Below are 72,089 nucleotides of genomic sequence, written 5' to 3'. Positions count from 1 at the left end.
TCTTACTACCTTGGCCATCTTTAAGAGATCTTCTTTACAACAGACACACAATTCTCAAGCCAGAGAATAAAGCATTTTCTCTATCTAAAACCCTGTACCAAAGGTTTCCAATTCAGAGATTTGCAAACAGTGGCTTAAATAATACCTACTGTGGATAAGCTTTCATAGGTGTCGGAACCCCCATGTCCACCTAGGGGAAGGGCTTCTTTTTATTTTACTCCTTTTTTATTCATTTCATTCCTAGGTGAGCTTCTTCTTCCCATTAAATCAATTAAACTTTTTCTATGACTTTGGTACAGAGGGTTCTTCCTTTTTTATTTAGACCTGGAGCCTCCAAATCTATTCATTACTTTAATTTGCTAACTAGGATAGACTACAGTATGAGTGGTTTGTGAACTCCTGATGTGCAGTGATTATCTACTGCCAGCTGGGGGAAACTATATTCATCTCTCTCTTTTTTTTTTTTTTCAAACATTATTCCATTGTACTATAGACTATGCTAAATGGAACAATCCTCTGCTGGCAGGGAATAAACGAGATGACCTTAATGGAGCTCTCTCACATCTAATGTCTATGACTTTCTAATTCAGTTATCCTTCAGGCATGGAAGAGCCTTCCATCGTTACTGCTGTCTAACTCTCATTGTTACTTCAAAACAGCCTCTCAAGTCACATTCCACTTTTCTGTCTTGCTTGAACTTCTGCTTCGTGTCACTGGCTGCCACCGTTGATACAGCTTTTCAACCCTCCCCAGATCACTTCCTGGTGTTCCTCCAAATTGTTATTGAGAAACTTGATAAAAATGTCTCTTCCCATGACAGATGTGAAAGCATTTATTCTCCATTTTATGACAGGTACATTCCTAGTGACACTCATTGCTGCATATTTATCTAGGTTAAAATTCCAGAGATAGAAACCATGTAGTTTATATGTATAATTTATACATAATTTTCTGCTTCTCCTGTTATTTGAAATTCAAGTTTACTGTCTTATGAATGTTTATCATCTTGAATAAGCAGAACTCTAGGCAAAACATAACCTGATGCTGTCTTCTCTGAATCAACAGTGGAGACTGGTCAGAAAAGTGGCGGGATAAAATGGGTAAGATTTAAGGAAACAAGGAAGGAATAAGTGCATTCACACAGTATTCTTCTGACTAGTAGGGTACAGGTGGTGTCAGAAAGCTAAGACTCTATGTGTAGAGTTTGCAAACTGTACACAAATAGTTACGGATGTCGCTGAGTTGAAAAAAAAAACATCTAGTGATTCTTTCCATGACAGTTGGCTTCAGGTGTAATTCCACATAAGCATGAACTTTAAATAAAATTATTTTCAAATAAAGGGGAAGATCCATATATTACTAAGCAGGTCAATATAGGTCAGCTTACTGAACAATTCTTAAGGATGTATCTTTCAGGGACATACAATCAGCAAGTGGTAAATTTCTTTCCAGTCCTTCATTTTGTCAGCATGCTGTCTGAATAGAAGATATGGCCATTGCTCTGGTAGAAAATGTACAGCTGGGTTATGTCTAGAACTGAATGACTACCTAATTCCCTGTCTTAGTCATCCCCACCCAAGGACTCTAGATCACACTCTTGTTACTAGTGTGCCTCAAAGGGAAATTTCAGTGTTCTCTTATATACCACATATGCACTTATGCAAAGAATCATTATTGTAGTATAAACTGTAAGAATACAAATACAGATGTTGCTATTGGTTCATAGATAGGTGTTGGCACAGGTAGAGATGACTGTAAATCAGATTTATTGGTTTTGAGTCCCTCTTCTCCCTCTTATAAATTCTGTGGCCTCTAGGTAATTAATCTTGATAAGTGTCTCTTTCTTTGTGGTAAAATGGGAATTATCTTAGACTGGCCTCATAGAATTCTTCTTAATAATAAATAAGATCATAAAAGTGGAATTACTGGCAAAGAGTAAAATACAAGATAAATGTGAATTATTGTTACATAACATACCCACACAGTTGAAGAGTTTAACTTTGGAATCAAACTTCTCTTTTCTCCTGTACTAGAAACTTTCATCCAGATATATTTTCCTCTCCTCATCTAGCACCCATGATAAACAACACATAAACACACTTGGGCACCAAATCCAATCAATCTAGCATTAGAAGCTTCTTCTCTGCTTATAGTCTCTTTCTCTTAGAACTGCTCTTCCCCATTCGGCTATAAAAACCATTTTTACCTTAAACTTTAGAATTTCTCTCCATACTCAGTTTCAGACAGCCACTACCAATTACAGTTAGCATATGAGTGAAAGCTAATTTAAGATCTCTAATTAGAATATAAGATGCTAGAGTAGATCTGAACTATAAATCAAAAGATCACCGCATCTGGGTAAGAAAGATCATTTAAAGAAGCAATTAGGATGATGGGTTAAAGAGAAATATAAGAACTAAACCTACAATTTTTCAAACAGTAAGCTTTAATCTAAACCCAAGGTAGCCTAAATCGTCTGTGGGGACCAGGGACACATCTTATTGCTATAAATAAACAAGAGATGCTTCACCTTTAACTATTATTATATGCATCAAATCACTTAATACTCACAGTAACCTTACATGTTCAGTACCATTATTATCTGTCTTTCCTGGATAAGCAACTTGAGGCTCAGAGTTAATAACTCATCTATGTTAAACTGGATAATAAAAGTTAGAACTGGAATTTGGACCAGATAACCCGGCTTCTGAGTCAATGTTTTTAACTGTAAACTCCATACCTTTTTCTGCCTACACAGATCTGTTAGAGATACTGAATAAGAACTTGTGAGTGAAAGTAACTTTTAAAGCACTCGCAGACACAGGAGTAAATATTAGTAATGAACACCAGAAATGTGTGTGGGAGAAGTGATAGGTGTTTGGGCTTGTAAATAAGAAAGCCCATTTCAGTATGTGTTTATGCTGTGACCACTGTATTAGTGAGTGCTAAAAGTATTAGAAGACTTTATTTCACTTAATATTTTAATTTTAACATTTTATTATACAAGCCTCAAGAAACTGATCAGTGGAGTTAATTAAAAATCCCAGTGACTTTCTATTTGTGTTTTACTACAGATACTCTTCTATTTCATCTGCCTTACCAGAAAGCCCTAGAAGGTAGAAACGGTAACTCATATAATATCCTATTCCCTGCAGGGCTATCTCAGGGCTTTGAAGATAGAATAGCTATTCTTAAATGTTTTTTTTAAAATAAATAAATGAGTTAATTATACTGTTACTTACATTGGGCTTTTACTCAAACATAATGTCAGCATCATTTTTGGAGAGCAAAGGTTTTAACCCATGCCAAGGACATACTTATATAAACTGAAGTCTCCTGACGTCCCAGCTCCCCTCCACCCCTCACCAAAACATGCACACTCTTCTCTGACAACAGCTGCCATCACAACCCTGAGGATGGAAAAAGACGGACTTAACTCAAATGTTCCTTAGTACCTGCATCTCCAATGAGTAGAAGGGAAATTGGTTGTGACAGTTGCTAGAATGCAAGAAAATGACCTAAAAAGCTGATAATAGGCTAATTTTAAAGAAATAACTCCACATATCAATAACTTAACGGCAAGCCAAAATATGAGAACAGTGAACAAAGTAATATCGCAGTGCAAGACCCTTTTCTAGAAATCAAACCTCATTTATACTTTTCTTTTTTACCTTTTATGTGTTTTAAAAAATTCACAGCATCCTTTTATCTGGGTTTACAATAGTAGAAAATTCGTTGTTTTCCAGTGGGAATTTAAAATTCCTCAAAAGGTACCAACAAAGTCAGAGTGTTCATTTCAGCAAGTTTGCCATTATTGGTAATTTTATAACTGCTTCAATGTCAATACCAATTGATCTGAAGCAGTCATTTTTTTTTAAATTCCATGTAGCTGAAGGTATACTATTCAGTTGGGCAAACAGGTGGTAAAATAGCTACAAAAAAAGAGCACAGATTGAAATTGAGTCACAAATGGATACTATAATTATGAAATTATAAACTCAGAATCATAATTAAAAGTAATTTTTGAGATAAACCTAGTGACAGAAGCAGACAACATATTTGTGTATATGAGCTAGCACACCCCAATACCCAGCAGCAGTTCCTTATGTACTCCAGAGAAAAGTTTTAATCTTGAGCATGTCAGTTGTCTCTTTCATTGATATTTTTACTGTTTTTTTTTTCTTAAAAAAAAAAAAATGACTGGAGTTTATAAAATACGAACACTTTGAGATGTTGCTCTAAAATGAATCACTCCTGACATGGATTTATAGGTTGGACTGAAGTACATTTTAACCTCCCAGCTTGATTATTTTTATGCTTTTTTAGATGTTTCTAAAAATTTTAAATGTCAAACCACATAAATTTCAAGTGTCCCTTAAAGCCATTTAGACATTTTTCTCATTACTGATGATGAGTAAAAATCATTTTTGGAGGCAGCAGTATATGGGCTTCACTATCTCATTTACCCTAGATATGAGTTTGTTTCATTCCCAATTTTTATAGGCAATAATGCAGCTGTGCAAGGCATTTGCCAATTGTTACTCTCTTTTCTGTGTGCACAGGAAGTGATTACGATTTAACACTCCAACACTCAGGCAGACCATTCCTCTTACCCATAAATCCCCACAGAGAATAGACAGCAGATCTCTCTGAATATTTATGAATACCAGTATTCTACAGGACTTTTACTAGTTGTCCAACTGTTTTCTGAATCCACAGTCATAAGAAAGAAGCTGGAACAGAGATCTTCAAGCTCTGTCCTTCACCCTCTTGACATACAGCATAATATTCATGTGTTCAATACACTGTGAATGTGAAATATGCTTGGTATTATTCATCTAACCCCTCTTCCTTTATACTCAAGGGAAAATTAACAGATGAAAATAAATAGAAGTACAATAATTTTTAAAATAGCTCAATTATAATCTAGATTTTTTAAAGTAAAGTCTAAGCTGTATTCTATTTTGGAAATATTCTTCCTGGAGACTTTGCAGTAGTGATAGGAGGTGATGTGAGGAAAAGGCAGAGTGGCAGGTGGAATGAAGTTGGGATAGGGTGTAGAGGGCAAGAGCCACACCAAGCAAGAGTCAATACAGAGTCCAGAAATGTTCCAAACGCTTTGGTTCCGACCAGATTGCCGACTAGCAAGGCTTTCAGCTTTTTACTCCAAGACCAACTCCAGAGCAACTTTAAGAAAAGAAAAAAAGATAAAGTCCAGATAATCAGTTAAAAAATAAGAACATAAAATAAATAAAAAAAAGAAAACAAATAAAAACACCCAAAACACCTTGGGGGAGACTGAAGACTCTGTTGACATAACTGTGGTGGGTGTTAGGAGGGGAGGGGAGGAAAGTGTCTGTGGGCTCATCAGAGAGTGAATGAAGTGGCAATAAGAGGATTATTTTCTGAAGAGCTCTTAAAATTCTTCACCTCATAGACCCCCAGGCCACCCCCTTGAGACAGGCTTATTCCCTTTGCAGCAAAAATCACCTGCACCAAGCTGTGCCTTCCCGTACATAGGACTTGGTGGTAAAAGTGAGCAAGACCACGCAGCGTGATGAGCTAGTGACAATTGATAAGGACTCAACAGCTCCCCTTCTGTGTTGACTCCTCTACACCATCTCTCCTTACAAACTATTCAGACACCTCCCCCAGTGAAGCTTTTGCTTAATGGTTCAAGATTTAAAACCTTGCCAGAGTTTTTTTTTTTTTTTTCATCATAAATAACAAAGAGAAGTGATCAAAATTGATTCTGTACCTGATGAAGCTCTCTATCCTTGAATTCACCAGGACTGACAGAACTGGGCGTGGCCTTGGATCCTTCCTCATTACACATAACCAAGCAGAGCAGCAAATATTCCTAGGAGAATGGGAGCTAAAAGTTTAAATAATACCACCCTAGACTGTCATGGAGTTCCTTACTTCAAAAGAAACTGGATGAAAAGGTGAAGAAATTAAGCAAAGACAAATCTTACAGACACAGACAAAAGGGGGTAAGAGGAGGTGGATGAGGGTAGAAGGAGAGATGGTGTTAGAGGGAGATTTGACTTAAGATGGGTAAACACACAATGCAATATATAAATGATATATTATAGAATTATACACCTGAAACTGGTATAATTTTATTAACTAATGTCATCCCATTAAAATATATATATATATATTTTCAAAGTAAAAATAAAAACTGGATAGCACATACTATTTAAATTAGAATTATTGATACACAGGAACCAATCATTTAGACTATGTATAATAAAAATGCAAGGGGAGATACGGGAGGGTACTGGCATTATGACAAAGAAAAGTAAATAAAATAAAATAAATTGTAGTACTGGGTATGAAGTATAGTGAAGGAAATGAGGAATTAATACATTAATTAAAGTCAATAATACACAGGACAAGTAGAAGAAGAAATCCAGCTTGAGGATGAAAACGAAAAACAAAAAACAGTGAGTTAATAAAGCAGATTGAAACTTTAACCCAGAAGACACAAGAGAATAAAAAATATGTAGTGTAAGAACTAAAAGATATGAAAGAGAATTTAAACTATCAGAATATATACTAAGCATCCTAAAAAGAGAGAAAATTAAAAATTGATATGAGAAAACAAATTTTTAAAATGGATGAAAAGCCAGAATTAAAGATAAAAGAGACCTGAGCTTAACCTGTCAGAAGAAAAAAGGAAAAATGCAAATTTAGACATATTATGGAACATTTTTAAATATCAAAGAAAAGGAGAAAATTCTAAATGCTTTTAAGAGAAAAAGCAGGTTACTTCCAAAAGAATAGAAATCAGAGTGGCATCTAAATTGTTACTAGTGAACCTGAATGTAAGAAGAAAATGAAGATTTTATGTCTCGAAAAAAATTATTTTGAATCAAATGTATAAAATGGTAATAAAAATATTTTCAATCATAAAATGCCTCAAATCATTTGCTACATGAAATAAAACAATTTTAAGAGAAAATATTAAAACAACAAAATTCATGGGAAATACTATTAGTAATATGTGATTAAAAGTTTTCAATTGTTTGATAAGATGTATTCGTGTTCATAATAAAAATAAAACTAAAGAAAAAATTAGAAAATTATATATATACATATGAAGTGATTTAAAGAAAGAGATTCTGTGACAGGAACAAGATGAGAAATACAGAAAGACGTAAGAGAGGACTAAACTACTTGAGCTAGAAGAGAGAAGATATAGATAATTATGTGTTTAATAAGGTAGTGGAAATAAATGAACACGAGTAGAGACCTTCAATAAATAGCAACAACTTAAGAAATAAAAATTAAATTACTAATCTTATATCTATCAAAGAAAATATCATCTATCAAAAATAAAAGATGAGCCCTGGCCGGCTGGCTCAGCGGTAGAGCGTCGGCCTGGCGTGCAGGGGACCCGGGTTCGATTCCCGGCCAGGGCACATAGGAGAAGCGCCCATTTGCTTCTCCACCCCCCCTCTCCTTCCTCTCTGTCTCTCTCTTCCCCTCCCGCAGCCAAGGCTCCACTGGAGCAAAGATGGCCCGGGCGCTGGGGATGGCTCCTGCCCCAGGCGCTATAGTGGCTCTGGTCACAGCAGAGCGACACCCCGGAGGGGCAGAGCATCGCCCCCTGGTGGGCAGAGCGTCGCCCCTGGTGGGCGTGCCGGGTGGATCCCGGTGGGGTGCAAGCGGGAGTCTGTCTGACTGTCTCTCCCCGTTTCCAGCTTCAGAAAAAATAAATAAATAAATAAATAAATAAATAAATAAATAAAAGATGAGAGAATGAGAAACCAAAAGATTCCAATAAATAAGATATAGAAATAGAATGTCAAATACATCCTAATAATTTTTTAGTAAAAAGTTTTAAATCACTTAAGACAAATACAGTCAGATATGATTTTTAAAATATAATTCAAAGAATGAGTCAAGCATTAAATTTAAAGATTACATAAAAAAATAAAAGATTAAAGGTTAAATAAAAGATACTAGAGAAATATAGAACAAATAGAAAGTGATAGATCAAAGATATATGAAAGGAAGTTGGAATGGAAATGTTAATAATTGACAAAAATAGATTTTTAAGATAAGAGATATCAGAAAAGGGAATTCATTATATATTATAAAAAGGAGCAATGAACAAAACAATATAGTCATCATAAATATTCAAATTCCCAAATTTGCAGTCTCAAAACATGTCTAGCAAAATTATGCAGAAAAAGATAAGCCAAAAATTATAATCCAAAATAGTAATATGTGTCTATCAGAAACTGATCATTCAAGCATACAACAAACTACACAGAGATAAAGGTGAATGTATAACCTATACAGTTAACTGACTTTGTACTAGGTAAATAATGTACACTATACTACTTCTCACAAACCTTCTGTAATATGTTTTTATCGTTAATGAAATTAAAGTTAGAGAGGCTGAATAGCTTGCTCCAATTATAGACCAGTGAATGGAAGTTTTGGCATGAAGGATCACCTCATTTTCTGACTAGATATCAATCCTTACCGCCTCCTGACACCCAGTCTCACCAGACAAAACCAAAGACCTCCAACATGCACATAAAATCCCATTCCACACAGTGAGTCAACACTGACCAAGCTGGGAAAGAGGAACAGTGCCATTATCTTCAAGGACAAAAAGAGTCTCATAAACTTGAGGCAAGTAAACAAAGATATATCATGGGGCTGCTGCTGCCTCTGAAGAGGACATGTGAGGTTCCAAAGTCTTGCTTTATTAGCTGTGTGCTTAAGTGAGTTACTCAAATTTCCTAAGCTTAGTTTCTTCTTTTTTAATTATTTTAATGTTTATTTTATTAACTTTAGAGAGTGAGGAAAGGAGAGAGGGAGAGAGAGACAGGAACATCAATCTGTTCCTGATTGAACTGGCAACCTCTGTGCTTTGGGATGATGCTCAGCTATCCAGCCAGGGCAAGCCTAGTTTCTTTAGTAGTAAAGCACATATAAAAAGTAAACCCTCATAGAAGTGTTTTGAAGATTAAATGAAATAATTCATGTTAAGTTCAGTGCCAGACTCAAAATAGTTACTAAGTAAATAAAAACAAAAATAAAACATATAATAATTCCTTGTTAAGAGTTATTGATAGATTTGGCAATGGCTTAAGCAGAAGATATCTAATAGTTGGTCTCTACACTAACAAGGTCATTCTTGAAAGAGCCTTAACGTGTTTAGTTTCTTCTAAGTCTTCTCCTTAGTACTTAATTGAGGAATGCGCTATATCTCTTCAGAAAATGGATGGCAAGTCTGAATTATGTTAGGTTATTTCAGCTCTTGGATAAGGAGATGGTGGGTCTAAGTATAGCAATCCAATTACCCTGTCACATCCACCTATGGCAAATCCATTAAGCAGAAGACTTGATGATGCAAGAAGTTCCCGGTAACTATTGTCTCAAGTACACCTGGCTAGTAATAAAAACAAGCTATGGCTGCCTTGAGAATCTAAAAGTTTGTGAATCTTAATATATATAAACTTACACAGAACAGAATACAGTAAAGGGTCTTGGGCTACTGCTGAATTTCAGTGGTACTTATAGAAATTAGCGATTGTGGAACTGTGTCTGTCTTGTTGCTCCCAAGGGAAGAGACTGTATTTGCCTTTCAGTGTGTGGCTTGCAGAACACTAGCATCAGCATCAGTAAGGAGCTTGTTAGAAATGCAGAATATTAGACCACATCAGAACTACAGTTTCAGAATCTGCATCTAGCTAGATTCACAACGGGTGAAGGTGGGGTGGGTAGGGGGAGGCAGAATAGGTTAAAGGGGGGTATAAATAGTGATGAAAAGAGATTTGACTTGGGGTGGTGGACACACAATACAATATACAGATGATGTATTATAAAATTGTACACCTGAAACCTATAGAATTTTATTAACTAATGTCACCCAATAAATTCCATTAAAATTTAATTAAAAAAACCCACAAGAGCCTGACCTGTGATGGCACAGTGGATAAAGCGTCGACCTGGAAATGCTGAGGTCGCCGGTTCGAAACCCTGGGCTTGCCTGGTCAAGGCACATATGGGAGTTGATGCTTCCAGCTCCTCTCCCCTTCTCTCTCTCTGTCTCTCTCTCCTCTCTCTCCCTCTCTCTCTCTCTCTCTCTCCTCTCTAAAAATGAATAAAAAAAAAACCCCACAAGATTAACAGATTATCTGTAAGCACTTCAGAATTTGAAAAACCACTGAAACATAAAGTTGACCCTTGAACAATGTAGGGGGTAAGGGCACTGACACCCCGACCCCAGCCATAAAAATGTGTATATAACTATTGACTTCCAAAAAATTTAACTACTAATAGCCTGCCTACCGTTGACTGGAAGCCTTGTTGATAACATTGTCAACTAACACATATTTTGTATGTCATATATATTATATATTATATTCTTACAATACCATAGGAAGAAAAAATATTAAAATTGCAAGGTAAAGACAATACCTTTATAACACCATATTGTATTTATCAATATCATAAGTTTACTTTATCTGTTCTAGGTTACAAGATTTGTCTGTGAGCTTTTTGAAATTGCTTATTGAAAAACATCTGCATGGAAATGGACCTACATAGTTCACCCTGTGTTGTTCAAGGTCTACAGTTCACCCTGTGTTGTTCAAGGTTCCACTGCTCTGAGTTTGATATAAGAATTCAGGAAGCAGGCAGTGAAGGCTGTGGAAAAATCATCTGGCTGAAGAACAATCGTGGTCAGACCTAGAGCAGAGATGGGAAAGGGTAGATTTGAAAATATGTTGGGCTTACAGTTGATGGGTTCTCTTAACTGGTTAGAGTAAAGACAAATACTAAAAAGAACTATAAAAATAAAAATATAAATAAAAAATAGTTTATCTTCTCAGAACAACTCATGGTTTTCTTCCCCTTCTCCCCCAAAATAAAAACAACTATTAAGTTTTGTGTACAGTGCCATTTGGGGCCATGGTCCTTTGTTTTGATGAGAAAATAGGTTACAAGATGAGGTTCCATCCTTTTTTCTTCTTCTTTGTCTCCATTTGATTAGTCTCTTTGAAGCCATTGACCTTCATGTGACTGGAAGAATAGAATGTACCTGAAGCTCCTGTCCGTTAGGAGCTAGCCCTCTGTCACAACTACGCTGCTCTAGCATTAAAATAAACATCCCTCTCATACTATTATGTCTGTCTTCACCTGCCTCCTCTTAGCAATAGAGATGGCAAAATGCCAAAAATTAGGATGATGGTGTGAGACTAGGTGGAAAAAATATCACCAATCACTTAATTCTGCACTTGTTTCATGGCAGTAAAATCTGACTACTTCCAGGCAAAATGACTTCTTAGGTGCCAGGGATTCCACAAAAGGATTTGCTGCAGAACCTCATATTAATATTACCTACGTGATTTCCTCCAGACTATTTCCTCTATATATGTCCCTCTATAATCTGTGTAAAAAGTAAATGGTGCTTTCCACATCTGGCTGTGACTGCGTCAGTGGTACCAGACCAGCCATCTCACTGTAAACAAATAGAAGATGGACAAGACACAGGAAATGACAGCTTTCAGACATTGAACAGGCAGTGCTGGCCTGTGAACTCAGAGAGGGGAAAAAAATAGCAAAGTAGGTATTATGCCTTGAGACAATTTCCACTCTAGGTGCTAGAGGAGTGAATGAAACAGAGCTCAATAGACTCCTGATCAGATTTCATACTAATAATATCACATTTATTGTAAAAAGACTGAGCATTTTTCTTCTAATTTTCTCTGGATTTAGGCATAGATGTTCACTGTTTAGACTCCAATTCAATATTATGCTTGGCATCCTAGCCCGTTCAATTATGCATGTGACTGGAAATGAGAAAGAAAACTATTTTCCAATAACAGTAATAATATTAATAAAATCTATGCAGAAAATACTAGAGACACTACAAAGTTCCTGCTAAAATTGTAAGTAAATTTAATATGATCACAGGGAACAGGACTCATATAAACTATCAATTGTGTTTCAACATACCAACAACAAATATCATAATTGGAATTTCAAGTTAAAATGCAACCTAAAACAATAAAAATCATGACTCAATTATACATTTCACATGTATAGTATCTTTACACTGAAAATACAAAACATCCCTTAGGGAAATTAAAAAAGACAAAAATAAATGGAGAAATGTAGTATGTTCAAGGAGAGAAATACTTGCTATTTTTCAGAAGACAGTTCCCTCTAAATTAGGTGATAAGTTTATACAAATTTCACTCAAAGCCAATTATACACATTTTTAAGCAGATAATACCATGGATATTGACATGCAAGAAACAAAGGAAAGGTAAAATAATTTGGAAACACAGGAGAATAAAGGCTACTCATTTCCAACTTATAGAACTATAATAATCAAGATAGTGTGCTATTGGTATAAGAGCAGGAATATAGATTGATGGGGGTAAAAACAAAGTATCCAGGAGACCCACATGTATAAATATATGGTTAACTGGATTTCCAACAAGGTATAAAACTAATCTCATATAAATAAATGGTTCTGGATATTCATCACTCAATAAACAATGCTAGATTTCTTTTATAAACAACAAATGTTGGATATGTAATTAGAATAAAAGTGACTCTTAATCCCTATTTTAAAAGCTAAAGATATAAAACTAGTTTATAACTTTAGTTTTAGTATAACTAAAACTAAACTTCTCATAATAAAACTTTATTTTTAAACTAGTAAACTTCAGATGAATAAAAGCTAAAGATATAAAACTCAGAAGAATGTATATTAAAAATTATAAACTTGTATTATAGAAATGATTTCTTGGACAAGACCCAAAAAGCACTAGCCATAAAAAGAAACAGTTATAATTTGTATTCATTAAATTTAAAATTTATCTGCTCTTCAAAAGTGAGCAGTAAGTAAAGGAAAAGGCAAGCCTCATGCTGGCGAAAGACTTGTACTTAGAATATATAAAGAACTCTTAGGATAGAACAACAAGACTCAATTTAAGAATGGACAAAATATTTGAAATGATACTTTACAAAAAAAATACACACATGCTATGAAAGATGTTCATCATGAAAATTTAAATTAAGACTATAAGATCCTACTACATACATCTTAGAATAGTCAATATTAAAAGACTGACCATACCAAGTCTTGGCAATATGTGGACCAACAAGAGTATTCATGCATTGTTTTTGACAGTGTAAAAGAGTAAAATTACAATGTAAAAGAGTACAAACACTTTGGAAAACAGTTTGGCAATTTCTTATAGAATTAATCATACACTTATCATATGCAGCAAACACAGATGCATTGCTCAGATTTCCCTCAAAGAAAGCACCCATGACCCAGTTGTAAGGAGTATGATTAGCTGACAGTTTCCAGCTCTTAGCTCTGCAGTAGACTGCCTTAACTTTCAATCTGAGATTATGCTGCTCTTTGTGTGGTGCCCAACCAATGCCTGAGCAAGGGGGCAATGGAAGGGCTGAGATACTTCTGTACTATGTGAGATTCCTATGATTGGTAATTTTTGGAGTATCCTGTTGGGTGATTACAAACAACTTCAGGTCCATACTGCTGTCTGATAGCTTTCCCTACCACTCCTCTGTCACTCCTTTTCACAGGTGTCATTCTGATAAAACTTTTGAACTTCTCTCTCTCTGTGTCTGCTTCCCAGAAAATGCAACCAATGACATTTGTACTAAGAATGATGTAAGAAAATACTGTACAATGGAGTAGAGAGGCTGAATTATCTATTAGCTAAGAATGAAGATTCCTTCCTGATGATGGTGGTGGTGTGCACAGAGCTCCTGGCACAAGATGATCACTCAGTTGTTACACCTTCCACCTGCTGTGAGCTGGGCAATGCTGGTGGAGGAGAATACAACCGTGCATGTGATGACAAATAAAGGATAATGGATCTGGGTGGTTATTACCAAGTTGCCTTGATGCCTTTAGGCATCTAATTAAAAGCTGTTGACAATTAACAAACTGATATGAGTCACAATGTCCTTTTGGTAACTTACAAAGAAGCCTTCATTTTATGTAGTGAATGAGCATGAAACAACTGATGATAAAGCCAAGGCAGACATATGTTATCCCAAAACCATGGCACTAATTTGGAAAACCAAGGATCCTGATGAAATGATCCAAAATGTTTAGTTACCAGGTTTCTCTAAACATTCTTGTCCTATAGAAGTGTCTCATTCTGCCTATTAAAGCTAGCTTCTTACCTATGAAGAAAACTAATATATAGTTATTTCACTCAAAGGAAAAAAGTGAGCCTGACCAGGCAGTGGCACAGTGGATAGAGAGTTGAACTGGGACACAGAGGACCCAGGTTTGAAACCCCGAGCTCTCTGGCTTGAGTGTGGGCTCATCTGGTTTGAGCACAGGCACACCAGCTTGAGCCCAAGGTCGCTGGCTTGAGGAAGGGGTCACGTGGTCTGCTGTAGCCCCCTGGTCAAGGCACATATGAGAAAGCAATCAGATAAGTAACTAAGGTGCTGCAATGAAGAATTGATGCTTCTCATCTCTCTCCCTTCCTGTCTGTTCCTATCCATCTCTCTGTCTCTGTCACAAAAAGAAAAGAAAAAAAGAAAAGAAAAAAGTGACTTCCTAAAAGCTGCCCATATGTCCTATTCTGGCTGCCATCCCTATAATGCTATGACAAGGGTTAATCACAGTACAACTTATTTTTTAAATATAATTTATATATATATAAGTTTCATAATATAGAAAACCATTAAATAAATACACAATAAAACATAACTGTTTTCATAGTATACCTTGATAAATTTATCAAACACAAACATTCATGTAATCATGGCCTCCCTTGTGATAGTGAACATTCATCACTACCAGAAGTTCACTTTTGATTCATTGTAATCAATTACCCTAAAATCCCTGCCCCAGGTAACCACTGATCAAATATCTATCACCATACATGAGTTTTGTTTGTTCTAGAACTGTATGTAGATAGAATTGTATAGTATACTGCCTTCTCTCATTGGCTTCAGTACTCAGCAGTAAACTCTTGAGATTCATCAATGTTGCCGCACATAAGTGGTTCGTCTCATTTTATTCCTGAGTATTATTTCATTGTAAGGATATGGCATATTTGTTTAATCATTTTTCTATTGATGGACATTTGGATTGTTTTGCTGCTTTGTACTATTATGAGTAAAGTTTCAATGATCATTTGAATACAGTCTTTGTGTAGTCATATGCTATTTTTATGTCCATGTAATTGTACTGCCCAGATACCCAGTCAAGAAAGCTTGCTCCAGGGAGCACAGTGGTCTGAAAATCTCCAGCTGTCACACCTTTAATGTGCTGCAGTGGTTGCCATGTTATCACACTTCCCCAAGATAATTTCTAGTGAATGACTAAGACCCCAGGTGAGCCATTTTCACCCAGTGCAGGTCTTCTCTAGTAGGTTATATTTTCTTGGGATATCACATCAGTTAGGTGAAGAGTTTCTCAAAATTACAGTGTGAGATTATTCCTAATGAATTCATCCTTTGTTCTCTTTTATTCACAGGTGTTACAACCATGTTGTGCTCTGAAGGCTTTCACCACATAAATTTCTCTTTACCTTTTTATATATATTTCTTCCAATAAATCTTTTGTATCTATAAGGCCATCTTGATGTCTGCTTTTCAGAGAACTCAGTTATTATTTTATTTGGTAAATATCTAGGAAAAGAATTACTTGATCATATGGTATCACAAGTTGGATTTTCTGAGAAAGACAGCATCTTTGGCATAAAGTCTCTTTTGTCCTTTATTAGGCACAGTTTGTCCTTGATAAGTCATACTTGGAATGAACCCTTCTTTTACTCTAAAAGTTTAATTCAATAAATATCCAAGAGGGGCTACTAGTTCATACTTCCCATATGGCAATACCTAAAAAAAACAAATTTTAAAGTACATATCAACAGGTGTGGGGTGGCTACGGGGGGTGGGAGGAGGGGAGGAGGGAGAGGGGGAGGGGGAGGGGGAGGGGTACAGAGAGAACTGGATAGAGGGTGACAGAGGACAATCTCTCTTTGGGTGATGGGTATGCAACAGAACTAAATGACAAGATAACCTGGAAATGTTTTCTTTGAATATATGTACCCTGATTTATTGATGTCACCCCATTAAAATAAAAAATTTATTTATAAAAAAAAGTACATATCATTATTCTTTATACAAAAATGAAGCAGTGAGGCTCAGCAATATTAGTTATCTCGACTTGTAATCACACAGCCCCTGGGGGCAGAGGCAAACTCATGAGATAACAGGTTCTAAGCTCTTCCACTGTACTCCATTATCTCATATTTTGATAGCACATAATAAAGCCAGAAAACTCTTTCAATCATCAGTTTACATGCTGACTTAAGTCTGATTAAAAATAAAATAAAATCTGATAATAGTCTAAAATATTTATAATTATTTGTTGCTAAACTCTGTAATTTAAGTGACCTTTTACATAATCTTAAAAATAATACTCTATCATCTGACAAGGCAGTGGCGCAGTAGATAGAGCATCGGACTGGAACACAGAGGACCCAAGTTCAAGACCCCAAGGTCGTCAGCTTGAGCATTGGCTCATCTGGTTTGAGCAAAGCTCACCAGCTTGGATCCAAGGTCGCTGGCTTGAGCAAGGGGTTACTTGGTCTGCTGAAGGCCCATGGTCAAGGCACATATGAGAAAGCAATCAATGAACAACTAAGGTGTCACAACAAAAAACTGATGATTGATGCTTCTCATCTCTCTCCGTTCCTGTCTGTCTGTCCCTATCTATCCCTCTCTCTGATTCTCTCTCTGTCTCTGAAAATAATAATAATAATAATAATACTCTACCATGAATTGATGAAACTCTATTCTCCTTCTGAGTTGTTCATTAATAAATTCATAATATAGTTCTTCTGAAATTATGTTTCATCAGCTATTTTCAGGATTTCTTAATATACTAAAGAGAGTTACAAAGTTAATATAAATAAAATGGATTTTCAGAGGAGCTTTGGAGATAGTTAAAGCAATTGATTCAGAAAGACAATTGTGTGTTAAAATGCTCCAGAGAAGGTTAAGAATGGTTGCATTTGCATACACATGTCAAGAAAGTAAGTACCTAAAAGATAAATGATGCTAAGAGGAAAATACAGATCAATATACCTGGAATTAGAAGAAGAAGAAGAAGAAGAAGAAGAAGAAGAAGAAGAAGAAGAAGAAGAAGAAGAAGAAGAAGAAGAAGAAGAAGAAGGCAATTTAAAAATGGATTTCAAAGCAAATAGGAATCAAGTGATTTATATAAACTAAGATAATGTGAATGTATTTGTTCTTAGTTCCAGTGAAGAAGCAGCTAAGTAACACTGTAAGGATTATAGCTCACATATAAGATGAAATATAACCAAAAAGAAGAAGAAAATCCTGTTTCAGTACAGACAACATTAGTAAGTAAGGGTGTTAATACTCCCTTGTTCTTTGACACAAAGGTACTGCTTTATTTTTCAGTTTTCATGCCATTAAAGGGCTATGACTCTATTACTCATTATAATTGTGAGTGACTTGTTTTACCTAGGATTTCAAGCTCACATAAAAATTTCTGTTTGCATTGAGATAACACCGACTTTACATTTAATTGCCCCTGTATATACTCTAGTGTATGAATGTTTCTGTCCCCACAAACTTATAAATTGAAACCAAATCCCCGATGTAATGTTATTTGGAGGTTGAGCCTTTGGGAGGTAATTAAATCATGAAGGTTAAGCCTGCCTGATTGGAATTGCTGTGCTTATAAAAGAGGCCCCAGAAGGCTCCCTCATTCCTTGTTCTATGTATGATTACAGTAAAAAGATGGCTGTCTATGAACCAGGATGTGGGTCCTCACCAGGCACTGAATATATCAACATCTTGATCTTGGACTTCACAGCCTCCAGGATTATGAGAAATAAATTTCTATTGTTTATTAACCATCTAGTTTATGTAAATTTTTTTTACAGAAGTCTGAATGGATGAAAGCAATGTATTTCTGAATACGGCACATTCATAAATCCAATCATAAATTATAATGCCTTATATATTTCTTAGATAACCCCAATATAATTGTCTTTTTTCTTGTCCTTAAAAAAGAATTTATTTAGCGTATTGTAAAGTGATATTTTATTCTTTTGTCTTATAATGACATACATTTGATAAACATACTATTATTCATATGAAAATATATCTCATATCACATGATCTCTTTATTGCTACAGAAAATATTTTAGCATATATAACAGGATTCACTTGACCTCTGAGTAAAAAAAGTTCTTTGTTTTTTCCTCATCCCTTATTTTAATCAAAAAGAAAAGTTATAATAATATTAATGATTGGATTCTAAAATACTATTTGGAAAAAAATTTTCAGGTACAAAACTTTATAGGCCTAACTTGACCTACATTGTGTAAACCATCCTCTTACTCCTGTTTTTTTGGCCCTAAAATTTGACTTTTCATTCAACAGCTATTGTAAATTTAGAGACCCATGCTTGGATATAGAACTAGTTTTCTTATTTTTCTGCTAGTAGAGTTCTCTATTTATACTTGTGACCGCAACCTACAAAAATAATAAAGTTGATTTTTCCCTGTTTTACATAAATTTCTCTTCAATGACCTTACCAGGAAAGGGAATATTTGAGTCAAATTAAATTTTAGGTATTTTTAAATTCCATGTTTGTGAGAAAATAACATTTTAATGCATATCATAATTATTCTTGATTTTCAATGTCTTCAACAAAGTACTAAGAGATAGAACTAAGGTCAAAGAAAAATGTGACAGAATTAAGTTTCTATTTATATAATATATAGAGGAAAAGTAATTCCTTGGTTGCTTATAAATAAGATCTTAGAAAGAGGATTTTAAAGCCTAAATTTCTACTGAGGACCTGAAAAAATAAAAATTTTAAAGGTATCCAGATATTTAAGTGGGTATAAAACAGAAACCTCAACATATGCAAAATTTTCAGTGGATTAAAAAAGAAGAGAATTTATTCTGCAAATCCTGAATTTTCTTTTCGATTCTAGGACTATAAAATGCTTCAAAGAGTAGAGGCAAGGGGTGAGTGATAAAGAGACTTCTTTGGAGAGGGCAGTTGTTATAGGTGGAGGCCCATACTTTCCCTTACTCAACCCCATCACACCTTTGGAAAAAGAATATAAGATGCTATCTTCTAGCCCTATGATTAGTGGACATCAAGGTGGATCCCTTGAACTTTGAATTATGTATCCTGCAGTTGGAATACACAGAGGACTGTTGCCTGTTTCACATCTTGAAGAAGCTATGGCACCAATGCTTGAACAAATATGACACTCTGCTAGAAAAGCTAGAGTACAATAGAAAGGAAAAGACAGGCTATTTCAGCAATATGTTAGGTCTACTCTCCCAGAGTTTGCTGGGGAAGGGATGTCTCAGTTTTTCTAAAAAATAAACCATAGAACACATGAGAAACAAAGTCAATGTGAAATGAGAGGACTGCCTGAAGGGTCTAGCAATTTCAGCCCAAGGAGGCTGAGATTGTTATCACTGACTGCCCATGAGTGAAGCAAGAACAAGAGATGACGGCCTAAAGAACTCTCGGCCCTGGCCGGTTGGCTCAGCGGTAGAGCGTCGGCCTAGCGTGCGGAGGACCCGGGTTCGATTCCCGGCCAGGGCACATAGGAGAAGCGCCCATTTGCTTCTCCACCCCTCCGCCGCGCTTTCCTCTCTGTCTCTCTCTTCCCCTCCCGCAGCCAAGGCTCCATTGGAGCAAAGATGGCCCGGGCGCTGGGCATGGCTCTGTGGCCTCTGCCTCAGGTGCTAGAGTGGCTCTGGTCGCAATATGGCGACGCCCAGGATGGGCAGAGCATCGCCCCCTGGGGGGCAGAGCACCGCCCCTGGTGGGCGTGCCGGGTGGATCCCGGTCGGGCGCATGCGGGAGTCTGTCTGACTGTCTATCCCCGTTTCCAGCTTCAGAAAAATGAAAAAAAAAAAAAAAAAAAAAAAAAAAAGAACTCTCAATGGGGAAGTTTCAACAAGAAGCTTTCAAGGAGTCCAAAGAATACCAAGCCAGGCTACAAAGTTACTAGTTCACATAAAAACTGTGCTAATGTCTTAGCTTTCTTCTCTGACCCCTGCTTTAACATTGACCAGGTTTGAAAATAACATTTATGAATGATGGAGTTAAGGAGAGGGGACATCAGCCACTATTTCCAGTGTAGTCTTCTAGGTTAAGGAAGGGAAGATTTAATGCTACATTAAGTTATAATTTAGACAATAAATGAAACTGTATATTATAATTCCATAAGTGAGAGTGTATTTGTGACTTAAAGTAATTAAAGGCCTTTCCGTTTCCTGAAAATAAGCATAAAATATATGGACTCTCCAAAGAGCAGTGAATATGACCTCTATTGAATTAAATTTAAAGGAATAAACTGATAGAATTATACATCTGTTATAAGACAGAGAGCATGGTTGTTAAACACACTAGCTCTACTTTTCTTGTACCAGGAAACATACAAATATCATTTACTACTTCATACTAGTCCTATGTGGTGAATATTATAAGTCTAATTTTACAAAGAAGAAAACTAAATTCAAAGATGCTATTCAGATTTCCAAGGACACTAACTAGCTGAGCTGGAATCTGAGCCCAGGTGAATTTTAGTATGAACACTATATACTTTGTCCTATAGAAAACATGGGCTTTCTAACAGTTCCAAAACTGGAATGGGTTACCCCATGAAGCAGAGTTTGGTATTACCAAAAAAAGTCAATGAAATATCAATAATAATTATTCAACAGTCTCTAGTACACTAAACTCTACAGTAATTTTATTATCTTTGATAAGTCTGTTGCATTTTTTTCAAAATATTTGAAAGGAAAAGTCTTGCAGAGACAAAACTGCCTTTGACTATGTGTGTAATTATCACACAACAAAATATTAGATGAAGCTTCATGAATATAGGACTTGTATGGTCACACAGGGCATCATGCTCAGTAGGGTCTTATGGTCACTTAATATCCTGCTACTGTCATCTTGAAGTATGTAATAATTTTACCTTTGAACTAGTATTTTATAAGTACAGTTCATCAGGACAATGGAGTATGCATGTAAACAGAGGAGATAAGTACAATGTATGTCCACCTTTCCTAACAACCCCATTCACATATAGTGTTCACAATACCTCATTGAGCATAGAAGTTAATTGGACTCACAATGGACATAAGGTCAATAAATGGACCAGAGATCAACAAAATTCAAAGTAAGTATAAGATAATAATTTTGGAAGCTGCCCATTCTCATAGTGTACTGACAGAATGTACACATATGCCTTGGCTAGTAGGCTCAGTGGTAGAGTGTCAGCCTGACATGTGGATGTCCCCAGTTCAATTCTTGGTCAGGACACACAGAAAAAGTAACCATCTGCTTTGCTACTCCTTGCCCTCAGCCTTCTCTCTCTCTCTCTTCCCCTCCTACAGCCATGGCTCAATTGGTTCAAACACACCAGCCCAGGGCACGGAGGATGGCTCTGCACAGTCTCCACCTCAGGTGCTAAAAATAGCTCAGTTGCAAGCATGGCCCAGATAGGCAGAGAGCATCAGCCCTAGACGGGGCTTCCAGGTGGATCCTATGGAGGAGGGGAATGCGGAGATCTATCTCTCTATATCCTCTCCTCTCACTTGGAAAAGAAGAAAAAAATGTACACATATCAGGAAGTAAAACAAAAAAACAACTGAATTCATTTTCTATAACATTTCAACATTTCTAATAAAAAATATCTATGCATGTATGAGCTATAAAATATTACTTGTATAATTTGAGTAATTCCACATAAAGTACTCATATTTGCATTTAGAAATAGCATTGCAGAATATAAGAAGAAATCTTAAAACTTACACTAATAACTTAATATTTTAATTTTTCTTTACTTATAATGTAAAATGAAAAAGCCATGACCAGTTAAGAGAAGGACCACAATAGAAAAAAGATTTATAATTTATATTTCTAATCATGTTTTTCCTGCTTTTGAACAAATTTAATGTGATATCAATTATCAGAAAAGAATTCAATGATATCAATAATTATGCAGATAGTTTCTTATACACTAAACTCTATAGTTATTTCATTGTCTTTGATAATTCAGTCACAGTAAAAGAAAATGTGTGTGAGGAAGACACTATTTTATTTTCATTTTGTACTAAGACAGAAATATTTTAGCTGTCTTTATTCAGGTAATTTCTTCTGACTTCTGAGGTGGTCATCCTGTAAGATTCCACCCTGTTTTAGCGTAAGACCCTAAGTTATAACTTAACCTCCTTAAGCAATCAGGACCTATTGTTGGAGTTCAGGGTAAGAACAATCACAACTAAACCCCGTGACTTGAATTTGGGATGAAAGTCATGTCCCCAGAGGAAGAGTGAGATACTATTTTGCCAAAAGAAAAATAATAGTAGCAAAATCAGCCAATCCCTTACCATAAAATAAATGCTACAGGAAAATGATCAATTTCTCATTCAAAAGGGGAAAGAACACCAGGCACATAAGTCTTGTTTCAGTAGTTTCCTGAAAAAGGAAACTGCAACACAAAAGTCTCGTCCTGGAATTTTTTAAAGCACTGCTGCTGGAGGTCAGGTGGAAGGAAGTCCAGAAAGAATCAGGAGACCACTCTGGAAAAGATTTTAGCAGGGAACTGGGACTGTGCAAAGATTGTACTTCTGTAATTTGCTTTTTTTATTGATCAACTCTTATTCAGTGAGCTCTTCTACCCACTTTGTATACCACACAAAAGATAACAGTGTGGAACAATAAGGGAGTCTCCAAAGGCTTCCAGGGCCCTTCCCTAAGCCCAGATGGTTGTTGCAGAGGACACTTGTGCCTAGGTAAGTGGTAATCAAAAAGTAGTTTGAGGAGAATCCTGCACCTACAAGTCTATGAGTAGATCCTAAATACCCTCTGGGTAATCAGATGGAATACTCTCAGAAGTAGGTAGGGGTCACTGTGAGAGGAAATCATCTCCAATAATTAAGCCAATGGAACTCATTGCCACTGCCATTTGAGTTACAACTGTACAACGCATAATTACCTTGGCACAGAATAGCAGCTAATTAAATGTAAGTGACCTAGTCATTACTAAAACAGTTAACTTGTTATTTCTTTAAGGTTTAAAATTGGTAGAGGTGATGTTACTTGACAAAGTAATATTTTTAATACAATTTGAATCAACAAAATATTCATAGAGAAATGAATTATTCTTTCTACTGACAGTAGGCATGTTTTCTACACAATTTATTTCCATATTTAAAAGTGTTTTCACATTTATTATCTCATACAATCTTCATAAAAATATGAAAAATTAGGTAGAACTGGAATTAGTAGCTTCACTTTCTATTTCAAAAACAGAGGTCTAATGAGGATATGTATATTTTAGAATGGAAAAGAATCTAGATAGAGAACTTCTGGTTCTACAATCTATATGTCTAATTTAGAATAAGAATGCTGTAGGTAAACTGTGTAGCATGAACTAGAACATCAGAGACTAATCATAAACTTCATTTTAAGTACTATCCTTTGGTGTGAAAAGTATCCTGTTTTGTCATAAATCTGTTCAAATTATCAAACATAGAAAAATGGTAATCCATAAATAAAGAAATTTCAATGTGGTAGAAAGATGGAGGTAACAACAATAAAAATTGCATTTATTCAGGTCCTTTGCCATTTTTTAATTGAATTGTTTGTCTTCCTGATGTTGATTGCATAAGTTCTTTATATATTTTGGAAATTAACCTCTTATCAGATGTAACAATGGCAAAACCAGCCCAAGTGCCCATCAGTAGATGAGTGAATAAAAATGCTGTGGTACATTTACACAATGGAAAATTATACAGCCTTTTAAAAAAAGGAAATCTTACTACCTCTTGCAACAGTGTGGATGGACCTGGAGATTATTATGCTAAGTGAAATAAGCCATACAGAGAAAGATGATATATGATCTCACTTACAACATGGAATCTAATGAGCAAAATAACCTGATGAACAAAAATAGAAATAGAAGCATGGACATATGGAACAGACTGAGAGCTGTCAGAGGGGAGGAAAGGGGGGGACTAGAGGACAGAAGGTGAATATATTAGCAAAAAATATATATACATAACATGGACACAGACAGCAGTGTCATGATAGCCAGAGGGAAAGGGGTTGGGGCTAAGTGGAGGTCGGCAAATGATGGGGGATGGAGAAGGAAAGAGACTGTGCTTGGCTGAGGGAGCAGATGTGAGGAGTAGATGGTGTTTTTTTGTTCTTTTTTAAATTTTACATTCTTTTTTTTATTCATTTTTAGAAAGGAGAGAGAGGGAGAGAGAGGAGAGAGAGACAGAGAGAGAGAAGGAGGGAGGAGCTGGAAGCATCAACTCCCATATGTGTCTTGACCAGGCAAGCCCAGGGTTTCAAACCAGTGACCTCAGCATTTCCAGGTCGACGCTTTATCCACTGCACCACCACAGGTCAGGCCAAGATGGTGTTTTATTGAGTTGTTCACTTGAAACCTGTATAGTTTTGCAAGCTATGTCATCCCAATACATTCAATTAATAAAAAAAAATAGTGTGTGTAGGGGGGAGATTTGTTCCTGGCCAGGTGGTGCAGTGGACAAAGCGCTATACCTGGGGTACCAGAGAAGTAATTGGGAACCTACAAGGAACAATCAATGAGTACAAAACTAAATGGAACAACTAAGTGAAATAACAAGGTGATGCTTCTCTCTCAGTCTCTCCCCCCACACTTAAATCAATGGAAAAAAACTTTTACAAAAAGATATATAAACATAGCATAACATTTATATTAGGTTGAATTCCTAGAAGCATGGTATAAAATGCAATATTTTTGCTAGGTTATTTTATTTTATTTTTTTTTAATGAGGGAGTCTAGAAAGGAAGATAAGATATGGGAAAAGCCAAGCACAGATAGGACTTTAAGAGAAATCTAGTGTCAGTCAGATGCCAGGTAAACCTGAGGAGTGTGAATTGTGCTCCAAAAGTTCTCCCTTAGAGGCAAGTCAGCAGATACACTATACCCCACAGGGCAATTCTCATAAGCTAAGGGTGATGCTTAGAAGATGGTGAGTTCTGAGATGTTAGCAACAAACATCTGTGCCTGGGGAATGGGTGTGACAGCTGTAAAGGGATCTGGCAAAATTCCAACAGCTTCAATATTTCATATGTTTCTAAATATTAAAAATCACTTAATGGAAATGACAGTAGAGACTCCTACTTCTCTATTTAGACATTGACACTTATATGCTGAATTTTCAAGTGTTACAGCAGAGTATTATAATATAATAATGAGTACTGTATAGAATCCATTGAAGAATAAGAATATAACAAAATATTTTAAGAATCATCACATTCTTAATTTTTAATAATTCTTGAAATCCAGCTAACTTAATTCCAGCATAAAAAATAAATAAAATAAAAAATTCAAAGAATAAACATGTTTGGTATAATCAGGTGAAATTATTTTTATTACTCAGTTTCCAGGAAATAGTATTCTAAAAGCATATGCAGAAGCCTATATTTATAATCAAGGCTTAAAAATGAGAGAAACAATGAAAATGTTTATGGAGAGTAAAGAATTTGAGTTACTATTTAGAAAACACAAACATTAATTCCAAGAACAAATTAAGAACTGATTTTAAAAAATTATTATTCTATTAAATTCCTTATTTAAACTAAGTATAAAATAAAATGAAAAAATATATTTTCATAGAAATTATTATTAAGCATATAAAAAAATAGCCCTGGCCAGTTGGCTCAGTAGTAGAGTCTCGGCCTGATGTGTGGATGTCCCAGGTTCAATTCCCAGTCAAGGCACACAGGGTAAGTTAAGCAACCATCTGCTTCTCCACCCATCCCACTTCTTTTCTCTCTCTTTCTCTCTCTCTGGTCCTCCCACAGTCATCGATTGGTTTAAGCACATTGACCTCAGGCACTGAGGATGGCTCTGTGAAGCTTCTAGCTCAGGCACTAGAAATAGCTCAGTTGTGAGCATGGCCCCAGATGGGCAAAGCATCAACCCCAGATGGGTGTTGTGGGATGGATCCCAGTTGGGCTGCATACAGGAGTCTATCTTTCTATCTCCCCTCCTATAACTTGGAAAAGAAGAAGAAAAAACAAACAAAAACATATCTTACTTCATACATTTCCTTATTATAAGGAAATTATAAAGATCTTAGTTGCATATTCAGTTTTGCTTTTAAAAATATTTGACAAAAATTTGGATGGGATGGACTTAAACTCAAAAAAATGAATTTTGTTTTTGTTTGCTTTATTTTGTTTTAGAAGTAGGAAAAGAAACACTTTCTTTCTACTTAAATAGATAAGGAGGACTTCAGAAATAGAGAAAATTGCAGATTGCTTAAAGAGGATCTTCCATTTGTTTTTGAACTCATTCTACTAATAATAATTGACAATATCTTTGTGCCAGACCTTTTGCTAGGCTTAGGAATGCATGAGTGACAAAATAAAAAAACACCTGCTCTTATAAAACCTACATTCTTTTGGGCGTACAAAAAAATAAAAATGTAAGTATCTAAAGCATTTTAGATGGTGAAAAAAGCACAGGAAAGTAAAGCAATCGAGAACTATGGAGTGTGGAGGAAATGGTACAGTATCAAACAGGGTGGCCAGGACAGACTTCACTGAAAAGGAGACACTTGAGTAAATTCCTAAAGAAGTTGAACAAGTCATTAATCTCTTTGGAGAGAGAGCTTTTCAAGCACAGGAAACAAATACAAAGATTTTGAGATAGAATTATGCCTATCATTCTGCTGTCAGCAAAGGAGCTGGTGTGGCTGAGTTGAGTCTGTAGGAGAGCAGTATGGCTGCCTTCAGAAAGCAAAGGGGAGAACACTGAAGAATGTGATAAGGACTCGGTCCCTTGGTTAAGAATAGGAGCTACTAAAGGATCTTTAACAGAAGATTAATAAGATCTGACCCATATTTTAAGATGATCACTCTGGCTGCTGAAAGGTAACAGTAGCAAAAGTGTAAGGCCACCCAGTTAGAAGGGTCTGAAAAAAACACAGTCAAGAGAGAGGACTAAAACAAGATGGCAGCAGTAGCGATAGTAAACAATAGTCTGATTTTAAATATAGTAATGGAAGCATCAAAAAAATTTGCTGAGTTTATGTGGTGTCTGAGAAACAGACAGAAGTCAAGGAAGACTCCTGGGCCCTGACCATATTTGGCTTAGTGGATAGATTGTTGGTCTCACATGCGGATGTCCTGGGTTCAATCTCCGGTCAGGGCACACATGAGAAGCCACCATTTATTTCTCTTCCCTTTCTCTTCTGCTTCTCTTCCTCTTCCCCTCCTGCAACCAGTGGCTCAATTGATTCAAGCATCAGCCCGGGCACTGAGGATAGCTCAGTTGATTTGAGCATCAGCCCCAAATGGGGGTTGTCAGATAGATCCCAGTTGGGGCACATGTGGGAATCTGTCTCACTATCTCCCTTTCTCTTATTTAAAAGAAAAAAGAAAAAAGACTCCTAGGTTTTGAGTTGAGTAACTAGAAGATTGGAATTGCCATTTATTGACATAGTTAGTAGGATGAGCAGGTTTATTGGGGGAAAGGAAGGTAGAGTTCAGGTTTGAACATAGTAAATTTGGGATGGATATTAGAAATTCCAATAGAATTGTCAGATAGGCAGTTGCATAGTTAAATCTGGAATTCAGAATTTCATTAAACAACAGTTTTCCTTTTTTGGCTATCTATAAAAGTCATTTCCTTAACTGAACTTTACTTCTGCAAAACCATTTCTTTGGAAAGTTGTTACATCATATTTTGCAAATACTACTTTTGGTGGTACACCTGGATGAAAACATAGAAAAAGTACAACTTTGCCAGATTCAATTCATGTCAAGGGTCTTTCACACTTTCTAACTATTTTATGGTGAGATAAAACAGAAAATAGCATTACAAGTAAGATAGTGTGAATTCAAAGGTCTTTATTCTTTTAAAATAACTCAAATTGAAAAAAGTTTTTCCTCAAAATTGTGAATATCAATGTTTCTTTGTATATGGACAGATGCACAATATTATTTTAGCATGGTATGTTTTTATTAAATGTGTGAATTTAATGAGAAGTTGAATGAGTTTATTTCTATTATCTTAGAATTATGTCAACTCTAAGAATTATCTCAAGGATTGGAGAGTAAATGGTATTTAACTGCTATTTCAAGGAGAGCAACTGAACAAAGTGATCAGATACATGGCTAGACTACTTGCTATAAACCTGAAAAATGTGGTTTCTTCCATCCTCTTTTTAACCCTATTTTCCTATATAAACTAAAGTTAGAAAATTGAGAATCACCACAATCTTTCATGAGGAGGAATGGAAGAGATTTACTCATAGAACAAAGAGCCCTGCCAGGCAGAGTGACTGGTAGATTACTGGTAGATTACTATGAGGTTGAAGTCTGCTTTTAAGTTTGAATTTGCTGATCTGTCCTCTGAAAAAGAGAAAATTATCAAGCAGCTACCTGTCCTGGTGGATCAGTTAAGTTTTGGTACTGCTAGAAGCAAGACTGACACTCACAGCTCGACTTTGGTGTTCTCTGTTGAACTTATATCATAGAACATGAATAACACACAAGGATACTTTGTAATGGTGATAGATCAAGAAAAAAATAGACCACTCTATAGTCATGTTTGAATATAGACAAAGCACAAATGCTGTCTAAGCCAAAAATGACCAAATATGTCCCTACCTTAGCTAATATAAGGGACAATTACATCTTTACCAATTATAGCTTTAGCCTCACCCTAGTCTTCCTTCCTTGTACATAAGATTTATTAAGCATTCAGTCTTAGAATTGCCTCTGCTTGCTGATGGCATGTGTTACAGAACAAAGCCCTACTTCCTTAAACCCTCCACAAAATCACCTAACACAGATCAAATACAATGAGCCCTTTGTAACACATGCTTACCAAGATTCTCACATTCCCCACATGATATACATTCTCCCTTGTTTTAATGAATAATGGGCACAACTTGTGTCTCTGCTGTCCTTTGCCTACAAGGCATTATAATTCCAAGTATATTTGATAAGAAAAAAAAAATCTGGAGACAGAAGATAAAGAGAGAAGCAGAAATCAGTCATTTTTTTGTTTCTCACAATTGGCAAGGATGCTTTAGTTTCCAAGAGCAAATGGAAAGGCAGCCTGGTTCTATGTACCTTGCCAATCTCTAACCCAAGAGCCTTACTGTAGAGCCAAAGAATTCCAGAAGAATAAACAACAGAGGAGGTTTAGGTGAAGTCATAAATATTGTACTTCTCAACTCAGAAAAAGAGGCAGTAGCAAGTTTCCTCAAGAAATAACATAAGAGCCCCATTGGAGAGCCAATATTTAGATGCCTAGATACAGAGAAGGCATTGAAAATAAAGGCAGAACATTATACAAAGAGTAAATAGAAGTATTTTCATACATTTGTCCATGCCTTCTGCCAGTTCATAACATTCTAGAGGAGAAACAGGGATCCAAAAGGTGCAAAAAAGTAAGGTGGTAGAAGTAGAATGAAAGACTAGATCTATCCTCTGTCCCTGCATAGATTCTTTATGTCAAAACCCAAGCATAAGCTGATAGGACAGGAAACACAAACTCTTCAAATAGTTCAGAGACTAAGTCTGCAAATTTGGTAAACTGGACTCTATTTCACTCAAGAGACTACAAAGCATTAAAGACTGGAAAGGAATATTCATTATAGCATAATTAAAGGCAGGGGTAGGAGAAAAACAATTATGTTCAACCTCAGTCAGTTCAATAAGTCAGCCCTACTGAGTAGAAAAAAAAGCTCAGTTTGTACAACTAAAGGTGCAATGTTTTTGCCATCATTTTGCTTTTAACCTACCTGTGCTTAAATTTTTACAAGAATAAATAATTAGTTTTATTTTAAAAAGTAATAAAATTAACTGATTTTTTAAAAAAAATTTATTTATTCATTTTTATTATTAGAGAGAGAGGAGGGAGGGGGAAAGAGATAGAACAGAGGAGGAGCAGGAAGCATCAACTCCCATATGTGCCTTGATCAGGCAAGCCCGGGGTTTCAAACCGGCGATCTCAGGGGTCCAGGTCAACACTTTATCCACTGCGCCACCACAGGTCAGGCTAAAATTAACTGATTTTTAAGGCAAGAACTTATAGAAAAATAATGTGTACAATATGTAAATACCAGGTTTTCTTTTTTGAAGATGGTTGGTATACCAGCATAGAAATACAAGACAGTAGATAAAGTGAGCCCTGCCTCAATTGGAGCTTGCCTCTCTACTTATTAGTTCTAGGAACTCTGCCAAAGCACCAAACCTCTCTATGCCTCAGTCTGCTTTTCTGTAAAATGACTATAATAATTTGTTAATGAGAAATATATATCATGAATTTCTAGTAATCAACACAGTGTTGGCACAAAATGACTGTTCAGGACCTTCCTATACTTTTTCAAAAACACTGATATGATAAATAATGTTGCAAAGCTATAGGCTGATTCATTCTAAATAATTTTGTATCTTATTAGCTGCTGAAATTTCCCTCAGTGATGTAAAAATGCTTCAAGTCTGAATCTACTGGTTTCCAGAGAGTTGTTGCTATCTGAACATTCAAAAAGATTAGCAAATAGTTAAAAATAATTCATCCAAATGACATGAAAAATAAGTGCTTTTTATCAAAGGATCCTGTTAAGGTAATTAGAAGACAAGCCACTGATGAGGTAAAAATATTTGCAAAAGACACATGCAGAACATACTAAAATAAGTAATTCTAATCCAAGATATACTAAGAACTCAACAATAAGAAAACAAACAACCCAGTAAATATTTGAATAAATACTTTACCAAACAAGATACATAGATGAAAAAATATGAAAAGATGCTCCACATTTACTATGAAGAAAATATAAATTATTACAAAATACCATTACACACGTTAAAATCTCCAATGTTCACAACACTGACAACGCCAAACACTGAGTGGGTGTGGAGCAGTAGGAACTCTGATTTATTGCTGGTGGGAATGCAAAATGGTACAGCCACTTTGGAAGACAATTTGGCAGGATTTTACAAAACTAAACATAGACTTACCATAGATCCAGCAATTGCTCTCCTTGATTTGACCCAAATGAATCAAAACATGTCCACACAAAAACGTGCATGGAGATATTTACAGCAGCATTATTCAGAATTATCAAAACTTGGAAGCAAGTAAGATATTCTTCAGCAGGTGAAATGATAACCTAAGTTAAATCCAAACAATTCAGCATTAAAATAAATGAGCTATAAAGACACACAAAGACCTGGAGGAAACATCATGCATATTAAAAAGTGAAAGAAGCCAATCTGAAAAGGCTACACACTGTATGATTCCAAACATGTCATTCTGAAAAAGAATGAACTGTAGAGGCAGTAAAAAGATCAGTGATTACAGAGCTCAGAGCTCATAGATTCAGAGTACAGATTGGGGGTTGCCAGAGGCAGGGGGTTGAGGCTGGGAAAAGTAGAGAAAATGGGGTCAAAAGGTAAAAAGAAAAATAAATGCTGACAGCTTCCAGAAGCTGGAAGAGACAAGGGAGGGCTCTTCCTTAGGGCCACCAAAGAGAGGAGTGCATGTCAACACCTTTATTTTAGGCTTCTGGCCTCCAGAATGTGAAAGAATGAATTTCCTTTAAGCCACCGGTTTGTGGTTATTTTTGGCAATCCTTAGAGTTAATACAGCATTTATTATTAAGAATTAATACAGTCTATAGCAGGAGTCAGGAACTATGGCTTGTTAGCCAGATGTGGCTCTTTTGATGGCTGCATCTGGCTTGCAGACAAATCTTTAATAAAAAAATAATAACATTAAAAATATAAAACATTCTCATGTATTACAATCCATTCATTTCCTACCACTTATGTTCATGGTTGCGGGTGGCTGGAGCCAATCACAGCTGTCCTTCGGGACAACACCAAATTTTTATTGGATAATGCATAACGTACACGGGTCGTTGTATGGCTCTCACAGAATTACATTTTAAAATATGTGGCGTTCATGGCTCTCTTAACCAAAAAGGTCCCCGACCCCTGGTCTATAGTAATAGTTCAATAGAAGTTAGCCCATAGTAGTCATCCTCAACTTCTTCCTATTTTGGACCAAAGATGAGCACCTTCTGGAGGCTGATACTTCTCACAGTGGAGGGTGAAGAAGCACAGAGAGACTATTAGAGACCCATGACTGGATGCAAAGAGGCAAATTCACACCCAGGGATGGGAAAAGTCTTTGGAGGCAGAACCAATGTGATAAAATCACATCAATGAAGCTGCCCTCTTTCTAATTTCAGCAGCTGGGCACCTCCTAACTGAGCTGGCAAAGTCTAGGAGGACAAGGATTATAATTGTGCACAAGTTGAGTTTGAGGCCCTTCTGGACATCCAAATAGATGGCAGACAATTTAATATTTTGGTCTGAAAATTAGGAGGAAGAACTAAATTAGGGAGCAAGATTAGAAAGCCACTGGCACCTTTGGGTAGACTTGAAGCCTGGTGTCAGGATGTGGCCCCTCACATAGAGAACGTAAACCGAGAAGTAAAAATATTGGAGGACTCCAACCTTTCCCAGACAAGAATGGGGGGAGGAGACAGTGAAAGAAACCAAAAGGGTGGTAAGAAAGGGAGGAGATTCAAAAGGAGTGCAGTGGGGAACCCTGGGGAGGAGGCTCTCCCTCCTCTGTCTCACCTACAAAGAAGAAAAGAAAAGATTAGTGGTTGCCAAGGGTAAAAGAGGAGGAAGGAATAGTTGGAGCACAATTTTTTAGGACAGCAAAACTATTCCATATGATATTATAATGGTGGGTATGTGTAATTGTACATCTGTCAAAACCAGACTATATAACAGCAAGAATGAACTCTCTGTAAACTATTAGCGTTGAGTAATAATGATGTGCCCATGTAGGTTCACAGATTGTAACAAATTTGTTGATAGTGAGGTAGATAGTGCATGTCTGGATAAAAGGGGTATATAAAAAATATCTGTACTTTCTGCTGAATTTTGATGTAAACTTAGAACTCCTCTAAAAAGTAAAGTTTATTTTAAAAACAGTGTTTCTATAACTACCCTTGGAGAAGCCATACAAGTATCATTATCCTCTTTGTGTTAAATTTCATGTCCCATAACATAAGAAAACTTTGATTTTACACTTTTTCTGCATCACCAATATCTAGCATAACTTGAATGTAGGTAACTTTTATAACTTCATAATAAAAAAAAAAACATTCACTCTGAAAACTAACCCTATCTTAAGTAAACAGCCTGATGAATTTTCTGAAACTGAACATACCAACACACCTGTATAATCAAGATCCAACTCAGCACCATAATACCATTCTCCATACCATCTTCCAGTTGCTAACATCCCCAGAATAACAACTATCAAAGCTTTTGTAGCATCACAATATTTTGCCTTTTTAGTACTTTATAAAAATGGTGTACCAGTGTGTACACTTTTGTGTCTGGCTTCTTTATTTTATTTATGAGATATGGTCATATTATTGTATGCTGTTGTATTCCAATTTTTGTCATATTGCTGCATAGTATTTCAATGATCCATTCCACTGTTGATGGACAAAGAATAGTTTTTAGTTTTGGGGCAATTACAAAAAGGATAACAAATATTAAGATTAATTTCTGTTCAGTAATAATCCTAATGAGAGTAAAATTATGTTTCTATGATGAGCACGTTTGGATTTAGTGTATACAGACATTCTTCTAAGGTTGTTGAATTAATTTACATACCACAAATAGTGTGTCATACTTTCCTTTGTTTCATATCGTCAACAATAATAGTATTTTTCTAGGACATCCATTTATCCCAAATTATTAAGTTTATTTGTATATATTATTCATAGTATCTTTTATCTTTCTGATATCTGTACTGTCTGTCAAGATATCACATATTAGTCATTTGTGAGTTTAGTCATTTTTATCTGTCTTGTAAGAGGTTTATTACCTTTACTTTCCTAGAAACCAACTTCATAATATGTTGATTATCTTTATTTCATATGTTTTTGCTCTGATCTTTAATATTTCGGTAATTCTCTTTTAGTTGTTTGATTTATGGCCCTATTCTAAGCTTCTTGACATGGAATTTAAGTTACTCCTTTTCAGACTTTTTTCTTTTCTCATTTATAATTTCCTTCTAAGCATTTCTTACCACTAGTATGTTTTTGTCATATCATAACTGTCATTCAGTTCAAAATATTTTATATGACAGACTTTATAAGAAAACAGACATGTTAAAGAATAAAAATATCTTTCACTGTGAAGGGTTTGATACTTTACCCTACTTACAAGGTAACAAATTACCTTCCATATTTTCATGGGTGCTGGCAGAAGACCCAAGAAAATTGGGTCAAATAACTATTCCTCTGGGCAAGAAAAGCAGCACGAGCATCATGTGTGCACTGCATCCACTTGCTGCCCACATCCCAAAGCAGTGAATTAGAAAGGCCCAGGTGAGTCCTGCATGTGCTGATTGGCACACAGCTGAGGAATCCCACATAGGCAGGAAGCCTGCCTGACATTTGCCCCAGAGGAGGGAGACATTATTTTTATCATGCTGGACAGTAAAAAAACAACAAACAGATCATTTCCAGAAGAAAGGGAGAGTGGAGGTATAGGTTGAAAATGTAATAACTTTACACAGTGACAGATAGTTACTAGACTTAGTACAGTGAACACACTCTAATATATATAAACATAGAATCATTATGTTGTAGACCTGAAATTAATATAATATTGTATGCCAATATATTTTAAAAATGTATAATAGAAACAAACATATAAGTTTAATTTTAATAATATATTTTATCCAATCCAATAAATGCAAGTTACTACTATTTCAACATAAAATTAATATAAAAAGTATTGAAATATTTTACATTCTTCTTTTTCTTTGCACTTAGTGTTATGTTCAAGCTTAGGGTCCCTTATCAAAACCTCAATTAGCCAGGAGAAACTTGAAGTGATTTGGCTCCAGGGCAGTTCCAGTAGCTCTCCTCTTACCACTTAACTAAACACACTGTTGCTTAGTAATCAACCACCATGCAGCCCCAGGATTCTCCCTTTAAGGCTAATGTAATGCCGGTGGTCGAGTTCAGGCAGGTTCACATTGGATTCAGGCAAACGGTAGAGACACTGCAGAGTCAGGTAGTGTTGGGCCATTCCATTTAATAGTCTCACAACAGCAGACAAGCACACAGGCAGGAAAATCTCTCCTCCAGCAGTACACAAACAGCAAGAACACTGTGTGAGGGCACAGTGGTAGGCAGTCAACCTGCTACCCATAATCCCCCATCTCTCATCTCTCAAGCACAAGCACCTATAACCTTATATAGGCCATGCACATGTGCCTCTGCCACATGCTCACAGACTAATCAAGCAAAGTGCCTGCAGCTGGTACATCGGCGAGCAAGCCTAACACAGCTGTCCACAGCTAACCTCCTGGCAAACATTATTTACTAACCGATAAAGGCTTGAATCACCAGACACTCACTCCTGCTGATGCCACTAGAGTCTCAGCCCATCTTTTCACAGATACATATATAAATTTCTTATAAAACTTAGCAGGCCTTGTGCATCCCTCTTTTGGCAATCTAACACTAACTCTTTGAAATTTTGGTGTGTATTTTTCTTACAGCACATCTCAATTTGGCCACATTTCAAGTGTTAGTAACATATGGCTAGTGACTACTGTCTGAGACAGACCAATTCTAGGAACTTTGGGCTTGTTCTCTGGCTAGCCTTGTTGTAAAGTACCATACCCCAGATGCTGAAAAGTACTGTACCTCACTTCTGCGGGTTTATGTGGAGACACTAAATTAAATAAATTTTGAGGAGTTTTATTAAAGGAGGAGATTTATTAAATATGCTGGCCATGTATGGCTGACACGGGGCATTTGCCAACCCAAGTCATGTGCCAAATACATCTCAGGGGCTGTTTATATACCCTTGATCACACACAGGCTGGGGAGAGCATGACATCATGGCACAAGCTTACAACATTTGTTTAGGGGATACCCAGAAACATTAAGACTTTCAAGGTAACACAAAGACATTTACAATCTTTGAGGGTTCATCTTTCCTCCTTTGCCTAGAGGTATGTTACTCTCAGGATTCCAGGAAGGGGGAAGAAACTACAATCAATGTAAGGTGGTATATAAATTCAGGAAAGCCTGACCTTTCCTCCTAGAATATCAATATTAATTTTGCAGCTTTTTGGTACCTTACTACAGTCTCATAGCTCAAAATTTAACAGTTTTGGGGAGACTGGCTATGTCTGAAATCCCTCACTTCTCTACTTTGTCACTTTAACCATGTATACAAAAGTAGTTCAAAGCACAGCTGAATTCTGTTTTCCAATTGCAAACTCTGTTGCAAACCCTGATCAACAGCACTCATTAACACTAAAAAATGCAAAATGGCCCTAAGAGAAAATGTTCTCCAATTCTCAGCCTAATTCTCTGAAAGCTTTTCTCTTTTCTAGAATTTTTTACTAATTCTTGTGGCTTTCCATCTCTGATGCCTTTACTCGGCTTTTCTGCATTTTGTTTGGTTTGGAATAACCATGCCATTGGCCTGCAACCATCTGCTTCATCCTACCTGAATGTAGTTAATAATTATCACAATTAACTGTCGAGTTTCCTATTAACATTAAAGGATTTATTTCCTGATTTAGGGAAGATATTTTCCTTACAAAACAATTTTAACTTACAAAGTTTATATTTGTTTCATCTGAAATCTTTGTGAGTTTCTACTTTAATAACTTGGCCAGTGATGTTATGTTTCCCTGCAATCTATAATTTCAACACATTGAATAGCTTCAATTCACAGGTACAGGTCATCAAAGTTAATAATTTTGGATCTGAGACTATTTTAACAAAGTGATAAAAGTTGTTTTAGATAAGAATATTAAGGAAGCTATGGGTTCTATTTTCTTTTTAATTTTCAAATTTTTTTCAGTTACAATTGTCATCCAATTTTATGTTAGTTTCAGGTGTGCAACATAGCAGTTAGACATTTATATAACTTACAAAGTGATCAACCATAATTCTCCTAGCTATCTGACATCATCATAGTTATTACAATGTTATTGACTATAATCCCTAAACTGTACCTTACATCCCTGTGACTATTTTGTAAGTATCAACTTCTACTTAATCTCTTTAACTTTTTCACCTAACCCCTCCATACCTCCTTCTATCTGGCAATCATCAGTTAGTTCTCTGTGTCTATGATTTTATTTGTTTCTTTACTCTGATTATTATCTTTCATATATAAAGAAATCATGTAGTATTTATCTTTCTCTGTCTGACTTATTTCACTTAGTAAATACACTCTAGGTCCATCCAAGATGTAGTAAATTGGAAGATTTCATTTCTTTTTATGGTAAATTAATATTACATTGTATATATGTACCACTTCTTTATCCAATTGTCTATCAATGGACCTTTACATTGCTTCCATACATTGGCTATTGTAAATGATAGTGCAATAAACATAGAGATCCATATATCTTTTTTAATTTGTCTTTTTAATTTCTTCAGATATATACCCATAAGAAGAATTGCTGGGTCATATTTTTAATTGTTTGAGAAATCTTTATAATTTTATTCATACTGGCTGTACCAATTTGCAACCCCACCAATAGTGCATGAGGGTCTATCTTTTCTAAAATAGATAATGTAATAGAAACAGCTATTTCTAGGCCAATACTTTGTTAGAATCTTTTAAAACTTTTAATATTCAAAGAAATATGCTTAAGATGAACTATATATTAGTATACTCTATCTGAAGCCTTGTTTTTCTGACTCACCAAAATTTTATAGTGAGTTTTGGATCTAATTAATATTGTATTAGAATTAAATCTGCAGAGGTACTACATTTACTAGTTATGATTTAACACTTTATTAATATATATGCTCTGAAAACTGAGAAAATTATTTTTGTTGAACCCTATGGGTTCAATACCCAGCATCCTTTCCTCAACAATATTTAAAGAGGAATCATTGGCTGTTTTCTGGAAAGGTAACTATTAATATAAATTCAAATAACTGAACAAAATCAGTTCATGTATTCAATAATTTACAAAGCTATCAGATACTGAGAACCTATTACATTATATGACTGTTAATTATTAAAAAGGTCAGAAGAATGCCATAAGACCCTACCCTCTAGAAATAACAGATTTATTTACAGAAAATGTGTGTGAAATTTACAGTGTTATGTGCTATCATAATAGTACTGTTTTCAGAATGATATGAGAACTCACAGGAATAAACTGAAGGATTAAGGAATCTGAGATTTTAAATTAAAGATCGATTTTTAAGATGCTATGAGAAGAAATTTCCAAATGATGAAATAACATAAACTTAAAGATGGATAAACATGTGGACTAATTTGAAATTTTTTTTTAAAAAGAAAAGACTAGATATATTATAGCTAATGAGGTGGTTAATGCTTCCTGAATGTTTTTCTTTGGGATCAAGTGAGCCCAATAGTTCATTAAAATGAAACTAGTTTGGAATACTAATTGAGGTTTGGCATACAAATTAAGTAGCCATAGTATTCTTTAAAATGGAGCTATCTAACCTCAGTTTCCATTCAAAACAATATTAAATTGAGGATTCCAAGATGGTGATGGAGTAAGTGGACGTTCCAACTGCTATCTTCCAGGATCAAATTGGATTACAACTTAATTTAAGAACAATCATTATGAAAAGCCAACTTTGAACTAAATAAAAAGGATTCTATAACCAAGGATCACAGAGGAAGCCACACCAAGAATGGTAGGAAGGGCAGAGATGCAGAAAGGGCTGTCCTGCTCCCAGGAGTGAGGGGCAGCTGAGGGTCCGGAGGGACTTTCACTGTGGGGAGGGTCACCCTGAGAGGTGTGAATGCTCAGCCTCAGGTCCAGAGCCCAAGCCTTGAGCCCCAGAGCTTAGAAGAGGCACCCACACAGTATTTGGAGGTGAAAAGAGTGGGGTTTCTGTCTGAGGAAGAAACAGAGCTCTCAGAGATACAAGATCCACCTTAAAGGGCCCACACAGAAAATCTCATTCACAGCTACTTACCTGGGGACCTGGAGAAGGGAGAGATAAAAGGACTAGAGATGCATGGGGACGGCCACCAGAACCCCTGTGCTGAGTCATTATCCAATACTGCAGTTGCCATTTTTCTTGGGTGGAGCAATCCCCTCTGAGTGACAGAAGCCTAGTGAAAAGCAACTGCTCCACCCATGGGAGTCTCTCTTGCCCTAGTCACAGAGATAGGTTGGTTCTGAGAAGCCAGGAAGCACATCAGTGACTCAGTTTTCTGGTGTTGATGCCAGAGCTTTCCCCACATGCTCCTGAGTCTAAAACTGGTCAGTCTGCCTCACAGGAGACTCAGTAGAAACAGTCCTGAGTGTGGGAAAACCACACCTCTGGTCCCAGAGGCCACACCCTACTAAAGTCTGTGAAAAAATTTGATCAGACTGACATCTGGGGCTGAGGGGTGGAGTTACACCCACCACCCTTTCTAATACTTCAATTTCCACAGGCTCTAGACTCTACCAGAGGATTTTTTTCAGTGGCTGAGCCCAACAAGCAGCCACCAGACAGAGGCTGAAGGAGGTGGGAAACAAAGAACCTTGGCCTTTTAAGTGGACCTTCCCCCAGGACCAGTATGGGTAAAACCCAGCCTAGGTGTGCAGCTTGGTATTTCCCTGAGCACCTGGGCCCAGCAGAGGAAGCCACATACTCTGGATTTCTTTTTACTTCAAGAAGGTTGCTGAGAACCAGTCATTGGTACTGTCTCCCACTGGTCTGAGCTAGGTTCCTACAAGGGAGGTCCAGGGATGACACATCCAATGGCCAGCTGTAGAGAGCATTGGTTTAAGATTTAATAACCCTTGCTGCTAGTGATGTGTCCTAAGGAAGGGCTCCTCACACCTGGCCTAGCTGAGGTGAGTTCCGCTTTCTGTGATCATCATCTGCACAGCATCTATGTGCAATGGATAGGGTAGAGCTTCACAGTCAGCCAGCCTGGGTGTCCTGCCCTGCTGGGCTAGATTCTAAGAAGGAAGGGAGAGGCTTGGAGCATGGGCACTTAAAGTGTGGGTCCCTATGTATGAGCCTATTACTGGATCTGGTCAAGGGGCATAGCCACTTCTGGGGAGGCACAGTCAGCCCCAGGAAAAGACTCTCTTAGTCTTCCAGCTGTAAGAACTTCTGCAGAGGGGACTATCAGCCACACTCAGTCTGAACCTGCTGAACACCTTGTTGGGGAGAAATAAAATTTGAATATCCAGCAGTGGCTAAGGGATCAAACTCTGGAATAGGGGGCCACATTCCCCATAATAAGCTCCTGACCAAGAGACCTCTATGTAGGGGGTCCCACAAATGTATTCACAACCTCAGCAGCCTTAACCCACCAAGCATGCAACCTGTAGAGAAATTTGTTGAGTGAGGCCAATCTGAGCCCACACTACAGTCTTACTACAGAAGACTCTGTGGGAAGACCAGGTAGCTACAAGAGGATGAAGAGAAGCAGCTAAAAAGTAAAGAAAAATCTTGGGGATTTTAAAGAGCTACTGTCACCTCTAAGCAGGAGGAAGTTAATCCTTATACAAATGTTGGCCCCTCCCACAGTACCCAGAGAAAAACATGCTGACACAAACAGTGAAAAGTGCAATAGCTGCAGACAGGTAGCCCACAGCTGGTAGCAAACAACAGCTGATGCCAACCCAAGAAGAATTAGAGCCAACACTACTGGTAGTGGGTGGAAGACAGCATCAACCCTAGACTCAACTATCTACATAAGCAGCACATCAAAAGGTGAAGTCTAGCAGGCACCAGACACCGTGGAGAATAAATATACCCAACAAGACAGACATTGCACAGTGTGTAATAGACATGATCAAGGTTGACCATTAGAGCCAGCCAGCCTGAAGGTATAACCATACTTATGAAAGGACCAACTGCATTCAATACTCACAACAAGAGGGAAAATAGTACCCCCAAGAAGCATTACTAGAACAAAGAAAACAAGTGGCCTGGAGGACAATACCACTGAGCCCATCTTCTTCATAAAGACACCACAAAAATTTCAAAGTCAACCAGTGCTACCTAATACACACACAAAATGGGCAGACAGAGAAATGCAATCCAAATGAATCAACAAAAAAATTCCACAGGAAAAAACCTGAATGAGATGGAAGTAAGCAAACTATCAGATCCAGAGTTTAAAACAATGATGTTTAGGATCCTCAAGGATCTTAGAGCAACAATAAATGGACATAATGAGCACCTAAATAAAGAGATAGCAGGTATCAAAAAGGACACTGAAATCATAAAAAAGAACCAGTCAGAAATAACAAATACAATTTCAGAAATGAAGACTGGACTAGAAGGAATTAACAGCAGCCTGGATGAAGCAGAGAATCAAATCAGTGATTTATAGAACAAGATAAATGAAAGCATGGAAGCAGAGCAACAAAAAGAAAAGAGGCTCAAACAGTGTGAGGAAACTCTAAGAGAGCTCCCTGACACCATGAAGATCTGCATCATAGGGGTTCCTGAAGAAGAGGGAACAAACAAGGGATAGAGAACATATTTGAAAAAATCGTAACTGAAACCTTCCTTAAATTGATGTAGGAAAAAGTTACACAAGTTCAAGAAGCACAGAGAGTTTCATTAAAGAGTAGCCCAAGGAGGCCTACACCAAGATACACCATAATTAAAGTGGCAAAGTTAAGAGACAAAGAAAGAAATACTAAAAGCTGCAAGAGAAAAGCAGTTAATTACCTACAGAAGAACCCCCATAAGGATGACATCCAATTTCTCAACAGAAACACTTGAGGCAAGAGAGATTGGCAAGAAATATTCAAAGTGCTGCAAAGAAAGAACCTACCATCAAGACTTCTTTATTCAGCAAGGCTATCATTTAAAATTGAAGGAGAAATAAAAAGGTTCTCAGACAAAAAAAGAACTCAAGGAATTTATTACAACCAAACCAGTACTGCAAAAAATGTTAAGGGGCCTGCTGTAAAAAATGCAAAGAAAAAAAAAATCGAGAAAAAGAGGATTGTAGATTTAGAGAATAAAATGGCAACAAACAACTACATAGCAATAATAACCTTAAATGTAAATGGATTAAATGCTTCAATCCAAATATATAGGGTAGGGGTGGCAAGATGGCAATGGAGTAGGTAGCTGTACCAACTTTCACCTCCCAGAACCAAAGTGGATTACAACTTAATTTTAAGAACAATCATCTGCAAAAACCAACTTGGACTAAACTATGAGGACTCCTTAACCAAGGAAAACCGAAGAAGCCACACTGAGACTTGTAGGAAAAGTGGAAATGCAGAGAGGGCGTCCTGGATCCCGGGAGCAAATGGCAACCTCAAAGGACTCGTGTGGTGGGAAGTGAGTTTAGTGGAAATGGGAGTGTCCTGGGCCCCAGGAACAAAGCCCCAGCCTGCAGCCCCAGGTCCTAGAAGAGGCATACAACAGTATTTATTTGCAAAACAAGCCAGGATACTGTATGCAAGAAAGAGACAGATTTCCTAGACCCAGGATTCTTCTTAAAGGAACCACGCAGAAAACTTCTTTCACAACCACTTACCTGGGGCTCCAGGGGACAGGGAGAGATGAGAGGACCAGAGTAGCAGGAAGACAGTTTAACTTAGGAGGCACAGGGAGTAACACTTTAAGGGACAGCCACCCTAACCCCTGGGCTGAGTCACACCCCAAATCTAAAGTGAATATTTTTCCTGGAACCAGCAATACCAGCAAAGGGAAGCAGGTCACCAGCCAAATAGAAGCTCTCCTGCTGCACTTAGAGCAGACTTGCTTAGAAGCAGGGAGCCATCAGAGATACAGTATTGACTGCTAAGGTCTGAGCTGCATGCCCCCCCACACACACTGCTGAGTGCTCGCCAGAGGGCGGACGGCAGTGTGACATGGAAGCGCAGTCCCATCGGCAGGCATGGAAGCCGGGGGCCAGCCACAGTTGCGGCATGGGCATGAGCACAGTCCTGCCTACAGGGATGGAAGTCAGGGCCAGCTGGGACTGAGGCCCAGTACGAGAGTACTCCCACCCAGCAGGGCTGAAGGCTGAGGGTGGCTGCAACAGCAAAAGGAGCATACAAAAGCCATCCAACCTGTGGCTGAGGGCTGGGCAAGTAAGAGTGGTCCCACTTGCATCCCACCCTCAGGGGCAAGGCAAAGCTGAGGAACCAGCTTAGACCTGTGGCTGAGCGCAGGAGCCCAGCCCCTCACACAGGGCTGATGGTTGTGGCCAGATGCACTATGGAGGTGGGGCAAAGATTGAGGTCAGTCAAGGCTTGTAGCCCAGACATAGAAGTGCAGTCCCGCTGACAAGAGAGGTGCAGAGGCCGAGCAGACCAAGGCTTATAGCCAGGGCATGCAAACACAGTTCCACTCGTGGAGGCAAGACAGAAACCGCAGTGAATGCTGCAGTGAGCCAGCACCAGCAACACCCATACCTTAACGCCCAAGGTGGCAACAGGGGCAGTGGCAAGCCTGCAGACAGACCACACCTATAGAACACAGAGGCCACACCAATCTTACTCCTGTGGCCACACACTTCTTATATACAGACAAAATTGGAAGGTAGAGAAATGCAACACAAATGAATCAAGAGAAACCCAAGAAAAATGTTTGAATGAGTTGAAAATAACCAAATTACCAGATGCAGAGTTTAAAATAATGATTGTTAGAATGCTCAAAGATCATAGAGCAACAACGGATGGACATAATGAGCACCTAAATAAAGAGATAGCAAGTATAAAAAAGGACATTCAAATAATAAAAAGGAATCAGTCAGAAATGACAAATACAATATCAGAAATGAAAACCACACTGGAAGGAATTAAAAGCAGGATGGATGAAGCTGAGAATCAAATAAGTATGTTAGAGGACAAGTAAACAAAACCATGGAAGCAGAGCAGAAGAAGTAAAGAGGCTCAAAAAGTGTGAAGAAACTCTAAGAGAGCTTTATGACAACATGAAGAGAAATAATACCCACATCATAGAGGTTCTTGAAGAAGAGAAAAAACAATGGATAGAGAATTTGATTTAAGAAATCATAGCTGAAAACTTCCCTAAATTGATGAAGGAAAAAGTCAAACAAGTTCAAAAAGCACAGAGAGTTTCATTAAGGATGAACCCAAAAAGGTAAACACAGACACATCATAATTAAAATACAAAAATTAAGAGATAAAGAAAAAATACTAAAAGCTTTAAGAGAAAAGCAGTTTATTACCTACAGAGGAGACCCCATAAGGGAGCAACCAAATGGTGCTGTGATTGGCCCACCATGAAAGCTGGAATGCCAACTAGTGGGCGAAAGGGACCAGGTTGACCAGCACTGCAAAAGTGGGTGGTTTTTATAAAAAAGTTTGCCATCACAGACTTAGATGCTAAAATTCTCAACAAAATATTAGCAAACTGGATCTAGCAATACATAAAAATAAATCATACATTATGATCAAGTGGGGTTTATTTTAGAGAGACAAGGCTGGTACAATATCCACAAATCAATCAATGTGATTCAACACATAAAAACAAAAGAAAGGATAAAAATCACATGATAATATCAATAGATGCAGAAAAATCATTTGATAAAATCTAGCACCCATTTACGATCAAAGCAATCAGCAAAGTGGTGATACAGGGTTCATACCTCAATATGATAAAAGCCATCTATGACAAACCCAAAGCCAACATCATAATCGATGGCAAAAATTAAAAGAAATCCCCTTAAACTCAGGAACAAGGCAGGGGTACCTACCCCCTTTCACCACTCCTATTCAACATAGTTCTGGAAGTCCTACTCAAAGCATTCAGACAAGAAGAAGGATAAAAAGCATCCAAATTGAAAAGAAGTAAAACTATCATTATTTGCTGATGACATGATAGTATACACAGAAAACCCTAAATTCTCAGTCAAAAATCTACTAGACCTGTTAAATAAATTTGGCAAGGTGGCAGGATATAAAATCAATATTCAGAAATCAGTGGCATTTTTATAAACCAGCAATAAACTGTCTGAAAGAGAAATTAAGAAAACAATCCCCTTCACTACTACAAAGTAAAAATATATAAAGTAACTAGGAGTAAATTTAACCAAAGAGGTTAAAGACTTGTACTCAGAAAATTATAAAATATTGTTATAGGAAGTCAAGGAAGATACAAATAAGTGGAAGCATATACCATGTTCATGGATAGGAAGAATAAACATTATTAAAATGTCTATACTACCCAAAGCAATCTAGAAATTCAATGATATTTCTATTAAAATACCAATGACATACTTCAAAGATATAGAATATTTCAAAAATTTATATGGACCAAAAAAGAACATGAATAGCCTTAGCAATTCTGAAAAAGAAGAATAAAATGGAGTGTATCACACTTCCTGATATCAAGTTATACTACAAGTCCATTGTACTCAAAACAGCCTGGTACTGGCATAAGAACAGGCATACAGATCAATGGAACAGAACAGAGAACCCAGACATAAACCCACGTCTTTATTGTCAATTGATATTTGACAAAGGAGGTAAGAGCATACAATAGAGTAAAGACAGTCTCTTTAACAAACGGTATTGAGAAAATTGGACAGATACTTGCAAAAAAATAAAAATGGATCACCAACTTACACCATTCACAAAGTAAACTCAAAATAAATAAAAGACTTAAATGTAAGTTGTGAAACCATAAACATCTTGGAAGAAGACATAGGCAGTAAGCTCTCCAATATCTCTTGAAGCAATATTTTTGCTGATTTATCTCCAAGGGCAAGTGAAATAATGAACAGGATGAACAAGTGGAATTATATAAAACTAAAAAGCTGTTGCACAGCAAAAGACACCATTAACAAAATAAAAAGACAACCCACAAAATGTGAGAATATATTCGCCAATACATCTGATAAGGGGTTAATAACCAAAATTTATAAAGAACTTGTAAAACTCAACACCAGGAAGATAAACAATCCAATAAAAAAAATGAAGCCTGACCAGGCGGTGGTGCAGTGGATAGAGTGTGGGACTGGGATATGGAGGACCCAGGTTCGAGACTTCGGGTTTGCCAGCTTGAGCATGGGCTCATCTGGTTTGAGCAAAGCTCATCAGATTGGACCCAAGGTCGCTGGCTTGAGCAAGGGGTTACTCAGTCTGCTGTATCCCCACAATCAAGGCATATATGAGAAAGCAATCAATGAACACCTAAGGTGTCGCAAAAAAACCCTGATGATTGATGCATCTCATCTCTCTTCGTTTCTGTCTGTCTGTCTCTATCTATCCTTCTCTCTGACTCTCTCTCTGTCTCTGTTAAAAAAAAATGGGCAAAAGAAATGATTAGACACTTCTACAAAGAGGACATGCCTATGGCCAATAGGCATATGAAAAAATGTTCAACATCACTAATCATTAGAGAAATGCAAATTAAAACCACAATGAGATATCACCTCACACCTGTTAGAATGGCGCTTATTAACAAAACAACACATAATAAGTGCTGGAAAGGGTGCAGAAAAATGGGAACCCTCCTGCACTGCTGGTGGGAATGCAGATTGGTGCAGCCCCTATGAGAAACAGTATGGAGATTCCTCAAAAACTTAAAAATGAAACTGCCTTTTGACCCAGCTATTCCACTTTTAGGAATATATCCTATGAATACCAAATCACTGATTAAAGAAAAGAAATGCACCCCCATGTTTATTGCAGCATTGTTTACAATAGCCAAGATCTGAAACAGCCCAAGTGTCCATCAGTGGACGAGTGGATTAAAAAGCAGTGGTACATATATGCAATGGAAAACTACATGGCTGTGAGGAAGAAGGAAATCTTACCTTTCTTGACAACATGGATGAACCTGGAAACTATTATGCTAAGTGAGATAAGCCAGGCAGAGAAAGAAAAATACCATATGACCTCACTCATTTGAGGAATCCAAAGAACAGTTTGAACTAACCAATGGAACAGAAGCAGAGGTGGGATCAAAGGGACCAGAGGGAAAACAGTCAGAGGGAAAGTAAAAGAGAAGATGGGATCAGAGAAAGGAAAGAGATTAATGAAATTATATATACATAACAGAGCATTATAGAGAATAAGCAAATCCATGAGGAAAGGGGGGAAGGCATTGGGGGGAGGGGGCATGGGGCAGCTGAGAGGGAATAAGGGGTGGGAGGAGATATATTCTGTGGGACACTTGAATCTATATAAACACAAATTAATATTATAAATTAAAAAATTAAAAAAGAAAATGAAAAGGCAATCCACAGAATGGGAGAAAATATTTGCAAATCATATATCTGATAAGGGAATTGTATCTAGAATATATCATAAAAACTTTTATAACTCAATAATAAAATGATAATTGGCCCAATTTATAATTATGAAAAGATCAGAACAGACACTTCTTCAAGGACATACAAATGGGCTATAAACATATCAGGAGATGCACAACATCATTAGATGTATCATGCAAATCATAACCACAATGAGGTACCATTTCATATTCAGTGCTCAGCAATTCTTCTACTAGTGATACATCCAAGAGAAATTAAAAGCATATGCCCACACAAAAACTTGTTCATGAGTTATTATAGCAGCATTATTCATTAATAGTGAAAATGTGGCAACAACACAAGTATCCATCAACTGATGAATGTATAACATAAAATGTGGTCTATCCACACAACAGAATACAATTGGCAATAAAAAGATATCAAGCACTGATACATGTTATAATGAGGATGAAATTAGAAAACATGCTAAGTGAAAGAAGCTTGTCACAAAAGACCACATATTACATGATTCCACTAACGTGAAATACTCAGAATAAGCAAATCTATGGAAACAGAAAGGGGTTGCCTAAAGCTGGGGGTGGGGGAGTCAGGATGAAATGGAGAGTAACTGTTAATGGGTACAGGATCACTTTTTGTGGTGATGAATATGTTCTAAAAGTAATTGTGGCTATGGTTGTCAACTCTAGATATATATATATTAAAAACCATTGACTTGTATACATTAAATGGGTGAATTTGTGGTGTCAACACTGTGATAATCATATCTATGTATAATTTGTGTAAAGAAATCCAAGAGTTCATAATGATATAAATAAATGATCAAACAAATTAAAAAAGTATCTGTAGCCTGACCAGGCAGTGGATAGAGTGTTGGACTGGGATGCGGAGGACCCAGGTTCGAGACCCCGAGGTTGCCAGCTTCAGCGTAGGTCATCTGGTTTGAGCAAAGCTCACCAGCTTGGACCCAAGGTCTCTGGCTCGAGCAAGGGTTACTTGGTCTGCTGAAGGTACATGGTCAAGGCACATATGAGAAAGCAATCAATGAACAACTAAGGTTTTGCAACAAAAAACTGATAATTGATGCTTCTCATCTCTCTCCATTCCTGTTTGTCTTCCCTATCTATCCTTCTCTCTGACTCTCTCTGTCTGTCTCTGTAAAAAAAATAAAAAGTATCTGTAAACCTAACTGACATGCATAAAATGACTTATAAAAGGTATCCAAAGGATTTTTGTAATTTTTTCAATATATAATAAATATATAAATGTATGTCATAGTAAAAAACAAAACAAAACATAGGTTAGCTGCATGGATAAGAAAACAGGATTGGTACATATGCTGTCTACAAGAGACCCACCTCAGAACAAAAGACATACATAGACTGAAAGTGAAGAGATGCAAAAAAGTATTTCACGCAAATGAAAATGAAAAAAAGATGGGTAGCAATACTTATATATGACAAATAGACTTTAAAACAAAGGCTATAGTAAGGGATAAAGAAAGTCAGTACATAATGAAAAAGAGAGCAATCCAACAGGAGGATATAACCATTGTAATTATTTGTGTGCCTTATATAGGAGCACCTAAATATATAAAGCAGATATAGATTGATAAAGGGTGAGACCACAGCAATACTATAATAATAGGGGATTTCAATACCCCACTAAAATCAATGGACAGATCCTCAAGAACAAAATTAACAAAGAAATAACAGCTTTAAAGGACACACTAGATGAACTGAATTTAATAGATATCTTCAGAATCTTTCACCCCAAAGCAGCAGAATATACATTCTTTTCAAGTGCTCATAGTACATTCTCTAAAATAGACCACGTTAGGACATAAAACAAGTCTCAATAAATTTAAGAAGAATAAATTCTTATCAAGCATCTTCTCTGATCACAATGGCATAAAACTATAAATTAACTACAATAGAAAAACTGAAAAAACATTCAAACAATGGATGTGAAATAGCATGTTATTAAATAACAAATGGGTTAACAATGAGATCAAGGAAGAAATAAAAAATTTCTTTGAAACAAATGAAAAGAAACATACAACACCTCGAAATTTATAGACAGAGCAAACGCATTCCTGAGAGGAAAATTCATAGCATTACAGGCATACCTTAAGAAGCAAGAAAAAGCTCAAATAAACAACTTAACCCTGTATCTAAAAGAACTAGGAAAAGAACATCAATGCCCAGAGGAAGTAGAAGGAAGTAAATAATAATGATCAGAGTGAAAATAAATGACAGAGGCTAAAAAACAATAATACAAATAATCAATGAAACCAAGAGCTGGTTATTTGAAAAGATAAACAAGATAAAAAACCTTTAAACAGATTCATCAAGAAAAAAAAGAGAAAGGACTCAATTAATAAAATTAGAAATGAAAGTGGAGAAGTAACAACTGACACCTCAGAAATACAAAGAATTGTGAGAAAATACTATGAAGATGTGTATTCCAAAAAATTGGACAACCTAAGGAAAATGGGTAAATTCCTAGAAACACACAATCTTCCAAAATTCAATCTGGAAGAATCAGGAAACCTAAACAGACCAATTTCACCAAATGAAATTGAAACAATTATCAAAAATTTGCCAGCAAATGAAAGTCCTGGACTGGATGACTTCACAAGCGAATTTAACCAAACATTCAAAGAAAACTTAACACCTATCCTTCTCAAGCTATTTCAAAAAATTCAAGAGAAGGGAAAACTTCCAAGCTTCTTTTATGAGGTAAGTATTATCCTCATTACAAAACCAGGTAAAGACACTAAAAAGAAAGGAAACTATAGACCAATATCTCTGTTGAACCTAGATGCTAAAATTCTCAACAAAATATTAGCAAACCAAATCCAGCAACACATTAGAAAATCATACATCGTGATCAAGTGGGATTCATTCTGGGAGGAAAGGTTGGTACCACATTCATAAATCGATAAATTTGATTCATCACATTAAAAAAAAAAGAAAAATCACATGATTATATCAGTAGATGCCAAAAAAGCATTTGATAAAATCCAGCACCCATTTATGGTTAAAACTCTCAGGAAAGTGGGAATACAGGGAACATACCTCAACATAATAAAGGCCGTCTATGACAAACCGACAGCCAACATCACACTCAATGGGCAAACATTAAAAGCGATCTTCTTAAGATCAGGAACAAGGCAGGGGTGCCCCTTTTCACCACTGTTATTCAACATAGTTCTGGAAGTCCTAGGCATAGCAATCAGACAAGAGGAAATAAAAGGTATCCAAGTTGGAAAAGAAATAAAACTATCATTATCTGCTGATGACATAATATTGTACATAGAAAATCCTAAATTCTCAGTCAGAAATCTACTAGACCTGTTAAATGAATTCGGCAAGGTGGCAGGTTTAAAATTAATATTCAGAAAGCAGTGGCATTTTTATACACTAACAATAAACTTTCTGAATTAGAAATTAAGGAAACAATACCCTTCACTATTGCAACAACAACAAAAAAAATAAAGTACCTAAGAGTAAATTTAACCACGGTAGTAAAAGACTTGTAGTCGATAATTATAAGACATTGAAAAAAGAAATCAAGAAAAATACAAACAAGTAGAAGCATATACCCTGTTCATGGATAGGAAGAATAAACATCATTAAAATGCCTATATTACCCAAAGCAATCTATAAATTCAATGATATTCCTATTAAAATACCAATGGTATACTTCAAAGATATAGAATATTTCAAGTATTTATATAGAACAAAAAAGAACCCAAATACCCTCAGCAATCTTGAAAATGAAGAATAAAGTGTGAGGTATTACACTTCCTGTTATCAAATTATACTACTAGGCCATTGTAATCAAAACAGCTTGGTACTGGCATAAGAACAGGCATACAGATCAATGGAACAGAACAGAGAACCCAGAAATAAACCCACACCTTTATGGTCAATTGATATTTGACAAAGGAGGTAAGAGCATACAGTGGAATAAATACAGTCTTTTTAATAAATAGTGTTGGGAAAATTGGACAGGTACAGGCAAAAACATGAAACTAGACCACAAAATTACACCATTGACTAAAATAAACTCAAAATAAATAAAAGACTTGGCCCTGGCCGATTTGCTCAGTGGTAGAGTGTCGGCCCGGCATGTGGAAGTCCTGGGTTTGATTTCCCACCAATGCACACAGGAGAGGTGCCCATCTGCTTCTCCATCCACCCTTTCTCCTCTCCTTCCTCTCTATCTCTTCCTTCTCCTCCTACTGCTAAGGCGCCATTGGAGCAAAGTTTGCTCAGCACTGAGGACCACTTCATGGCCTCCGCCTCAGGTGCTAGAATGGCTCCCATCGCAACAGAGCAATGCCCCAGATGGGCAGAGCATCGTCCTCTGGTGAGCGTGCCAGGTGGATCCCGTTTGGGCACATGCAGGAGGAGTCTGTCTGACTGCCTCCCCACTTCTAACTTCGGAAAAATACAAAACAAAAAAAATAAATAGAAGACTTAAATTTAAGTTGTAAAACCATCTACAGCTTGGAAGAAAACAAAGGCAGTAAACTGTCCGATATCTCTAATAACAATATTTTAGCCAATTTATCTCCACAGGCAAGTTAAATAAAGAACAAGATAAGCAAATGGGACTATATCAAATTAAAAAGTCTTTGCAAAGCAAAAAAGACCATTAACAAAATAAAAAGACAACCACACAATGGGAGAACATATTTACCAATACATCTGATACAGGGTTAATAACCAAAATTTATAATGAGCTTCTAAAACTCAACACCAGGAAGGTAAACAATCCAATTTAAAATAAGACAAAAGAACTGAATAGACACTTCTCCAAAGAGGACATACAGATGGCCAATAGGCATATGAAAAAATGTTCAATGTTGCTAATCACGAGAGAAATGAAATTAAAACCACAGTAAGATACCACCTCACACCTGTCAGAAGGGAATTTAGGTAAACAAATCCACACACACTAAGTGTTGGAAAGGGTGTGGAAAAAAGGGAGCCCTCCTGCACTGCTGGTGGGAATGCAGACTTGTTTAGCCACTGTGGAGTATATTATAAAGTTTCCTCAAAATATTAAAAATGGAACTGCCTTTTTTTCCAGCTGTCCCATTTTTAAAATTAAATCTTTTTTTTTTTTTTTTTTTTTTTTTTTTTTTTTAGAGAGAGAGATAGATAGGGACAGACAGAAAGGAACAAAGAGAGATGAGAAGCATCAATCATCAGTTTTTCGTGACAACACCTTAGTTGTTCATTGATTGCTTTCTCATATGTGCCTTGACCGTGGGCCTTCAGCAGACTGAGTCTCGAGCCAGCAACCTTGGGTCCAAGCTGGTGAGCTTTTGCTCAAACCAGATGAGCCCATGCTCAAGCCGGCAACCTTGGGGTCTCAAACCTGGGTCCTCCGCATCCCAGTCCGACTCTCTATCCACTGCGCCACCACCTGGTCAGGCAGCCGTCCCATTTTTAAGAGTATATCCTAAGAATACCAAATCACTGATTCGAAAGAAGATATGCACCCCCTTGTTTATTGCAGCATTGTTTACAATAGCCAAGATCTGGAAACAGCCCAAGTGTCCATCAGTGGACAAGTGGATTAAAAAGCAGTGGTACATATACACAATGGAATACTATGCAGCCATGAAAAAGAAGGAAATCTTACCTTTTGCAATGGCATGGATAGACCTGGAGATTATTATGCTAAGTGAAATAAGCCAGGCAGAGAAAGGCAAATATCATAGGATCTCACTTATATATAAGTGGAATCTAATTAACAAAGTGAACTGAGGAATGGAATAGAGGCAGAGGTGGGGGTCACAGGGAGCTGAGGGACAGCTGTCAGAGGGCAGGGGAATGAGGGGATGTGATCAGAGAAGGTGAAGGGGTTAGTGAAATTATATATACATAACACATAAATTCAGATAACAGGATAGCAAATCCCAGAGGGAAGAGAGGAGTTAGGGAGAAGAGGCAAAGGGGGTCTAATGGGGGACACGGGGGTGGGGGGGTAAAGGTGTTACATTGAGTTGGACACTTGAATCCATGTTAACACAATAAATTAAAATAAATTTAAAAAACATTAATTTAGTGAGTAATGTAATGACAGATATGAAACAATATAAAGATGTAGCATATTTATTACTCTATATAGTTGTGCATGTTGACATAAATTTTGAATACAGACTTTCACAAACCACACATGCAGCAGGTTGAATTTTCAAGGAGGGCAAAATAGATTAACATCTCATATCTCTATACTATACATATTTATCAGTGTGGATGCCCTTATACTCATAAAACTAAATTACAGTTCAGGAGTAATTGATAGATATGTAACAAAGATAAAATTACTGCTCTTATGTTTTGAAGATTATTATTTTAAGTAAATTTTTCTTTAAAATACAGTCTTTGTTTTAAAATATTTATACCTAACAATGATCATTGATATGCACTGGTATGCATTTGCAAAGTATTATACTAGAGTAAGTGCTAAACTTTTGACTTTAGCCCTCACTTGGAATGTCTCCCAGTATTCTGTACCTGACTACAGTCCCCGGGTTAAACTAAGAAAACTTTTCTACCCCCATTTCTAGAAATAACTAATTATTACTATGATTTCAAACTATATTTAATTGTTATGAAGATAATAGTACAAGTTATTGCAAAGGTAGCATGTCAAATAGAGAAGTATGTTGGTTTGAGAATCAATTAAATAAATCTGGCAGTACAATGGAAAGAAAATGAGTTTCCTGAGACAATCAGCATATAAAATATTTCCCCTTGACATATGGTCTTTGGGTAAAGAGAAGTACTGTCTTTTTTTATCTCAGAAATAAAATATGTACAGTCTAACATCTGCCAAGTTAACCACCCTTTAAGAAGGAAATATGCTGAAGGATGCCAATTCCATCATCTAAAACTCTGCCTTATTAAAAATTGGAAAAAGTTGGGGAAGGGATTAGTCCTTGAATTTTATTTTATACAATGTGGTTCGTAATGACTAATTGGTTGTAGAAGAGAGCAAACATTAACATTCCTAACATGTCCTTCATCAGAGCTAGATTTTTTAAAGTCAAAATAAGTTTTTTTTTTCTGCCCCTAGTGAAATAATGTCAGTAGGTAAATTATTTGGCAGCACATGAAAGAGGAAAGACTATGAAGTTTCTCAGATTCTCAATTAAAGTGAAAACCATCCTGACTGGAAGAAAAGAAACAACAATGTTACATGTGCCCTGACTAGGAAGAGCACTAGTAGCCCAAAGCTAAATATTTGTCTTTTAATCTTGCAATTAGTCAATCTAAAAATAAGAACATTCATAACTTTATAAAAGGACTTTATACTTAGTGATTAGGCTGACTGCTATCATCCCATATTCCAGGGTGTGGATTCTAAAGGAGATTGATCCTGCATGTCAAATCAGATACAATGCTAGTAGTTGCCTGAAGCACTATATTTAGCACAATTCTGAGACTGCATGTGGGTCATTTCAGAAAAACTGTCATGATTGATGAATTATTCATAGTTCTGGAAAGAAAGAGAATGCATAGTTCAAATGAGATTTGATGAAGGTACTACGTAGAGCTGTGGGCAGTGCAAAGGGAACTTGTTAAGGGCACAGAGATAACCAGAGACAAGCAAAAGAGAAAACGTAGGACTAAACAGGCAGGGATGAAATAATGTCACCATATCCTTTGTGAGAGCTGACCCTGCGGAAGTGTGGGTCTGCCTGAAAGGAGCTGTGGAGAACTGAGGGGAAGCTTCCCGATACTGGGGCACTGCAGTGAAGAGGGAGCATGGGAGAAGTATCTCAGCCTTCCTCCTGCATTCTGATCTCGGTCAGTCCCTCCCATTGGCCAAACCAGGGACAGGCTGATAAACAAAATATTTAAAACATGGCTTAAAAAAATAAAATAATAAAATACCTTGGTTTTAGAATTTGCCAATACCCATTAGGCTCACCATGGCCAACGTCACCCACAAATGTGGTAACTGAACTGGAGTTGAGAAGAATTGCACACAGTTGACCCTTACAAGCTGGTGTGAACTGGCTCCAGTGCGCTAGCTACTGGTTTAAACCTAAACAAATGCCAACTTCCAAGGAGCCCATGGGAATAATGTTTGACAGGTGCTTTTGAGGAATCTAAAATTGAAAGGATGGTTTTATCAGCCTGAGTCATGAAGGGGAGAAAGATGGCTGACAATAGAATTGAGCTTTATTTCCACCAACAGTTGGCAACAAATGTGTGAATTTTACTCATGGGTCAGAGAGGGCATTGGATAAAACTAACTACAGCCCTCTTATGACTTGTCCAATGCAGGTATATAGGAGTAATGTGACATTGGCAGAAATGAGGGACTACCCAATACCCGAGGATTCAGAGAAGCAATCTAAGTGGTCAAATAGAAAAAATAAAAATACCACCTTATTTTTGGGAAGGACAGTCCAAGGACACAAAATCACTATCAAGAGACAGTATGCATTAAATATCCACAAACCCTAGAAAGTCCCAATATTAAATCAGAATAAGAATAAGACCTGGAAAGTAAAATCAGGAGTCTTTCTTATTTATCCCTAAGTTGCTCTACCTCCAAAGTAGCCAAATACTGGGGGGGGGGGGGTGTCACACCATGGTTAGTTAGCTTACAGTAGATGCGAGAAGAAAACATGGAAAATCTAACCATCCTCCTTTCCCTCTATAATCTTTTCAAGCACAAAGCAAGTTCAAAATGAGAGAGGAAGTTTGAAGTTCTTATTTTTACTTGAGAAAATAAATTAATCACTAAAATAACACTATTTTGCTATAAGATGTATATGTAAATCTTTTAAATATTAAAATGACCAAATAAATTATAGAGACACAAATCAGAAAAAAAACAATAGATATCAATCAGTATATTATCATATATATATTATCACTAAGAAAATTAGAAATGATGTTTGTAACACATATCATTCATTGTTTGAATATAAAAAGAACTCAATTATAGAAGAGAATAAGCTAAATAGAAAAAAGGGGGGGAGGCAAATGCCAATAGCAGGTACATCCCAGAAGAGAAAATATAAAAACACAGCAAATAGCCTGACCTGTGGTGGCACAGTGGATAAAGCGTCGACCTGGAAATGCTGAGGTCGCCGGTTCAAAACCCTGGGCTTGCCTGGTCAAGGCACATATGGGAGTTGATGCTTCCAGCTCCTCCCCCCCCTTCTCTCTCCCTGTCTCTCCTCTCTCTGTCTCTCCCTCGCCTCTCTAAAATGAATTTTTAAAAAATTATTAAAAAAAAAAAACACAGCAAATATTTGGAAGCTGTTCAATCCCTCTAAAAAGCAGAGAAATGCAAATTAAAACTTGAATAAAATAACCAGATATGTAAAATAAAAGCCTGACAACTAAAGTGCTAAATAAGAATGCAAAATCCAAAATAAGACTGCCAGTAAAGTATAAATTGGGACAAATTTGAAAAATTATTTGGAATTAGCTAGGAAAGTTGATGTAATATTATTATACTGTTTCAATAAGTAATCTGACCCTCCTCAGTTAGCTCAGTTGGTTAGAGGGCATTGTTCCAAAACACTGAGGTTGCAGGTTTGATCCGCAGTCAGGCTACAGAAGGGAAACAACCAATGAATGCACAACTAAGTGGAATAACAAATAAACGTTTTTCTTTCTCACCTTCTCTCTCTCTCCCTCTCTCTCCCTCTCTCTCTCTCTCTCTCTCTCCCTCTCTCTCCCTCCCTCCCTCAAATTAATCAATAAAAAATGAAAATAAATAAAAATAATCAATGAATGTGAATCTCAGAATCCCCTTCTCTGTGTGGTTTTCTGTTAGGGTTTGCTGCATGAGAAATTTACTTGTGTTTGGTTAGTCTGCAAGGATTAGGCAGACTAAATAGTAAGAGTGGCTTTCAAATTGTCCTCTTACTTCACCCTTCATCCAGCCCAGCTTTCTTTTGTCATTCCTGCTGGGCATATTACTGCAATCTCAGAGGCAATATCCATGAGAAAACTACAAACATCTCAACTGACTTCTATTCTAAATACCTTAACAATTCCACTCCAGAGACTAGATAATACAAGCCTCAACTTTTTCATCCACATCAGGTAGAAGTAGTTAGTTACTTTTCTTTGATCCTTTTCAGATCTTTACATTACCAGCACTTCCCAGAATGTTGTAAGATTAATTGCTATAATAAATTCTTTATTCTGTAATACTTGTAATGGTTCTGCCATCCTGATAAAAAACTAACCCATAAGTAATTTCTGATTTTGTAAATCTATTCTTAAGTACATATTCTGAAGTGTTTCTTGTCCCTGGAATTTTACTGCAAAATAAAACTGAGTTAAACCAAAATATTCGTCAAACAAAATGGATAAATAATGATGTGTTGATACAGTTTCTTATAAAGAAAATGAACAAATTATAGCTTCTATATCAATATGGTCAAATCCTTGGAAACATAATATTAGTGTAAAAAAATCATACAATTATGTAATGCTTCAATTTATAAAAAAAATTATCTTTCAAGGATAAGCAATATTGTTTTGTTATACCTACATGTTCGGTAAAATAATTTTTAAAAGCAGAGGAATGGTAATTGCTAAGTTTAGGATAATAGTTACTTTTAGAGAGGAAAGACTAGAATGGAAAGTGGAAGAAACTGGAAGGTTAGTGTTATGGGTTGAATTCTGTCCCCTGCCAAATTCATATGTTGAAATTCTTACCCTTCAGTATTTCAGATTGTGACTTTATTTAGAAACAGGGTCTTTACAGAGATAATCAAGTTAAAGTGAGGTCATTAGGGTGGGTTTTAATGCAGTATGACTGGCATCCTTTTAAAAAAAGGAAACTTGGCCACAGAGACATACAGAGGAAAGACAATGTGAAGTCTGGGAGAAGAAGGCCATCAACAAGCCAAGGAGAAGGGCCTGCAATAACCCTCAGAAAGAACTTGCCTTGCCAACCCCTTCATCTAATACTTTTAGCTTTCCAAACTGTGAGACAATACATTTCTAATGTTTAAGTCACTCCTTTTGGTTCTGTTTTTCTAAAGAATACTGACTAACCCAAGGAAAGTCTTGAGGCTTCACTTTCATCTAGGCAGTGGATTAAAACCTGCCCTAGGAAGCAAGTTTGGACAGGCAGCGGTGGGAAAATATAAAATAGCTCTAGGACTGCAACTCCTGATATTCTACGTCAGTTCATTGACTACACAGCATTATCTCACTTAATCACATTAAGCATCTTCACATAGGTGTAAGGTATTTTTCCATGCCGAGAAGGAAGGAAGGGGCCAGAGCCACCAAGTGTGGAATAACAAAAGGCTTTATTGAGTACAGAGCATGCATCCTGCCCAGCAAGGTTCCCTGGCCTGGAAGAAAGAAAGATGGAGGAGATGGAGGCCAGGGAAGTCGCAAGGATTAAACAGTATGGGAGATATTTAAAGGGTCCCTCTAGGGAAGTCAAGTTAATATGACGTGGTGAAATCTCACTGGATGGCAGACCATGGCTTTTTTCCAAAGGGTTCCTGTGAAGTTTCTTTTGGTGCACTTGGTTGTGGGCGGTCCTAGCCAAAGTTCGCGAGTCTGGGTTCCCCACGAGACCATCCCCCATTATCCACCGACCTTACAATAGGCATTAGTCCAACTTTAAAGGTATAGAAAAGTTTTGGAGTTTCTAACTAATTTACACTAAATCACATAGTAAATACCAAATTTAGAATGTACATTTTAAGGGAGTGTAAGGAGTAAGTTTACAAAAACAAGTTAAACTTAATAGACTACTACTATAACAAATCATTCTCTCTGGAAAAACATATGCACTCTTTTTTCTTTCTTTATAAAACCTGTATCCCTACTTATCTTCTTAGTTATTCTAGCATCTTGGAAGCAAGGACAGAACTTCATGAATTTCCTAGCAGTGATTTTCAAACTTAACTAATTAGCAATAGCACCTTAGGAATATTTTTTTTAAATAAAGATAAGAAATCCCAGGTCTGCAATGGTCAGTTTTTAAAATTTTGTCCATATTCTTTCCAGATTTATTGAGATATAATTGCCATATAATATTATGTAAGTTTAAGTTACATGATGTGTGGATTTGATACACTTATATGTATATTGCAAAATTATTACCATCACAGCACTAACAAACACCCATTCTGCAAAATAATTACCACTTCTTTTTTTGTTTTAAGAATTCTATCCAAGCAATCACTTAACAGCGATAGGTATAATACAGCTTCTCTGAAACCATATAGTATTTATGTAACCAGTTTTATATATATCAACTTCTATCTTGCATTATAGTTATCTATTCAATTCTTCCCTTAGATATTAGGTTAATATTTCCTGAAATTAGGCTTTATATATATTTAGGTAAAACACGTTTTTTCCCCAAAATAGCAAACACAGTATTTTGTATACAAGGAGTTTACAAAAGTAAGTTCAGATCAAAATAAACAAATAACTAAATAAGGTTTAAATAAATAGGTTAGATAACAACGGAGTGAAGCTGTTTAACATAGTTAAAAGTAGATAAATATGCATGAGGTCTTAAGAGTGTTATAATTTTTGAAAGGGGTAGGAATCATGAATAGTATTTGAATTCTTTTTAAATGTTGAATAAATATAATTATTTTCTCAAACTACTGAGTTTAACCTGAAACTAGTAGAACCTATAATTTATTGAGTGTATTCTAGGTGCAACAGACCCTGGTCTACGTACTTTATATCCCTTACTTTATTTTATTCTCACAGCTCTGCCAGAGAGTTTTTAAATTTACATTTTATATATAAAGAAACTGATGGCTAGAAAAATATTCTAATCCCACATAACAATTTCATAGATCTATATATAGTCCTGGCTACAGTCATATGCAAACCATTGCCCTAGGCCAAGATATAGACATTTTCCAAACATACCTCAAATCAATTATGTCCAGGGACCCAAGTTAGTCACTAAAATCCCGAGGATTAGACTTCAACTAAATAGCAAACTGGAGTTTAAGTCACTATTTCAAAAATTCATTCACTATTAATTATATATACATAACACAGCGTTATAGAGAGCAGGAAAGCAAATTTTGGAGGGAAGGGGGGAGGGTGTTCCATGGAAGGGGGCAAAGGGGATGAGGGGCTATATTCGGTGGGACACTTGAATCTATGTAAACACAATAAATTAAAATCAATTAAAAAAAGGGAAAAAATAAGTAAACCAACAACAACAAAATTAATTCACTATTGAGGTATTTTTGGGTCACCGTATCTATACTAAATACTGTGCTAACTTTTCTGTAGAAATAAGTATAGTACATATATGAGCACTAACTACCTTTGTGCCTTCATTACTCTGAGGAACTGATTTAATCATTTATAATCCCATACATTCATCCGTGAAATAGAAAACATTATTTTAACTCCTCTCACATGATTATTGTGATAAATATCTTATGAAAACAATTTAAAAGCCCTTAAGGAAATAAAAAGTAGTAGAAAAAGAATAATAAGATATTCCCTATAGTAATGGGCCCCTACTAATACTAGGCGCATCTACTTAGAAGGCATTTTTTCATAATTAAGGCTTTGTCTTTAATTTAAAATAAACTTGTTAGCTTGAAATAAATCTGGCATTAAAACAGTTTTCATATCAAAATGAATGTGTTTTCTCCCAAAGAAAGCTTGATAAAAGCCATTTAATTGTGTAATCTTAACTGAAATTAGCAATGATAGGTGTTTAAATAAGCAAATTCCAATTACTATTAACATAAGCAATTCATTATTCCAAATATAATCAATATATCTATTAAAGTACTGTAAACAGAATCATTATCAATGTGAATTATATTACAAAACCATGCATAGTACATCAGATATACTCTTTTCTGCTGAGTTATATTTTTTGCACTTTGTATATTTATGCACTACATAGGCTAAATGTATGTAAATTAGTATGCTATTTGTGAATATTCACTATTGTCATTTTTTTTCCTTCTCAGGTTTATAAATAAAAGCTAGAAGGACATTATAGATTAGTATAATAATACATGCCAACACTCAAATCTATCCTTATTTTACACTCAAACCCATTGATTATATATAGCTGGCCATGGCTTTGGAATCTAATTTTAAATCTTATGTCATTTCTATGACTTTTCCTCCCTTTTTAAAGAGGTATAACTTCATCATAATGATATCAATCATGTAGCAAAAAGCATCTTGAAGTGAAATATGGGCTAAATTATCATTTAAAGGAAGACATTTTAGATATTCTGAGCCTCCCAGTTGCATACAAGATGTTAGTGGTGATGCTTATGTCTGTGTGTAGGGGTGGGGTGCAGGGAGGACATGAAATTTAAAATGCTTCTTGGGAAACAATGGCAGCATGTCAGATCAAAGGCTCTCTTAAACCCAGAAGACTCCATACCACTACAGACATGGGTTTAAAGGGCACTGGGATTGACAGCCAACCAATACATTTGAAAAAGGCATTATCTCTTCTTTACAAAAGAGGAAACTGATTCTATAAACTATTTAAATATGTTTTATTTCCCCAAGTCATTTATTTGTCAGACAATAAGAAAACCTTGAAGATTTACTGGGTGCTCCATTGATTATGAAAGTAAAGGAGAAACAACTTCATCTAAATTCTGAGTGAATAGTATGGAAACAAATTATGTGAAATTAAATTCCTGTAAGTGATTGAAGGGCACATGATCTTAGACCACAATTATTTTTGTAAAGTCTTGATGATTAGAAAAGGAGAGAAACTGCTTAATTAATTTTGTCCAACAGTTTTCAGTCCCTCTGTGACTGCAATCTGTTTTATTTGCATAAAGTTATTTTGTTATACAATGATAAAGCAAACTTTTATTCTGAGAAGAAATGTTTTATGCCAATGCAAAGTCAAACTTGGCACCAAAATAAAATGTGCCATTGAGTTGCTTTCCAATATATTACCTTTCCTTTTAATAGAACAATCCTCTAATCCTCCTTTTCTTTTCCAACTGCCTCTATGTCCAGAGGTTAGAATTTGGACGACATTTCCTTAAAGCAATAAGATGATAGAACGATCCTTACAACACAGAAACTAACTGAAAGGAGATAGGTTACTCAGGAGATAATCCCTATCATGGACACTGAACTGGAATAAATATCACTGACAAAGTTTGTTGTTATAATTCCCTTCAGTTTAGCCCAACTCTTCAGGTAAATTCTCTTAAATGGCCAACCTTGGTATCAGCAATTACTTCGATGAAAATATAGAAGGGCCCCACCTACACCTTAGAAGGCACAAAGAAACACAAAAGAAGCAGGAGTTTATAGTTAGCAAGGAGAGACTCACAAGAAAAACAGGGCAATGATCTTAGAGCCATACTAGTAACAAGTAACAACCAGAATGCCTTTGCGAAGTATATAAGCATTCCTCATGTATTCCTGGAGAAACTATTGGAAAAGACTGTCTGAGAGCCATGCATGAAACTTGTATCTTAATGATTTGTTGTGCCTTATTTTAAAATCATCAGCTGGGGATTATTGTTACAGCCAGATTCGTGACCTTGCACATCCATGTCATACAAGATGCAGTTTTAAAGTTTCCTTGTCCTGAAATATAAATAGTGCCAGGGTTGCTACAGGCTGGAATTTGAAGTAATCATTACTAAAATTCCATCGCACAAACTTGAATTAGGCATGTCATAGCTCCTATCATTAATGTCCTAAGGCTGACATAGTGATCATTTTATAGGTATAATGACTTAGTGAAGAAGCCAACCTGTCTACCAAGTTTGAAACCTAAGTTTGAGATCACCCAGATTTGATATAAAATTAATCATCATATAACTCTAAGTTTTATTTCTTCTATCTTGTTTGATGGCCCAGTAGCATTCACGATATTTTGAAATTATTTTAAATTATTATACTCGATTATTTGAATTGCACTGGGTTTTGACTGTAGCAGCTGAGCCTTACTATCTCTATTAAAGTTTTCATTTATTTTTAAATGAAATTTTATTATGAGAAAATAACCAAATAAAACCAACATAGTACTATCCGTATGGAACCAGGTCTGCTAAGCAAGAACTCATCATGGTCCTACTTAGTGGGAATGAGGATTAAGTAGAAATCAGAGACTATTCAATTTCCATTTGCTGTCATCACAAATTGACTGCTAGAATTTAAGACTAAATAGTAATTACAGGGAGAGGGTTATGGTACCAAGATTTAGATGAATCTCAGTTTCCCTCAGCTCTTTAGCTCAAATGAATATAAATAAATGTGTCCATAGAAATTTGGATAGCTTGAAAACTGGGTTAATTTTCAATTGTGCTTGTAAATGCTTTGCACAGCAATGACAGCCTGTCACAGGGCTCAACAAAATTAGTGGGAGGACATCAATTTAAAATATGTGAGACCGCATTATCTTCCCAAGGATCCCAAGATGAGAACTGCCAAACACACACAATGAAAGTATAAAATAATATAGATAACTAAGTGAAAATAAATAAATAAGGAGGTTCTTTATAGATATCTGTTAATCATTAAAACTACACATGAATGTACTATTATTCCAGTAATATGAAAGGGAAATCAGGTTTACTGGGGTCATGAAACTGGACTAACACCACTTTCATATTAAAGGCAGAATGTGGAGCTTAAACTTAGATCTTACTACTTCGGGACCCATTGATTTCCACTGTCCCATAGTACCTTAAATTTTAAGGTGTGTTTTCTTCCAAATATTCCCCACCCAGTCTTGGAACCATCACTTTGTTGTATCCTTTAGTTTTCTTGAATTTTGATCATTTCTTTTAATTCATTGAAAAAGAGATTTAATACCATAACTTTACTGTGTTCAGATTATATCACACATAAAAAGGAAACTCCAGATAATGGGCATGTTTTTTCATAAACTGAAATAATTAGTAATAGAGTGAGAATTAGAGCATTCATTTCACTTATTAATTCTGTTAATATAACCAAGAAGGAGAGCAAGCTGGTTTTACTTTATGGCACACCTGGCTTCCTACTGCATGAAAAATAAGCATTAATGTGAAGCCAGAGAATAAATTCTTTATCATAAAGGAGAGTGGATTTTCCTTTAAGAGAAGCAATTATATTACATTTTCTGCTCTATTCCTTCTTTCTGTTGTTTACCAAGACTGAAATAATAGATTCATCTGCCCTAAAGGTAGACATTATTAGTTGCTCACTTGTATCAACAAAAGTTTTCCTCATTAACAGAAGGCTCCCCCATGCTGTGGTTATGCATTAAGCAGCAAACTTCATTAAATCAGTACTGCAATGTTCTCTTTTTACCTTTACATTTGGAATTTATGAAATAGTTTACTCAACTCCCTCCCATTGGAACATTTTTTATAACTGATTAAATCATTAAATGCTATTTGATCCATTTGTATATTTTTTCTTTGTAAATATGTCCAAGTCTGTAGCAAGGATCACCCTCTTAAAATTATAGAATTATATAACTATGCAATTGTCACAGGTATGGAAGCTGGGTCTTGATCATGTCTGTACTTTAAAAGAGAAGAGGACCTTTTCTAAGTACAGTCATATGCCACTTACCAACTGTGATCTCTTCTGAGAAATGTGTTGTTAGGCAGTTTCGTCACTGAGGAACATCATAGAGGGCACTTCTACAGACCTAGATGGTGTAGCCTACTGCACACTTAGGCTTGATGGCATAGCCTATTGCTCCAAAGGCTACAAACCTGTATAGTATGGTCTATACTGAATACTATTTGTTAACCAACCGTAGTTAAACATAAAATATGTGAGTAAAAGTATGGTGTAAAACATAAAAAATAGTCCACTTTTCTAGGGCAATTACCATAAATGAAGGTTGAAGGACTGGAAGTTGCTCTGGGTGAGTTAGTGATGGGGGTGTTGAGGGAATGGGAAGGTCTAGGACATTACTGTATACTACTGTAGACTTTATGTACTGTACACTTAGGCTACACTAAATTTATAAAACTCCCTGAGATTAACTCAAGCATGAGAGAAAATAATACAGTCAAGAGACCCAGCAAACATGAGATGTAGGAGGCTGCTGCTGGCATAACATGGCATGCTGCTTTACAGCAAACTTCTTATTTTATAAATAGAAAGAGTAAACTCTAAAATGATCATAAAAAGTATAGCATAGAAAATACATAAATTAATAACATAGTCATTTATTATTATTATCAGGTATTATGTATTATACATGATTATAATTGTATGTACTATACTTTTATAAAACTGGCTATGTAGATTTAGTTAAACCAGCATCACCACAAACACATAATTCACTGTTATGATATTGTGATGGCTAAAATGGCACTAGGAGATAATCATTTTCAGTTCTATTGTAATGTCATGGATCACAATCTCTTATGTGGTCTACGGTTGACCAAAACATCATTATGGAGTGAATGACAATAGTTTCAAGTCTCTCAAGGCATATTTGTGTCACAGAATAAATGTATGCCTTAAGAAATGTTTCTTCAAACTTGTGTTGTGTTTTCTATTCTAAGCATTAATCTCATCAATCAAAGACAAAATAACCTTGGAAACAATTTAGTAAATATGGAATTAATTTCTTGTGCTCTGAACTAGATATTTGACTTTGAATCTGGCCTCTGATTTTCCAAATCATAGTTATTTGGCCATTTATTATCGTTCTTGAGATAACACACAGTAGTTGTTCCAATAGGAGTCAGAATCACATGTCTCTTATTTCAATCTTGCATGAATTCTTATTTATTCAATAAAAATGCCAATAATCTAGAAACAGTTTTATGGATTACTTCATTAAATAATAGAAGCCATCAAGTCAGTATTTAACTAAATCATTTTGCTTAAGTGATAGTATTTTACAAACTTTTATCTTGCTTTGATTTTGAGTATTGTAGAATAGAAACTAGGTAAATTAAAGAAATTAATTTGTGTATAGTCATTCAGAGTGTGTTTACCATAACATTTCAGTACAAAGACCAAATGTAATATAATGCCTCTCCATGTGTTTATAATAAACAACCATGGAAAGCACTTCCACGCATATTTGTCAGAAGATATTCAAATTGAAAAAAAATTTTAAATGGTTATATTTAGGAGCCCAGTGAAAACACAGAATGGTGAGTTAGAAAAGTTGTGCCCAAGTTCTGACTGCACTCCTTGCTGAATGCAGCATATTGGGCTGGCTCGCTGTCCATGCTTGGACTTCAGTTTCTTTACCTTCATAAAAGATTATAACCCTGCATTCCTTAAAGAATTATATAAGATTAAAGGAAATAAATATGTGGTATTAGTTAAGATGACCAATCATCCTCCTTTAGGGAGGACAGTCTTTCTTTCATAAGTTCTGTCCTCCTTCAAAAAATGTCTTCCTACATGTCCTCCTTTTTGATATTAGAATACTAATCTATAAATGTTCGTATTCAATCGATTCAGGGTCTATCCATTGCGTGTGATATGACATATTTGTATTTGACATGACAGTTCATCAAGGATCAGTACAATGTGGTGAGATGCGATTATGAGACGCATGTGCTCCACACAGGAGACCTTGACAGAGCGCACAATATACCCTGTGTGCAAATACTTCCAACTGAAACACAACACGACACAAACGACATTGTGGACTCACTCAAGATTATTTCTTTCTCAGTGGATAGTCAATCACAGACAGGTAAGAACAATCACATTTTATTAATTCATTATCTATTTAATAATTTCCAATATGTATAATTTTATCTACAAATATTTTTCTAAAATTCAAGTTTTAAAGTAGAATTTAACCTCAAACCATATCTATTAATAATGCATTTTGATTAAATAGTTGCATAAAACAGACTTTTTAAATTAGAAAATGATAAATATACCTGAATATCACTCCAAATTAATGGTTTTGTTTGATATGTAGTTTTGTTAATTTAGCTTCCGGAAAATTTGCCTACCATGATGTAAAGTTTTCAATTCTTAATGTGCTTGCATCGTTTGTGTAGCTCTATATTTTATTTTCAATTTTAAATTTTATTTAAGGGATGGAAAAATCAAAAAAGAGAAAATGCCATTTCAATGATAAATTGAAAAAGGAATTTCCATTCCTTATATCAAAGAAAGACACCATTGTTTTCTGCAATATTTGCATCAGAGAATTTTGTATTGCCATTCGGGGCAGAGCAGCGATAATAAAACACTTGACCACCAACAAACATAAGCAATCATTAGATGTATCAGCTTCCAGTTGTAAAGTAACAAGATTTTTTAAAACTTCAAATTATTCTGAAGATGAAAAACAGTTGGATACAATGGAGGGAACATTTGCTTTTCATACCAGAATTCACAACCAAAGTTTTTGTAGTATGGATTGTACAACTAAATTATTGAAAAATTTTCACAGTGCAAAATTTTCATGTGCCAGGACAAAATGTGAGACTATTTTGAAATCAGTATTTAAAAATTACTGTGACAAAATACTTACAGAGGATTTGGAAACTGCAGCATTTGTAACAATTTTATCTGACCAATCAAATCATAACAAAATTAAATTGTATCTAATAATAGTAAGATATTTTAATGTTACCAAGGGCATTCAAGTAAAAATTTTAAATTTAGAATCCATTGAGAGCAAAACTTCTCAAATTTTATCAAACCATCTACAGTAATAAATGAAAACAATTTGAAATCCAAAGTTGTTGCACTTACGGCTGATAATACAAATACAAATTTGGGTGGGCGAAGACAAAGCAGTGAATAATGTGTATGTAAAATTACAAGAGTTACTCCAAAAGAAAATACTAGGAATAGGTTGTAATGCACATATTTTGTCAAATGTAATCAACACATCAACACAGCATCATGTGATCATGTGCCATGCCAATTGACGTAGAAGTAATAATAACTACAATTTATTTACATTTTAGTCATTTTACCATTTGTGTTGTTACTTTAAAACAATTTTGTGAAGAAGCAAATGTTGAATACAAAACATTTTTAGGATATTCAAAAGTTAGATGGCTTGCTTTAACACCTGTTATAGGCGTGTTCTAAAATTATTTAAAGCCTCTCCATTCATATTTTTTAAGTTTAGCCAAATGTCCTAAAATCCTGGAATCGTTTTTCAATAATAAAATATCTGAGATACTCTGCTAATATATTTTGTATATAATCAAGCATCTATTTTTCACAAAACAATTCAAAAGATTGAAAGTAAACACATTTCAGCTACAGAAGTTGGTTTTATTTTAAATGACTTTATCCTTTAATATAAATCTCATTTTGAAGAAAAATTTCTTTCTTTAATTATAAAAAGAAAATTGTCAGATTAAGAGAAATCAAATCTGAGCATAACAGAAAAATTTATCAAGAAAGTGCAGGATTTTTACCAGACATGGTTTCAATATATCAAAGAATGGTCTAAAACAAACATCACAGAAAATAAGTTTTTAATGGTGTTTTTTGACTTCATCTTAAGTATATTGGACAGATATTGAATCTTGTCTTGAGTTTTTATTTAAAGAAATGTCAGACATCAAAATAGACAATTGTCTCTTTGACAAAATTAGAAGACTGAATGTATATTTAAATTCTGAAAAGTTATTATAATGGGAAAATGAACACGTCCAAATTGATAAAAGATAAATGGAAATATTCAGCCATTTCAAAAATGAACGTATTTCATGTGAAAATTTATTTATTCTTGTTCAATTTACATTGTGCTGCCCTGCTACCAATGCAGCAGTTGAAAGAGTTTTTTCAATTGCTAATGATTTTTAGACAAGTGAGAAATCGAGATTGAATGTTGATACTCTAGCTGCAGCACTTGCTGTAAAATTCAATATTAAGGATACTTCTAGTTCAGATATTCAATATATTGTTACAAGGTGATACATTGACAAAAAAAATTCACTCAAGAAAAAATTTTTCTTACAATTATTATTAAAAATTAATAGGCATGTAAGCATAATTACAATATAAAATATTACAAATGTTTTTATGCATTTATCATATTGTGTATTATTGTTGCAATGAATAAAATGTTTCTTTTATTTGTAATATTGTTTTCTTCAATTTATTTTTGTCCTATTTTTCATTGTAAAACAGTTGGTCACCTTATATTAGTGCAAAGCATAAAACACTATGCAAATATTAGCTGTTTTTATTGCTATATTTTTTAGTTGTTATCTATATCAAACATTCAATTTTGAGCTTATTTTTGTTCATTTTATTCCTAAATTATCAGTTTTCAATAACCTTTTTTAGAAAGCATCTTTGTCATCTCAAGTTCACTGTTCCCCTTTTGCATGTCACACCCAGGGTATTTGAATATTGCCTTTTCAAAAACAGGTACCTCCCTTTATTAACTGATCTTAAATTGGACTCTCACCTTTTAGAAAGTTACTTTATTTCTCTGTTTACACCTGAAACACCTTTTATAATATTGTAACACCTGTCTCCAAAGTTAAGCTTTACTTCAGGCCTTCCCCAAAAAGCTATTCAAAGAATGGAATGGATTTGTAGAGCACTTCATGTTTCCACTGGAGTCTTGTTAATTTCCCACTCAGAGAAGTCAGTGTCCTGATAATATATGAGTCTATAGTGCGTGTGTGTGTGTGTGTGTGTGCGCGTATGTGTGTGTGTGTGGTCAGGGTAGATGAAGTGTATAAATATGTGTGTGCAAATGTGTATGAATTGTAAGAATGTATTAATAAATTAGAACACAATGATTTTATTTTAAAGTCAAGGATAAGGAGCAGCAAGCTGTTGAAAACAGTTTGTCATATACATATCTACAGGAGAGCCACAAACAATTGCGACTATGAGTCCTGCCACATTCTCTTTGAGCCACTTCCCTTTCAGAAAAGAAAAACTGAATCTTGAAAATTACTAAATTACTATTTTAATAATCAAGGTCAAGTGGGTACTCAATATGTTCCCTCTTGTTTGTTTTCATCTATAAACTTCTGGGAAGCTCGCATTGATAACATATTGCCATTTACGACAACATGAATGGACCTTAAGGACATTACACTGAGTGAAATAAGTAAATCAGAAAAAGCTAAGAACTATGTGATTTCACACATAGGTAGAATATAAAATTGAGACTTATGGACATGGAAAAAAGTGAAGTGTTTAGCAAGTTGAGGGAGTGTGGGGGAGGAGTGGGGGGAAGGGAGTAAAGAGGGACAAATATATGGTGACAGAAAATGATTTGACTTTGGATGATGGGTATACAACATAATCAACAGTTCAAATGCTATAGAGATGTTCACCTGAAACCTATGTACTCTTATTGATCAATGTCACCATATTAAATTTAATTTTCTAAATAAACTAAAAAAGAAAAAATCTTAAATCAGGCATCAATCTCTCCACTGACGTGCATACATTTCCTAAAATAGCCTGCAGAAATACTAACCCAGCTTTCTCTAGATTATTATGCAGTCTCTCTGGGCTAGTCTAAACCAGACTTCATCCTGTTCCTTTAATTAAGATTAGTGGAAATAACAAAATTAAAAGAATTTGGAAAGAAATGTTATGAGAACAATCAACATTTTCCAGGAGAAAGTACTGTAAAGTACCATCTCATGAAAAATAAGAAAGACTTCAATCGTTTTAGAATATAGAAGACAGGCAATGTTAATAAAACACTGAACATTCTTAAATGATTATTTCTAGCCTGGACCACTCCCCTAAAATCAAGAATCATATATCTAGCTGCTCACTCAAGACCTTCCTTAGAGTTCTCACAAGCATGTACTCAAAATTAACATGTTTACAAGCTGAACTGTTGAGCACCACTCTCCACTTACTGCCCCAAACTGCTTCATACCTGCTCCTCTGCTCAGTCATTTCACATCTATAAAAGCTAATTATAGTCTCCTAGTTACTTAGAAAAACAAGTTTCTCTTTCACATTCCACATGTAATTTGTCAGTCCATCGTGTCTTTATCTTCAAATTACATCCTGAATCCAATACTTCTGTTACCTCTAATGTTACCTCCTGCTAGCCTCTGGCATTTCTCATCTGATAAATTTCAGCATCCTCCTATCTGGGCAAGTTGCCCCACACACAGACATATTATTCTTAATATAGTAGTGTACGGCCAGGGGCTGCCACCATCATGGCCATTCACATGCAGGTTCTCACTGAATTTGGACAGATGATAAAGAGACAATGGAGCCAAAAAATGATGGGCCATTCTTTCATTAAAGTCTCTCACCGGCCAACGAGCAGACACACAGGGAAAACACTTCCCTCTCACTCAGGGTTCCCAAGCCATGATCCATTCTTCAGTTCCACAACCAGGAGAATCTTCTCTGGTTCCTTCTAGAATCAAAGGCCCCCACCAAGCCTCAGTGGGGCTCCCAAAGCCCCTCAGCTCTGGTTCCCCATCTGCACACTTTCTCTTTCCCTGCTAACATAGCTTCTCTCTTAGCACTCTGCATTTTCTCTCTCACTCTGCAAACACGGCATCTTTCTGCTTCTCCTTCTGCAAAACTGGCTGGGCCCACAAAGATCCCACTGTCCGACAAACATTAGCAAAACAATAGCCCTTCCCAAGCATGAAGGTAATTTGTGATTTTATAGACCACATATACCCAGTGCTGCCCGGTGCCATTATGTAACAATGAAAGTGAGCAAACTCAAAAAATACAAATTTTACAAACTCATTTGCTCAACTAGTCAGAGTAATCCTGCTAAAAGAAACGTAATGTAGTGCTCA

Source organism: Saccopteryx leptura, chromosome 1, assembly GCF_036850995.1.
Source record: "Saccopteryx leptura isolate mSacLep1 chromosome 1, mSacLep1_pri_phased_curated, whole genome shotgun sequence".
Classification (NCBI taxonomy): domain Eukaryota; kingdom Metazoa; phylum Chordata; class Mammalia; order Chiroptera; family Emballonuridae; genus Saccopteryx; species Saccopteryx leptura.
This window is presented reverse-complemented; position numbering follows the sequence as displayed.